At 44.3% G+C, this 72,089-nt stretch overlaps 2 protein-coding genes across 3 annotated transcripts; one reads left to right on the plus strand and one right to left on the minus strand.

Annotated features, from left to right (window-relative positions):
• Nucleotides 1-21,479: 21,479 nt before the first annotated feature.
• PPP1R14B (protein phosphatase 1 regulatory inhibitor subunit 14B) lies at nucleotides 21,480-32,826 on the plus strand. The gene is made up of 5 exons (XM_083163999.1): nucleotides 21,480-21,889; nucleotides 22,113-22,337; nucleotides 31,468-31,551; nucleotides 31,645-31,677; nucleotides 32,524-32,826. Exons 2-5 carry the CDS (start codon nucleotides 22,134-22,136, stop codon nucleotides 32,590-32,592), a joined length of 390 nt encoding a protein of 129 aa, XP_083020125.1. The 5' UTR covers nucleotides 21,480-21,889; nucleotides 22,113-22,133; the 3' UTR covers nucleotides 32,593-32,826.
• A 9,650-nt stretch (nucleotides 32,827-42,476) lies between these two features.
• FKBP2 (FKBP prolyl isomerase 2) lies at nucleotides 42,477-63,038 on the minus strand. 2 transcript variants are annotated; one of them, XM_083164013.1, is made up of 6 exons: nucleotides 62,884-63,038; nucleotides 59,689-59,910; nucleotides 57,812-57,924; nucleotides 45,847-45,893; nucleotides 45,719-45,754; nucleotides 42,477-43,566 (listed from the first exon to the last, which is right to left on the minus strand). In XM_083164013.1, exons 2-6 carry the CDS (start codon nucleotides 59,854-59,856, stop codon nucleotides 43,505-43,507), a joined length of 426 nt encoding a protein of 141 aa, XP_083020139.1. In that variant the 5' UTR covers nucleotides 59,857-59,910; nucleotides 62,884-63,038; the 3' UTR covers nucleotides 42,477-43,504. The 2 variants fall into 2 exon arrangements, with proteins under 2 accessions (XP_083020139.1, XP_083020140.1); XM_083164014.1 differs by lacking the exon at nucleotides 62,884-63,038 and adding an exon at nucleotides 60,349-61,177.
• Between the last annotated feature and the right edge of the window lie 9,051 nt (nucleotides 63,039-72,089).

Genomic DNA, 72,089 nt, shown 5'->3' on the forward strand with positions numbered 1-72,089 from the left:
TTGACCTTTCTGTGTTGATTCGCGTCACACCCCCCCGCAACCCCCCCTCCCGCGATTGGCGGCACCCCCCGTGACCCCCCACCTCCTGCAATTCGCGGCAACCCCCCACCGGAACCCCTGTGAACCCCGCCCTACCGCGATTCGCGGCACCCACCCCCGCGACCCCCCCTCCCGCAATTCGCGGCACCCCTCCGTGATTCGCGGCAGCTCCAGAATTAAATTGCACATGGAAAACACTGACATGGCTATGGTCGACAATGAAAAAGGTTGACATGAGTTTTTGAATTTTTTTTTTTTCATTTTTTGAATATTTTCATATTCATTCTCATGTGTCGACATGGACACCAATGAAGTGCCACACTTATGTCAACATTTACATGTGTTGACCTTTCTGTGTTGATTTTTTCTTGTGGCGATTTGCGTCACCCCCCCCCCCCCCACAACCTCCACTCCCGCGATTCACGGCACACACACACACACCTCCCCCGCGATTCTCGGCACCCCACCCCGTGACCCCCCCTCCCGTGATTCACGGCACACCCCCGCGACCCCCCCTCCCATGATTCGCCGCAACCCCCGCCCCGTAACCCCCCCTCCCGCGATTCGCGGCACCCACCCCCGCGACCCCCCCTCCCGCAATTCGCGGCACCCCCCCCGCGCGCGCGATTCGCGGCAGCTTCAGAATTAAATTGCACATGGAAAACACTGACATGGCTATGGTCGACAATGAAAAAGGTTGACATGAGTTTTTGAAGGTTTTTTTTTTCATTTTTTGAATGTTTTCATATTCATTCTCATGTGTCGACATGGACACCAATGAAGTGCCACACTTATGTCAACATTTACATGTGTTGACCTTTCTGTGTTGATTTTTTCTTGTGGCGATTCGCGTCACACCCCCCCCCCCGGAACCCACACTCCCGCGATTCACGGCACACACACACACACCCCCGCGATTCTCGGCACCCCACCCCGTGACCCCCCCTCCCGTGATTCACGGCACACCCCCCGCGACCCCCCCTACCATGATTCGCCGCAACCCCCGCCCCCGTAACCCCCCTCCCGCGACCCCCCTCCCGCGATTCTCTGCAATCCCTCCCCTCCCGCGATTCGCAGCATCCACCCCCCCACAACCCCCCCTCCTGCAATTCGCGGCACCCCCCGCGACCCCCCCTCCTGCAATTCGCGGCACCCTCCGCGACCCCCCCTCCCGCAATTCGCGGACACCTAAGTTGCAATACAGGGCATCTTTCATACAATTCTAACCATACAGTATTTCTCATATACAAACGTTCACAAATTAAGGGGGCGCAGCCCCTTACGACGGTGTGAAGAGCGCCCGTAGGGCGCGATGAATCACCTAGTTATTTAGATACTTTACTCCAACCCTTGGTATGCAAAAATGCTTCCTATCTTAAGGACACCATAGCCACCTTGGAAATGTTTAAGCAAATTGAGTGGCAATTGGAATACACTCTTGTTACATCTGACGTTACGTCAATGTATGCGATCATCGACCACTCTGTGGGTTTTCAAGCAGGAGCTTATTTTTTGGACAAGGAATCTAACCCTCATGATGAAAAAACGTTTATCCTAGAAGGTATCTCACTCATATTACATAATAGATATTTTTGGTTTGATTATTGTTTTCATTTACAGTTAACTGGTACAGCTATGGGCACCAGGCTGGCACCCATCTATGCTAATTTTTTCATGGCATGGTGGGAGGATCAGACAATTTGGGGTAACTACCATTTTGGTGTCTTACCAACGTTACATTGATGGTATTTTGTTCATTTGGAAGGGGGATTAAGATTCTTTGATTTCCTTCTGCAGTTACTTAAATAATAATGACATCAATGTTAAACTTACCTTTCAGAGTAATGATACTGAAGTACATCTTTTGGACTTATTAATATACATGCAAGACAATCAGCTCAAAACCAGAAATTTTGAGAAACCAACTGATTGTAATTCATTCATTAATTTTACAAGCAACCACTCTAACTGGTTATGCAGCATAGCCAGTAACCAGTTTTATAGGATCAGTAGCAATTGTACTGAAGCCAGCACCTATGACTGCATGCTGATAAATAAAATAAAATAAAAAACACAATTCCTTAACAAAGGGTATGATGGACACATTGTTCAAAAAGCTAAAACTAGGGGTTTAGAACTCATCGAACTGAGGGGCAATACAAGCCTGACTATTAATACACCTGTAAAAAAAGATATTGGAGTTGGTTTTATAACTAATTATAGCAGTCAGTCAAGACAAATTGAGGGTATTTTTAGAAAGCATTGGGGAATTTTGAGACACAACCCTATATTACAGTAATGTTTTAATGACAGACCCACTTTTATTTATCATAAGGCTGATAATCTGAAAAATATGACAGTGAGAAAGGCCATTATTGTTCCTGTTCCACCAAGACCTATTAGATCCAAAGGATTCTTCCATTGTGGCACATGCATCATGATGTGCCGGGCATGTAAAGTTAGACTACTGTGATACATCAATACAAGTCCTCACGTTTTTTTTTATTTCTTCTATACATGCAGCTCAAGGAACATACTCGTGGATGTGGCCACTGACTATATAACTTTAAGTGTTTGGCAAGCTTGCACAGTATGTACGGACTAAGGGGGCCATTTAGTAAGGATCGGAACAGCAAATTCTTTCTGGTATTAGCTTTATTATACTGTGTGAGGGTACAGCGCTGGTGGTTTTTTTCCATATTTTGGGGGCTGTTTGTTAGTTGGGAATTTTTAAATCCTAGGATACTTCTGCAAGCTGCAGTATTAGGGGCGAGTTCATAGTCCTATACACCTGTGATACTTTATATACGGAAGACAGATGGTGTTGTTTACGAACCACGGATACAGATAACAGAATACACATATACGATGTGAACGATTTATCAATATGAATCACGTAACGATAAATTGCCCATAAAATCTCATCGTGTGCACCCAGCTTTATAGACACTGCATATTGCTCGATATATTTTCCAGACTTGCGCTCCTTATGCTTTATGCTTTTTAATACTCTATGGCAGTGATTTTCAACCTTTTTACCTTGCGGCACACTAAATAAGATTTTTAGATTTCCAAGGCACAACATGAGATCCCCACAGGGCAAAACACATTGGCCCCCACAGGAAAAAAAAACAACCTATTGGCCCCATATAAAAAACAATCACACTGGACCCCACAGGTAACAAAAATAAAATACATTGGCCCTTTACATGAAAAGAAGAGACAGTAAATAACAGTTGAACCGGTGGTGGCTGTAAACTGGTTTGGGCATCTCTAGATCTCGGGGCACACTTGAGAACAGCTCAAGGCACACTAGTGTGCCACGGCACAGTGGTTGAAAAACACTGCTCTATGGTGTAAAATGTTTTATTTCAAAATATATAAAATCTGATTTAAAAATGACTAAATACATAAAAAAAAGTCAGATAGGAGACAATGTATTTATGTTGATATGCTGAATCAGCGAAATACATCCAGTTGTAAGCTCTCACGAGCAGGGCCCTCTCTCCTCATGTGCTTTTACAATATATATCTGTCATCCTGAGAATGGCTTCAGTGTCCTGTCCCCTGATGCAACAGTCTTTATTTACCATGTACTTGTCCTATATTGCCTTGTACTGTCATTTGCTATTTTCTTATTTTTCATCATCTATGTTTTGTCAGGTGCTGCAGAACTCTTGTGGCACCATATAAATAAAAATTAATTATTATTTACACTTACGAAACATAAGCACACAAAAAGTTTGTTAACATTTGTCTTTAGTCAAAATAAAAAAACAATCTTGTTGAAAACACATCTAGGTTCTTATTCTGGTCCATTTGCATCGGCCCCCTTCCTTTGTATGGGGCCGAAGTTTTGTGTCTGCACATGCTCAGAGCCTTCACCTGCAGGCTCATCTTAATCCTGATTTATGCCTTATCAGATCTAAATTAAATAAGAATTGCAGCAGGTCATAAAACAGAGCACAAAAGACTGAGAGCCAGATTCTCTAAACTTCAAAAGTGATAACATGGAGAGTGATAAACAGCCAGCCAATCAGCTCCTGTCTGACATTTTTCAAACACAGTCTGTGACATGGCAGGCAGAAGCTGATTGGCTGGCTGTTTGTCACTCTCCATTTTATCACTTTTGAAGGTTAGAGAATCTGTGCCAGAACGTGATCTTATTCTTCCTGCATAACTCCCAACTTCTTGGCTGCTGGAATAGGGACACTCGCGCGCCCGAAAAGGGGGCGAGGGCCTATGCAAATGAGGGTGCAGCTTATGCAAATTAGCCGCGACCCCATTTTCGGCCGTGAATAGACGCTGTGCGCATAGCGTCTATTCAATCAACTTGGGGGGGCTCCCAACTGCCACCCCCCGCAGCGGGACAATGCCGGCCGCGGATGGGACAGCGGGACAGGACCCGAAAATCGGGACTGTCCCGCTGAAATCGTGACACTTGGGAGGTATGTTCCTGTCAAATTCCACCTCACATAACTTCCTATATACAATGCAGGGAGGTCATACAGTGCCAGCAGCACATTTGGGATGAAAGAGGGATAGATGTGTCTGTCATCTGATCTACAATTCTGTCCTTCCTTTGTGGGAAAGAGCTGTGTAATTTCTGCTTACTATTAGGTTAATCAGTATATCTGTGTGCTGCAAAGTTGTTGCCTGATTTTGATTCCACATGCATTTGAATCATTGGAATCAACAAGCTCAACAGATTGATGGATGGAAACATCCCTGCAGAATTGTCTTGAACCTGTTCCAGTACTTCACTTTTTAAAGCTGCTGGACAATCTGGTCACCCAGAAGTAACACTAAATTGTCAGATTTACATTCAGTTAAGTAAACCCAACCAATGTAGAATGACAGAAGTAGCCGTGGTTGACAAAACATTTGCAGAGATATGTAATTGTTCAAAGGCACTAAAAAAATAAAGGCTCTGGATCCAGATACTACCTTTTCAACAACAGGTTTGCAACCTGCACAGTGGGCCTGATTCAGACATGAGTGACAGTTGGCTGAGACTGAACCCAGATAAAACAGAAGTCCTGATGATAAATCACAGGACAAGATGGCAGCATAGCCAACTGACAGGTCTTACGCTGGGGGGCACAGCACTAAAAAACTCTGATCTTGGAGTTGTCCTAGATAGTGGCCTGACACTTAAACATCATGGGTGAGATTTAATAGGATGAGAGAATCAGAAAGTGAGAGATTTGGCAAGAAATCTCCAGGTTTTTTTTAAAGCGGCAATCATTTACACTGCAAAACCGGTTTGATTTTGAAGTGTAAATGATTGCCGCTTTAAAAAAAACCTGGAGATTTCTCACCAAATATCTCACTTTCTGAATCTCTCATTCTATTAAATCTCACCCCAGGTGTCAGCCACAATCAAATCCTCACTCTATCATCTAAGGAATATAGCCAGAATCAAGCACTTAATTCCCTCAGAAGACCTTCCTAAAGTCATACAAGAATTTATATCATCACACCTAGACTACTGCAATGCTCTCTACCTGGGTCTCCGATCAAAAGAATTGCACCGCTTGCAGCTGGTACAAAATGCAGCCGCCAGACTATTAACTGACCAGCCACGCTCCTGCCACATAACTCCCATTCTCTATGACCTTCACTGGCTACCTGTAAAATGGTGAATAATTTTCAAGATTGGCTTACTCACTTTCAAGGCCCTACATGACCAGGGCCCAAGGTACCTGAAGCAGCTGCTGATCCCTTACTGTCCTACTCGATTACTACGATCCGCTGAAGAAGGACTACTAACAGTACCCAGAATCTCCCTGAATTCATCTGGGGGTCGAGCTTTCAACTTTATTGCTCAAACTCTATTGAACTCTCTTCCTCGCACAGTGCAAGAAGTCCCCACTGTAGAATCCTTTAAATATAGACTAAAGACGTACCTTTTTACTCAAGCATTTTACTGATATCTACTGTTAAGCTTGTTTTGTATTTTGAGCTGTAATGACAATGGTAAAGCACTTTACATAGAAACATAGAATTTGACGGCAGATAAGAACCATTTGGCCCATCTAGTCTGCCCCTTTAGTCTGCCACTTTGAGTCCTGTTGGGAGAAAAGTGCTATATAAATATCATTATTATTATTATTATTATTATGATTGCTATGATGCTAATCTTTATCAGGTAAATGCCGCCCCACCTGAGTGACTCCCTGCCCCTGTGCAGGGCTGCAAATACATTTGCAGCCATGCACAAAGGAGGAAAACCATTTGCAATCACTCACCCTTTAATGGTTTTCCCCGTACATCTAGACTTATTTGACGCTGTGATGGCCGTGGGGAGATGGAGGCTGACATCAGCGGCCTTCCCCACAGCCTGAATTTTTAGGCGGCACTCCCAAAAAATGCCAGGGTGACACTTACAAATGCCCCTGGCTGTCAATCTACTTGTGAACAGTCAGCAATAGCCATTGCTATAGACTACACTAATCAGGCGCAATATTGTTATTATTCTATTTAGACTCCACTATTCTTTTACTAAACCAAATAGCATTGGTAACATATAAATTAATATGGCCATTGCTAGCTTAGTTTGCAAGGGGACCCTGCGCATGTGCACAGAGTATCATTCGATATTAGGCGGGCCTGTTAATTTACAGCCCTGTGATAGGATCTGAATTGGGCCTAGTGTCATATCAAAATAGACCTGAAAATAGAAACCAAATATAGAATACTGGGCAAAGTTTTAGGCATGTGTGTAAAATTATTGAAATATCAATAGTTAATTTTTTATCAATTAACAAAATGCAAAGTGAATGAACAGCAATCAAAATCAAAATGTAACAGCCTCTCAGTGCGGCCGCTGTGCGTGATGGCGACGGAACTTTTTTTTAAAGGGGCAATCATTTACTAGGCAAAACCATGCCCTGTAATTGATTGCCCCTTTATTAAAACCTATTACGTGTGACCATTGCTGTGACCACCCTTTGCCTTCAAAACAGCATCAATTCTTCTAGGTACACGTGCACACAATTTTTGACGGAACTCAAAAGGGAGGTTTCCAAACATGAGAAATAACCACAGATCTAAAGCCCCATACACAATAGAGCAGGGGTCTTCAAACTATTTTGCTCTGGGACCCCATAAGACAATAAAAATAATTACAGGACCACATGAAGTCACTGCACATCACATGTGTAGTCAGCATACATTGTGGAGGCATACATTGTGGAGGCACAAAATGATGTGAGCAGTCTAAAATAACAGATAATTCAACAGATTTTTCAGACTCCTTGAATCACTCACTGAAATTAGAAAAATCATCAGCCTGATGTCAGCAACATGGCGCCGCGACCCCATGCTGAGAAGTCCGGGACCCACAGTTTGAGAACCGCTGCACTAGAGGATATAGTGAAAGATATCTCTCAGAAAGATTTTTCTGAGCGATATTGTTCACTATATCGTCTAGTGTCTGCACTCAATATGGTTAACGATGAGCGCTTCTGCACATCATTAACAATGTCTAATCAATGTCTACTGAACATGCAAGTCAATTTGGCTATATACCCAACAACCCGCACGTTCAGCGAGTCCCGGTGACATCAATGAAGGATATCGTTTACCAATATCATATACAGATGAAGATACTGAGGGGTTAGGCACCTCTTGGATCTCTAGGTTCACATTATGGGTCTAGTTCCTGGGACCCAGAATGAATCAATAAATGTATGTATGTATGTATGTGGTAAGTGTGTTAATGGGTGCTCCTATGTTGGAGCTCAAGTGATTTGAGGGGTTTTGAGAACAGAGGTGGGGAAAAGGAAAAATTTGGTATGGTAAAGAAATTACGTTCCTATTAGGTGTTTGCGGTCCTGGATTTTCTTTGCCTTTTTCCTTCCACATGGACCTCTTGGGCTCAGAATGAGGTTCGATTATTGTGGCGATAAATATGCAGAAATAAAATAGGACGATAAGAATGTGTAGTAATGTTGTGTGTGGAAGGGGGATTGATAGAGGAGATCAAGGAGATAGCGTACCCTGACTTACAGGGCAGTGTATACATTCTAGACTATTATGAAACAATTTTTGGAGTTTTAAAATAAATATAAAATATTGAGTATGAAATAATGGGGGTGGCTGACAAAGGGGGTGTGACAAGAATCGATGACGCAGTGGAAACCTGCCTTGCTTTGTAGAAACAGAAAATCCCAGTCTGTATGGGCAACTGTTAAACGAAGTGTGGGGGAAATGACGATCTCTCTCAGGGTATAAGTCCAAATTGTCCAAAAACAAGTCCAAATCCAAGTGAGTATATTAAAAAAAGACTGCTCTAGGCCAACATATTAAGGCAAGAGAGCAGTCTGGGAGGCAGAGGTAAAATAGCTGACAGATGGATGATGCAACTTCCGGATCCGGTTTTACCAGAAGTGCCCCGCAAGTTCAGTAAAGTAGAATCCAGGTTCATATAGGAATTTCTTAAGAGATCCTCAAAATATCCGATAAAAATGCCAGCACTGCTCACTTTGGGTGCAATATTTAACTAAACTTCAATGAAGTAACTTGGCTGTATTTGTATTTAAACATTCGCTGTGAGCGACGCTGGCATTTTTAGCGCATATTTTGAGGATCACTCACAGCAACTTTAGCACTCAAAGGGTTAAGGATATGCCCGGTTTATTCATCATTACAGTTTGATGTTGGTAAGCTCCCAATACATATGCATTTCTTTTTTCAGTTCCAGCAAATCCGTTCCTGTTCAGGCAGCAAGTCCAGTTCAGTTCAGTCTTGTCACCAAGTCCAGTTCAGTCCAGTCTGGTCATTAAGCCTGGTTCAGTCCAATCCAGCCAGCAAGACCAGTTCAGTCTTTCCAGTCTAAAGGTCCGGTCCAGCAAGTACAGTTCAGCTTTTTCCAGTCAGTAAGTCTGGTGCTGTCTAGTCTGTATTCCAAGTTCAGTCCTGTCCAGTACATTATAGCTATAGGTCAGCCCAGTGTTCTTCAACATTTTGAGTCCAGTCTTCTGCATAAGTCATGACATTAAGTTCAACTAGTACTATTATCAGGTGACCTGCATGTCATGGTCAGCAAAATGGAAACCGCCTTGAGGGGATCACTGGTGAAGACCACCGACATGTTAGACTCTGCTCCTCTGTTCTGGGTTTCCGACAAGTGCCCGATATTGGGTTACTCCTCTCCTGTTTATGAGCAAGAAGTACATCAAGCCAGTTACATTTGAGGTCACAGTTCTGAGGTCTGTTCCAACCCAAGATCTTAAACTGGATTCACAAAACTGCACAAGTGTGAGAAGACCTTACTGATGCAGTATAACTACCCTTTGTCTTGTTGCTGTGCTCAGTCATGACCAGTGACATAAAACTGTCTTCCACTACCTCACTTTTGTAGCAGAGTTTGATGTTCCTCGCCCAGTTTCAAGCCCCCTACACGGCTGTTTATTTTTCAGTCACTGACTTTTTGATCCTTTTTGGTATAATTGGTTAATCATACGCCTAATTATAATCCTGGCACATCATGCTCACTTGCATGAATGCCCTGCTAGACCAATGGCTAGGTGATTCTTTTTGCTTTATTTTTGTCATTACAACTTTTTTTTATTTTATTTTGTAACCGGTGAGGGTGGAGGAGTCAGTAAATTGTTGTGGTGGATAGGGGGTGAATTTGGTGCTGCTTTGGCAGTCAGGAGAACCCAACATTAAAGGGCAGTGACATGATGGGAGGTGACTAATATTCTTGTGCATAGGGACAGCCTGACCCCTATCTTCATCTATGCTAACACCTTGAATTATTTTGACTGACAGATATATGCACTCTGGTATAATGTGAGTGGTTATACTCTAGCTGAAGACAATTATTGTTGACAGCGTTCATCTGTAATATGTCAACATAACTGTTCTGGAGAAAGTCAGTGTCACACTTATACTGCTGTGTCAGAAATACTTAGGAATTTTGGGAATTGATTACGGTCTATGTAATATATCTATTTTAAGGGACAACATAATACAATTTGATGTACAGGTTAAGTTTTTAGTTAACTACTTAAAAATAAAAAAATAACTGCCGGCTCTGCTGGCGAACCTGCTCATGTTTTTAAAGTGGCAGTCATTACAAGGCCAAGCTAGTTTTTGTATCTTGCATACTGTTCAATTAAGCTGGGTACACATAGGGCCTAATTCAGACCTGATCGCTGGGCTGCTAATTGTCGGAGCCCAGCAATCAGGTATACGCCGCCCAGCCAGAGTGAAATCCTCCCCCATGCAAGCCTGTAAATTGCTTAGCACAGCTTGCAAAAATATAGCAGGCCTGCAAATAACTGCAAATCCATTCGCTAGATGCTCACCATCAAAGTGTGTGCAGACTGTACATAGCAGAGGACTTAAGGCCCATACAAGATATATCGTTCAAAGATTTTGGCAAAGTAACACCAATGTAATGGAGTGCGGAGCATTTATGATTAGGGTTGGTAGGGTAGGGACTTGTAGAAAATTGGGGTCCGTGGACTGCAAGCTTAAAATGTTTTGATCAAAATATAATCAGGCCCACTTTATTTTATTTGTTACATACACACTGATTTGCAATATATTATTGTCAGCACCGGTAGCCATAGTGTGTCTGTTTTGTATACATCATGCACATAGCTGGTACCATGGACAATGTGGGCAAATCTGAGCGGGATCCGGTCATTTGGTCTACAGCAAGTTGGTTGACAAGCATTAGGTCGACACCATTAAGTCGACATGGGAATAGGTCGACATGGTTCAAGGTCGACATGGGTCAAGGGTGACATGGTTCTAGGTCAACACAAGCTTTAGGTCGACATGGTCTAGGTCGACAATCAATATGGGGTTTTTGACTGTTTTTTGACCCGACATGTGCCGACAGGCAGTATTTCATGCCCTACCATCCATTAAGCCATGAGGTGCACTTTAACCAGTGTCCATGTCGACTGTGTCGACATTCGGGTAAAAAAAAAAAACAGTCAAAAACCATATGTCGACCTTTTGACTGTCGACCTAGACCATGTCGACCTAATGCTTGTGTCAACCTAAAACCATGTCGACCTGGCACCATGTCAACCTAGAACCATGTCGACCTTTTCCCATGTCAACCTAATGGTGTTGACCTAATGATTGTCGACCAACTTGCTGTAGACCAAATGATCCCATTCCCTATGGGGCCGTTTCAGACACGTTAGGTCGGTCTCAAATACCCAGTCCAACCAATTATCATTCAGTTGTGCATGCGCTGTCCGTACACACAAAACCAACAAAAACACAGGCATTGCTCCGGGTGTTGTGAGGGAGGGCCACTGACATCAAGGGCGTCACATCGCCGTAAATATAACCCTGGAGGATATGGCAGCTTAGTAAATGTGCTGTATGTATGCATACCTCCCAACTTTGGCATTGCAGCAGTCGGGATGCCGCTGCTGCGTGCCACAGGCGCGCCAAAATGTTCGGGCGTGGCCTAATTTGGGGCGTGGTCTATGCTCGCGGCTCTTCCATGAGGCCACGCCCCCATTTTGCCGCTATGGGGGCATGATCCAGAGGCTCTGTGAGCCTCTAGCCATGCCCCCAGTCCCTGCGGGAATAGACGCTGTGCGCATGCGCACAGCGTTTATTCCCCGCTGCTTAGCAGCTGACAGGGGGGACTCCCAACAGCCCCCCCACACCACGGGACAATGCCGCCCGCGGGTGGGACAGCGGGACAGGCCCTGACAATCGGGACTGTGAGAAGGAAGGTTATGTGGAGGCAGTGTGATCTGTGATAAGGAGGGAGCTGTGTGGAGGCAGTGTGATCTGTGAGAAGGAAGGTTATGTGGAGGCAGTGTGATCTGTGAGAAGGAAGGTTATCTGGAGGCAGTGTGATCTGTGATAAGGAGGGAGCTGTGTGGAGGCAGTGTGATCTGTGAGAAGGAAGGTTATGTGGAGGCAGTGTGATCTGTGATAAGGAGGGAGCTGTGTGGAGGCAGTGTGATCTGTGAGAAGGAAGGTTATGTGGAGGCAGTGTGATCTGTGATAAGGCGGGAGCTGTGTGGAGGCATTGTGTTCTGTGAGAAAGAGGTAGCTGTGTGGAGGCAGTGTGATCTGTGAGAAGGAAGGTTATGTGGAGGCAGTGTGATCTGTGATAAGGCGGGAGCTGTGTGGAGGCAGTGTGTTCTGTGAGAAAGAGGTAGCTGTGTGGAGGCAGTGTGATCTGTGAGAAGGAAGGTTATGTGGAGGCAGTGTGATCTGTGATAAGGCGGGAGCTGTGTGGAGGCAGTGTGTTCTGTGAGAAAGAGGTAGCTGTGTGGAGGCAGTGTCAAGAGTCGTGTAAAGTCATCTCAGGACTGTTTAGCTTTAAAGCTGTGATTGCTACCATTACTGTACTGCTTGCAGAGAGGATGTGCTGTATATGGTGTGGTGTATGCAGTAAATATATGATACTAGTTAGTGGCTTCCCAGTCATTTACCTTACCGCATGTCACTGCAAGAAATAAGTCACTTTCAGAAGATAGTTCTTCTGCTTACAGCACGCATGATGCAACGTGATCATGTTGTCCGTCTTATGTAATGGCAATTATATGAAATAGGATCTTCCATGGCACCATCATGCAGCACATAGTTGTGGGTAATTAACACACTCCAGCTTTGCAATAATTCCACTTTATCTTTCCACCCCATGGTGTTAATCCAGGCCAGAAGTTTATTATAACTGAATGGTACCAGAAGAATTATAAATTATAAATGAGAAAAATGTAGAGAAAACTCTTTACTGAGAACGAGGATACTCAAAAAACATATTGCACTTTATTATGGTCAAGTAAAATGTTTTAACAATTGTTGGGTGGACAGTGTCTACATCAACAATCAATAGGTCGAACACTAATGGTCGACAGTTAGTACATCGACACATAAAAAGAAATTGACATTGACGAAACATCAACACATATAAAAGGTCAATATATAAATGGTAGACACATGAACATGTCAACACGATTTTGTGTATGCAGGGGGAGCAAATACATTCATATTGTTTTTGTGTGGGGTAATACATGTTTTTTTCATGTAGCCCACAGAAGCTTTGATTTTACAATGCAATTTAGATTTTGCTTTGAACACACCCCACCCAAATCTAACTCTCTCTGCACATGTAAAGCTGTGGACACATGGTGCGATTCTGGCTATTGATTTTGACTATATATAGCCAAAATCAAATAGAAAGTTAGTCTGAATCGCACAGAAAAATAGTGTAATAATGTGCAGGCAAGTCTATCTGTAGATTGTATTTGGCCTAGGGACAAATAGCAAGATAGTCTAAATCTAAAGTGCAGTTAGTCAAAATTCTATAGTCAAAATCATCCATGAGACAGAATCGCACCGTGTGTCCACAGCATTACACCTGCCGCACCTGCAGTGCAAGATGGTATTGGAAATATGTGTGCTTTTTTCCTTTGCTAACAAAACTGAATCAGGCCCAAAGTACAGAAGCTGTCAAGATTTAAATCAGCAATTACTTTAAACTAATTGCCACTTTAAACCTTTGAATGCCAACATCTCTGTGAGACGTGCAAATTATCAGCTAAAGATGCCAAAGTCGCTCACATTTGTTATATAAATTCAAATAAAAAATTGTTGTGTAATGTCAATGCCTAATTTTTCCCAGCATATAATTTCCATAATTAAGATTTTAACCATGCCCATAACATTAATATAGTCTGAGATATTATAATCTTTTATCCCATAAACCAGGAAATATTGCATATCAAGTTACGCACTTGAACCAGTCACAGGATACCGTAAACAAAGGGGTGGGCCAGTGATGAATGGAGCCCACCAAAGGGAGTTTTCTTGTAAAGGGAATTTAATCAACTAAGGCAGTGTGTTTTTAGCAGCAGACGGAAGGAGATATGGGACTGACTTCGCCAGGACATGTTGAGGAATAAGTATCTAATGTTATTTACTGTGTATCAGGCATGGCTCGGAATATTGATAATGGATAGAGCTTATTCATGAGAGTATGGTTCAGGTATGGAGTGTTGAATGTCTGAGAAGGTCAAATGATTGGAAGGTATGTGAAACGTGACTGTAAGAGAGTAGTGATGATTGGAATCTGTTATATATATATATATATATATATATATATATATTGTATACTTATAGGACTGATATGAATAGTGTAAAAGGACCCACGGTTATGGAACATGGATTATGTTAGAAAGTAGGAGCAGTTAACTTCCATTCTTAGTTATCTTCGGATATTAACATGTGCTTAGGCCCAGAGTATGTTTACATATAGTTACTCAAAGAAAGCTTGTGTCTGTGTTTGAGATTGACCTGTGTGAATAATGTTTAGCTAGGATCATTGAGATAAGGCATTGTAATAATATATCATACATAGATATATGTGGTTCAGCAGGATATTGGTGCGGTGTGTTGGCCCTGGACGTGTGGAGGTTTATTGTGTTGGTAGTGTGGCCTTTGTGTAGGTAAACGGTTAACAGTGATATTTAAACTAGCCCATGTGTGTCCTAGTATGGTTGTAGAAGAGTTTTATAGTATATTGTATGGACTCTTTGTAATCAAGTGTGTGTTTGCTCAAAGGGACGCATGTATTTGAAAGCATGTGTTTGGCTATGCGTGAGCATGTATGGGTTCCAGCATTTGTGCTTAATCTAAGTGTGTGAATGCTTTGTGTAATACCCAGTGAGAATATCTAGATAAACTGGCGGATAAAACCAACTTATATGTAACAAGTGTTGTTAGCATGTGCTCGGATGGTGTGTGTGTAATGCCATGTGATGTGATTATGGTATAGCTAGGCCTTGGATTGTATAGTGCCATTTAGGTGCTCTGTTCAGAGAAGTACATTGTAGCTTAATGATATTTTAATTGTGTATGCTGCAGGTTTAGTGTGTTTGCTGAATGTGCAAGTTATATTCCGGATTGTGAGTGTTGTTTGATGCAGGGTCGTGTTCATCATTGTCTACCACAAAATGGCGGAATGCCATGCGGCAGACCAACATGTGCTCTGGCCAAAATGGCCGACAATCAGGTTCGTTCATGCTACTGTATAGCCACGCCTCCCGCACTGTATTCGCATACACATATATAACACTGAGGTTAACTGTAGTTAAGGATGCTGGTGTAATAATCGTTATTAATTATAATACCTGTATTGTTATATTGTATAATCCATGATACAGTTTCATCTGCTTACATTTATAAATAATATTCATTGATTATAATTCTGGACATTCGCTTATTGGTTGCGTGCGACATGAATAAATTAGATAGACTTTGCATATATAAATAAATGGACTTCCTTAGTAAAAACAGATTATATTTCCTATATATATATAAGAGTAAACATTACAGGTCATTATGATGAATATAAATGTTTGCTTGGCAGTTTTAACACCTATTTTGACAAATTCACTTGACACTCAAAGGGTTAATGTTAGTGACGCTCTTGCCAAGAATCACAGCTATTTTGCCTATTGAGAACTGACAAAACACAAATTATATACATTTAGTTAGGTCCATAGGTATTTCGATCCTGACAATTTAAAATATGTTGGCTTTGTGCACTACAACAATGGACTTTTATATTAAACAAAACCAATTAAAGTGCAAACTTTCAGCTTTAATTTAGGGGGTTTAGTAAAAATATTGTTTAAAACGTTTAGGAATTGACACAATTTTTATACAGTCTTTATACCACCAACGCGTTTCGACTTCTAAGTCTTCCTCAGGGTGTGTCCACACACCCTGAGGAAGACTTAGAAGTCGAAACGCGTTGGTGGTTTGGAGGTACCTGGGACCCCTATCTGGAACTTGACATTGGGACTACCATTGAGGCATTTATGCGGAGGTCCACCCGGGTTGCATCATCTGACCCCCATTGAGCTTCTTGAATAGCCTTTTGTATAAGGCCAGATACGGTACCAGGCTTTTTTATTATATGTTCTGTGTTCAAATAATTGTGTGTGAATAAAATTTACTTTTTTACGCTATGAGTTCTGTTCCCCACACATTTGTGTCTTTGAGGAACAATCAGGAGGAATTATAAAGCGTATATCCTTGAATTCTGGGAAGTGACCCCCTTTCTACGCGCTAACCCCTGGCCTGGTGATAGGCCATAATACGGTACGGGCACAGTCTTGCAGAAAATCTTAATCTGTAAATTATATTGGGAAATCAACACTATGAAATTTTATTTATTTTATCTTTGAGGTAACAACTTATGGACTGAATATCCCGAAGAAAAGGACATTGATATAAAAGAAACAAATTATTTTTTGAGAATCCCAATAGGAAGCGCGGTTTTACCCCCATATTAGCTCTTACTAACTGCTTTGTGGCTCATCTACATTTGGATATGTCATTTTACAAGATTCCTCTCAGATGTAGCAGTACACACCCACACTTCTAGGTGCCACGTTCACAATCTCTTCACAATCGCTCCATATATCGAACTAGACACGCCCTTTGGGAGGAGCATCCCCTCAATGGGATACTGTGCAAAATTCTACTACCAACTATAATCTCCCTGAAACTAGTTTTCAAAAGTAGGCAAGTATGCCTTAACACTAGCAGTTAGGAGGCTTTGAGGACAGAGGTGCCCACACACTCGGGCTGCGAATTCACAGCCAATCGATTATCGTGTGCATGCATGAACCCTCCTCCTGAAGGCATTCCCCAGAAAGTGTCGGCATTCCCAGGCCGTTGGAAAAGAAGGCCACTGATGTCACCAGCGGCCTCCTTCTCCCCATGGCCTTTGCAGCGCTGAGTGAATAAGTTTCCCCCTGTGCTCACGGCTATGTATGAGTTTACAGCTGTGCGCAGGGGCAGGGAAGTGCGGGGGGAAGTGGCTGTGTTTGGTGGGCCAGCAGCTACCTGCTCGCTGTGCTCTGAACACTCACAGCCCAGCGAGCAAGTCTGAATCAGGCCCTGAGTTTGGGAAAAGCTGGATCAATGTATAATATATTAAGTCAAAAGAAGCAGTATGAGATAGACGAGGAGAGGGCGAGGCTGTGTTATCTGGGCACAGTACCCACAAGAAGGTTGTTTTGTGAAAATAAAATATGACATCATGGCAGTAATAGTGAGAACATTATAAATACAAACAAGAGACTGCTGTAGAGGGAAGGGACAGTGCTGTAGAGGGAAGGGACAGGCTGAGTGACTGAACATGTGGTGCAGCTGAAAAATAACAGCTCCTCCCTGTGAGGAGACAGTGGGGGTTATTCTGGTTCATTCGCTCGGATGTGAATTTGCATCCTTGTGAGTGAACCAGACCCTGGCCCAACATTCGCAAGGCGCGTATGTCCGCACTGGCTGCGAATGGATGTTTTACCTAAATGAGCCTGCCACTGGGACCCTTTTACATCTTTCGAAAGATGTGTAAGGTGCACGCATATGTAAGTAACCTGAGCAATCTTACATATGCGTGTACGCTAGGAAGGGGGGGGGGGGGGGAGTGGGTGGGCAGCTGACATCCGGTGATGGGCCACGTGAGAATGAAAAACACAGCCTTACGAACAGACCTGAATAAGGTTCCATGTGTTCTGTCTCATGTAATCTTGTAAAGTTGTACATTTACATACAATCTACATATCCATAGGCAGTTCCAAATAGTTTTTGCAGACAGGTACTCACAGTATCACACATGGGGGGGTTATTCTAGTTCACAACAAAGGCACAATCACTCTCTAATGGCCAAAACCATGTGCACTGCGGGGGGGGGGGGGGGGCAGATGTAACTTGTGCAGAGTTAGATTTGGGTGGGGTTTGTACCTCAAACTGATAACTATATTGCAGTGTAAATATAAAGCAGGCAGTATTTACCCTGCACAGGAACATTAAAACACCCAAATCTAACTCTCTCTGCACATGTTACATCAGCCCCACCTGCGGTGCATATGGTTTTGTCCATTAGAAAGTGTTTGTGCCTTTGCGAGGGAACTAGAATAACCCCCATGGAGAGGAACAATTCGGCACTCACTGGATTTTTGTACAGCATAGCACCAAGAAAAAACTCCCAGGGTGGTGATGTTCCCTATGCACTCACTAGTAATGCTATAATACAGCTTAATTTGAAAAAGCCGCTGAGTGCCACCTTGTTCCTCTCCATGGACCTAATTCAGACCTGATCGCAAGACAAACTTGTTCTCAAAATGGACAAAACCATGTTGCACTGCAGGGTAATGACTGTCGGGAAACTGTCCGGCACCCATCCAACAAAGCCTCTCCAGCTTAGCTAACCTGCATTGCTGTGTATAGGGAACTTTCTCAGCAAAAAACTGTTTGCTTATTGCTGCTTCATAAATTGAGTTAAGTTGCAATCTACATGGAGAACTTTGGGGATGATGGTAAAAGTGTAAATAAATGGGGTAAAATCCAGAGAAATCGGCATTTCCCGTTTGTTAAATAGGGAGAAGTGATGATAGAGGCTTCTGGGGATGATGGTAAATGTGTGACAATGCAGAAATCTGCATTACCTGTTTCATAAATAAGAAGTGGTGATTTTCCTGGCAGCCTCCAGGAGGGTTCACAAACGATTGGGCCACAATTATCAAACAATATTTGCAGCTAAATCCCGGTTAGCCGTAAATTTTAAGTATCATCCAGATGTACCAAAGAGGTACTGCAGCAGGAATATCTAATCCCTGCTGCGATCCCCCCCCCCCCCCCTGCATCGCCGCTGGCCGTCTCCCCCAAACTTCTGAAGCGAATGCTTTTTACTTGCGTGGTCCTGCCTGCTTGGGGCAGGTAGATGATGTCACATGATGTCAGTGCCCGTCCTGAATTCGACGGAAAGCGGCCATATCAAAAGTAAGTCTAGGCTTACCTTTCATACCGCACAGAGGAAAAATCATGTAATGGTGAGTAACGCCATTGAGCTTGCATCATATCACGGGGACTCGGGTGGCGGGGTTGGGCATTTTATCTGCTCGCTATGCAGCGAATATACGCAGCCTAGTGAGCAGGTCTGAATTACTCCCATTGCAAAGGAAGTATTCAGGCGCTTTAAGGAGTAGCTTTTTCAATGATCAGCTGCTTGGGTGAGGTGTATAGTCGCGCACCTTAATGAAATACAATACAACAAAAGGAAGAAAAAAGCAGGGCTTGGATTATCTAATCATGGATGTAAGGACAAGCGGGACTGTCTAAATATACATAAACATGTGAATACAACTAAATCTCTTCATGATGGAAATAGTGGGTATCTCACCGCTGGAGGATTGGACACCTTGAAAAAGCTGCTTGTTAAACAGCGAAACGCGTCGGTGAGGGGGTTACGGCACAGACGGAGGCATTTACCCATCTAGAAACATTTGGCTACACACTCCATTCCTAGGCTGATTTCCCAGTGGACAAAACACTGCATCCTAGTGAGGAAAAACTAGATTGTCCTGATATTAAATCACTCCAGCGGCTGACTTCCATCGGCTTCCTGCTGCTCAATTCTGGAGGGGACACCAAGACTCCAGCGGCTAAATTCCAGTTGCCACTTGCTGCCTGCTATTGGAGAAGACACCAGGACCTTCAGAATGAAGAGCCCATAGTGGTAATATCCACATAATCCAAGGACTCTCATATCAACTACCAGAACCCAATCCTCCAGCGGTGAGATACCCACTATTTCCGGCATAAAGACATTTCAGTTGTATGCCAAATCCGAACATTATTATGCCCCACTGTGCCGTTTAACTCAGATTATATATAATATTGCAGTGATTTAATTTTCATGTTATATTTTAAGTGATATTAATATTTTTACAATAATAAAATGTTTATGTGTATTTAGACAGTCCCGCTTGTCCTTACATCCATGGTTAGATAACCCAAGCCCTGCTTTTTTTCTCACTTTTGTTGTACTGAATTACTCCCTTACTTACAGGAAGTTCTTCAGAGATTCAGGAGCAGATTTATGAAGGCCGCTGAAGTGATAAAGTGTCTGTTTTCTATCACCAGCCAATCAGCTCCTACCTGAAGTTACAGGCTTGTTTTGAAAAACTACAGTTATGAGCTGATTGGTCGATGATAAAAAAAAAACACTTTATCACTTCACCAAGCTTAATAAATCTGCCCTCTGAGTCCTACTTAATGAAAGCTGGCTCCTCTGAGTCTGACTGTAGTCTGGCTCTACCACTCAGAAGCCCCAGGACATAGGTGCACCCTCACTGCTAGCTGTGTGCACCCCTGTGGATATCTGGGATCCTTTAGGGATAGCCTACTGGCGGCTGTTGCTGGGTGAGACAGAATCGGCAGAGCAATGGGATGGGGTTCAAAGTGCTTGTCGAATCCTCAGATCTAGGAAGGCCAATCCTGGGCCATTTTTCAATCCCTGGATGGTGATCCCAGGACTGTGGCACCATCCCAGGAACTGCTTAGGACTGCAGTGGATGGACACGGCAAAGTGGGCAGGAGGTAGAGCGGGCGGTTAGAGGCAGCGGTGAAGGCAGGCAGATGTGGGGGTGGAGCACACGGGAAAGAGGGCCGACAGGGACAGCGGATGCGGTGGCAGCCAGCATGACCTCTAGCATCATGCTGCACAGCCACACAGCATGTTTTCCAGTCAGCGCCTGAGCTGAGTGCTGCTTGTGCTCCACACTACCCAGCAGGAGGGGATGAAATGTATATGCGCATTCAAAACCTGAAATCCCAGGATTGGAGCCTCCGATTCCAGTATTGAAGTAAAAAATACCTAAAATCGAGGCAAGGGGGGAAATTTACTAAAAGAAATTTGTAAAAAATAGGTGTATTTGTATCCAGAAATACACTTATTTTTGACATTTACTATCCCGAAAATACAGCAATTCGTATTCGTATTGATGTGCTATCAATACGAATTGCCGTATTTTCGGGATAGTAAATGTCAAAAATAAGTGTATTTCTGGATACAAATACACCTATTTTTTACAAATTTCCTTTAGTAAATTTCCCCCAAGGTGTCAGAACAGTCAATTCAACTGAATTTTCAGACTCCTTGGATCACTGGCTGAGAGATCAGAGCAGTCATGACTGGAGTAGTGACCGCATGCTCAGATGGTGGAGACCCAAAGCTTGAGAACTGCTGGTCTAAAGCATTAGAACTTGTCAAAACAGTTATCAATTAATCATAAAAACAATTGTTGCTTCTTCTGTACTATAAAGAGATTCTACTACTACTGCCAATCATGAAACACAGGTGGAAAATGCAGTCAGAAGTCAAAACACAGTTTTGACAGCTAATCAATAATTGAATCAATACAGATCCGGACCCCTGCATCAGGCTAACAAAGGAGGCACCGGGCAGGGAGGGAGAAAGGAGGCACCGGGCACGGAGAAAGGGGCACCGGGTAGGGAGAGAGGAGGAAGATGGGAGGTTGGTGTCCAGGAACTGGGCAATGAGGTATAGGCAGCGAACGGAAGAGACAGACGAGCAGAGACACGCCGGCAGGGGCCGGGGAGAGAGATCCTTTGTTAGAGGGAAGTGAGTGCACTGACAGCGGGCAGGGGGCAAGAGACGGAGAACAGGCAGCAGGTCGCAGGAGGAGACAGCTGCAGTGAGGCGGCATGACCCCAGGAATACACGGGACAGCTGCACCACAGGACACCCGGAGACTGAGAGACAGCCCAGAAGGGGGAGCGTCTCTTTAAGAGGCAGGGAAAGGGAGGAACTAGGAGAGACGGACAGAAACAAAGGATATAGAGACAGGCAGGAAGAGAAAGAGACGGCAGCTGCCCGGAGAGAATATTCCACGTGGGGGAAAGAGAGAGACAGGGCGGCTGCAGAGAAAGCTATGGAAGAGACAGATGCCTGATCATTAGAGCGTGTCACTGCGAGAGAGCCCGGGCGAGAGAGAGAGAGTGCCACTGAGCTGACACCCGAACAGGACTTCTAGTAAGGAGAAGTATAGCTATTGCAGGGCAGTCTCACTGACCCCGGCACCCACGTGTCTGTCCCCTAATTACTGCCAACGGTCTCTTTTTATCAGCGACTGTCACTTAATCCTTCACAAAAGACGGTGCTTTAAAAAAAAATATGTAAAAAAGATTGCCTGCCTGTCTCTTTGTTCCTCCAGCTGTCACTTGACCTCTCTCTCTCTGTCTCTCTCTTGCCCTAGCTGTCTCTCTGTAACTGCCCCATGGCAGCACTCAGTAGCCCCGGCTCCAGCCCCCACCCCACCTCCCCGCGTGTCTACTTCCAGTCCCCGGGGGAGACAGCCGAGGAGCCGGAGAGACGACACCCGGGCAAAGTGACAGTCAAGTATGACCGCAAGGAGCTGAGGAAGAGGCTGCGGCTGGAGGAGTGGATCCTGGATCAGCTGGTGGGGTTATATGACTGCCAGGTGAGGGCAATACCGTGTCTGTGTCCCCCTCCCCTGCCGGGCACAATGCACACACCATTAGTGGCATCATTATCAGGATAATCCTGACTGTGTGGGGAATGGGATTACAGCTGACAGTCTTCTCTGCCAGCAGAGTGGCTGAGCTGGGTGGGCACCGGGCAGAATTAATACAATTACTATCCCTGTGGCCTGATGCCTAATTTATTCACTGTAAGGATAGGGAAGGCGCTGAGTGCCCCGAGAGCAGATCATCCTGCAGGGTGGCAGTGCAGGGCGTGTGAGCTGGCAGCATCTGCTGGTGCCACACTGAGTCCCAGGGACAGCTGGGGGCACCTGTCATGGACATATCACATAGGAGAATAGGAAGGGGTGGGGCAGGGGTGGCTGCAAAAAGTTACTGTTTATATGAAAATAGAAACAGTTCAATGGCTAAAGCAATTAAATATATTATAATTATAACCCTATCATAAGGAATAGCATTTGAAAATGTTTTCTAGTCCTTTTTATGTCTGTTCTATTGCGTTCATTTAATGTATGCTATGTTAATTTTAACAAATATTAATATAACTACGTAGTAATTTCATTCTGGAAAAAAATATTAGTGAAAATGCTCTCATTAGGCGACAATAGAAGCATGGTTTTACATTTAGAACTTAAGTAGTTTACAGTGTGGTTGTTCCATGGTCTGGTGGCTAACTTAAGGTATATTATTTACCATAGATGTGCACAGAGCTGTCACATTATAAAGCTCCTATGAGACTTTCTTGTTCTAGTTGTGTAGAAATGTTTCCACCACTAGTGTTCACGTGCATCCGTCTTATTATGTCTGTGTAATGGCTGCTCTCCCTGCTTATATTAATATACTGTTTCTGGTTACAGTATTACTTTAGGCAATTCAGAAAAGAAAGTTGCCCCTACATACTGCTGGACATTTATTTATACTACTCACTTTTAAAACTAGTAAGTAAACATCCAAGCAAATAGGAATTGTAACCAAGCAGGAGACAAGCTCAGACAGGAAATGACACACCACAGAACTCATGAGTGGCCTGTTCCTCTGCAATTAATGTGTCCTAAATCTTTGCTCTACCCTCTAAACACTGCCACGGATAACCACAGGTTCCAGTTTCCAGCTCCATAACTTACATTCCTTTTTACTTGCCTATGTTGTTCCTGTATGATAAGTTGTCCATCTTTTGCCATTCATTTTGTTACAACATCCTTCCCCAAAACACTAGCACTCCAGGCATTGGTTATGAGCTATGGCATACCTCCCGACATGACCCTCTCCAGGAGGGGGGATACGGTCATATTGTCTACAGCAGGGGTAGCCAACTCCAGTCCTCGAGAGCTACCAACAGTTCATGTTTTCCAGGTCTCCTCACAGAATCACAAGTGAAGTAATTAGCTCCACCTGTGGATCTTTTAAAATGTGTCAGTCAGTAACGAGTGTACCTGCGAGGTGAGCTGGAAAATGTGAACTGTTGGTAGGTCTCGAGGACTGGAGTTGGCTACCCCTGGTCTACAGCGTCTAGGTCCACAGGTCGACATGGGCAAGGGCGACGGTCAAAAGGTCGACATGGGTTTGTTCACTGTTTATTGAGCCGACATATGCCAACAGGCGCTATTTCATGCCCTACAGTCCACTAGGGTGTGGTGGGAGAATAAAATAGTGTGCAGAGGATAGCGAGGCACCGTGCCTGAAGCATTACAAGTGCAGTAAACGATGCGAGGGGATTTGGTGCACTTTAAAATGTGTCCATGTTGACATTCGGGTAAAAAAAACAGTGAAAAACCCCATTTTGATCTTTTGACTGTCAACTTGATGACCCATGTTGACCTAGACCCATGTTGACCTTGCTGAATGTCGACCTAGTTGCTGTAGACAATATGATCCACACCCCAGGAGGACAGTATGCTTTGTTCCTGGACTTCCCTTTTTAATTTATGATTGCCTTCACCTGTGTGGATACACCTTTGTTATCCATTAACCATGGCAATCATATATTCAGTGGGACATCTAGAAACAGAGCATCGTGTCCCTCCTGTTGAGTCCTGTTGGGAGGTATGCTGTGGTTAGTTGGTGGAGCTAAGTTTAAGCACAATAGGTCACTGTGTGTGTGTGTATAGTGCACACATGGGGTGGTATTAAATTACTATATTGCACCCAATCTCCCATCTAAAATGATGGGAGATCGTAGCCTATATTCTATTGACCTATTTTTCTAAAAAAAATTTGCCCATATCATGCTCATTATGGTCAGGTTTACGAGTCCAATCTTGACTGGTCATGCGACAGATTGGATGCACATGATTGCATAATGCGCGGTCCCGCGGGCCGAGAAGATGGGCGTCAGATCAGACGTGCTACACGTCTGCTCCGTTGGCTCTCGTTACAGTCGGAAGCAGATCCTATGTGCTTTTTAAGTGCATACAATCGCTCGTTCGACTGCTCCATGACCTGCATACGATCAAGTTGTATGCAGGTCACCCTGATGTATGGCTAGCTTAACGCCATCACTATGAAATTCCTCATATGTGATGTATCTGCATTGAAAGCCTGCTGCTGACCTTTCTGTACCAGTCAGAGCCAGGTGAATATATATATATATATATATATATTCTCACATTTACGTATATGACTAGGTAATGTTTGTTTGCCACCATGTAGTGCATTTGGGTGTTTATTTATAACTTCACGGAACAGCACTTTTTTTTTAAATGTGTGACTGCTCAAACAACCGTTACACGCCATGTGATTTAACACTCTCGGAATATTCATGTCATCCACTTCACATTGAGCCTCTGCGTTGTGTACAGCAAAACGCCTTCTAATACTTAAATTGGGAATAAACTTCTAAAAATATTAAACTTCTAAAAATATTTTTATCTATTGCAGAGGTTTAAACTTACTGTATTGTATAGCTGCTGTTAATCAGCACATAAATCCCATGTATCTTAATGCACATTGCCATATTTATTCATGGTATCAGCAGTACCTTTTTTGTTTTAATGGGGTTTCTGCACATAGGTGCATTGTCCTGTGCTGCTCTCATTTGGGGCCAGATGTATCAAGCTTTAAAAAATGATAACGTGGGGAGTGATAAACAACCAGCCAATCAACTCTTAAAGGTCCGTTTTCAAACCCAGCCTGTAACGTGGCTGTAAGGAGCTGATTGGCTGGCTGTTTATCACTCTCCATTTTATCACTTTTTGAACTAGAACATTGGTGAGGAGGAAAATTTTCAGGCTGGGGCTATATTGTTGTTTGTATGTAGTGTGCTGTTGTTCTCCCATAGGAATCTGGTATACTGTAGCACCATCAATATGCTTACCTGCATGATATCATGGCTGTGGAGCATAGACCTTAACTCAGACATGATTGTACTGGTGCTCATTTTTGGAGCCCTGCAATTCTTGGAGCCCAGATAGCCACCACCCCACCAGATTGAACTGAAAACTATGAAAGGCTTAAAAATACCGCACTCTTGCGATTAGCTACAAATCCATTAACCATGAAATGATTTGCCAGTGTGTACAGCCCAGGACTTACTCGGCGGCTGCAATAGGAACAGGCTGATCTTGGCCGGAGCTGACCTCACACACCTGCGTTTTCCCTGATGCTCTGAGAAAACGTCTGGTTACCAACCACAAACGCCGGATTTCTGTCAATCACCTTGCGTATGGCCAGCGATCAAAAAAGTAGCAACATTTTTCACAGGGCCTTGCCTACGTAGGTTATGGTATTTTAGATCTACAATGTTTAGGTCTACAGTCATGTGGTCAGTCAAAAGGTCGACATGAGTTTTTCACATTTTTTCAGTGTCGACATAGGTATACATAGACACCGTCTAAGTGTATCGCGTCCCTTGGCACACTGTTATATACTCCCTCCATGCCGTAGTTGATGGTATGAAATACTGTCTGTCTGTCTGCTCAAAATGTTGTAATAAAAATGCATGTCGACCTTTTCCCTGTCGACCAACAGTGGTCAACCTTATGACTGTCGACCTAGAGTCAATCTGTCATGAAGTCCTGATACCGCACATGCGTACTACTGACCGTACGCATGCGCAAGTCTATCAATAATCGCCTGGGCCGCTCATTTGCGATTTGTGTGATCCGGTCTGAATGAGGCCCATGGTGTACATGAGGTCCTCTTTACTTATGAGAACGTCAGAGCATCGATTGTATACACAGACAAGTACGTCAGAGCATCGATTGTATACACAGACAAGTAAGGGATGGAGTGTGAGCAGTTAGAGCCACTTGCAGCCAAACAGATGACTACTGTATGTGATGGCAGAGATTCTTGCAGTCCTGTGTGTTCATATGTAAGCAAGATTAAAAAGCCCAACATGTAACAAGTTCAAACATCTAAGTATTCGCAGTACAGAGCAGTGATGTACATTACCTGTCAGACTGGTGGCCGCTGCGTGTCATACATTCAGTGTCATCTTCAGTTCCTGCTCAACTGTGAGTCATCCGATCTGAGCAGCAGGGACCGTCACCTTGCAGCTAATCAGGCCATTGTAATGTTCACGGCAGTTCAGATTATTTCATGATGCGACATTGCAGAACAGCCGTGACCTGTCTACTTATGTAATGTAGTATAGGTGGTGTCACCGCCATCCTTGCATACTTCATAGTGAGAACAGAGATGCAGCATCTTTGCGGCCTGGTTCTTTGTGACAGGGAAGCACTCACTTCATACCATCTCTACAGGAGCCATCGCTCTCTTGTGGATCTTTTGTTGCTGAAAGTGCAGCATGTAAGCTCTTCTGTGTGACACAACACTAAAGTTGGACTCACACTTGTCCGATTTGGCCTCTTTGCACCCGAGTCTGACGGATTGGGCTGAGAAATTGGATGGAAAGTGGGAAATTGGATAGGTTTGACCTCTGATCTGGTCCTGTGTGCATCGGATCGGAGTTGCAGATCAGACCTGTTTGCACATCTGACTCTGAGATATATTCCTCAAAAGGATACGATACGATTCATTCCTGGGCAGCTCAAGGGGGATCGGCTGTGACTTCTCCTCCTTTGGAGAAGTTGCCGTAATGAATGGACTGGTATCCTGACGTGCGCAGGGGTCCTGAGGCAGTGTCCTGACGTGCGCAGGTGCGCTGGACAAATGAGAAGACTTACTAACCGCTAAACAAGGGAGGAAGGGTGGCCCCCAACAGACATCAGACTCCTTATACACCAACAAGGCTGTGGTGTCAGATGTACCTTTGTGTAAAACTATTGCTATAAATCACTGACCACACACTACGGTGTCAGTCATATGTACACGCCAAGGAATTATTATTTTTTTCCCAGCAAAACTTCTCATACAACAAAGACATAAGCTCCATCATTATTATTGTATCAGTAAACAACAAGGGTTCACGAATACCCCTGGTCAGACCCTGGTCTTTGAACACGGCAGTTTCCAGAGTCGGCCCCAGCTTCATACCCCATACACAGCACTTGGACCTGGGTCTGCACCCTTTACACTGAACCTGGGTCAGCCCTGCTTTTCCTTGTGGGTGTTATTATTGGATGTCCCCTGTGCTCCCCCCCAGTGTCACTGAGGCACACACAACACTGGCACACGGACTGCCAGGCAGTGCTCAGAGCCTGTGTGCTGACTATAGCGGTGTGTCCGCTCTCTGTGACTGCCAGAAAGCTCTTCCGGCATCAGCAGAGCTTCCTACTACATGGATGTTGCAACTTCTGTTGGGACCATTTATACCGGCCTCTACCCAGGTCCTGGCCATGTTCCACCCTGGTCAGGACCTGGGTAGGAGCCCCATGTAAATTTTAAAAGGGATATCACACCGTGGAGCCATCCATGTTTTAGGCTGCAGTAATATAAGTACATCACCAATACTAGGACTCATGATTATTAATCCGTGACGTGCGAAGTTCCTAATGACTGGAACTCTTGCTGAGTGGAAGCTACCCACTTTAAGCAGATAAGTTACATCTAGTCTCCTCACATATCACCTGTTGCATATACATGTGTTTTAAAAGCCGATATTTTGTTTTGCATTTACCTGTTCCTGAGTCTGTATGTGGTTGTCATCTAATCTGCAGATTATGCATTCAAATTAGTGTTATCTGTTATACTGGCAGGAACATGCTCATTGTGCATCTCAGAAACTTGGACATTGGCCCATATTCATTGCGGCCCACGAGGGGGTTAAACGGCGGGGATTGTCGAAAACAAGCGACCCTTGCCGTTTAACCCCCTCGCCAGCCACTCACCCTATTCTATGTTCTGGGGGAATCCTCCCCCAAACAGCGAAGCTTGCGGCTAATGCAGGGAGCCCACTGCATTTAGCCGTGAGCCTATCTGTTTTAGCGTCTGCACATGCAGTTTCCACGTCACTGCAAAAACCTAGTGGTGGGGAAACATCGAGTGCAGGGGTTCTGTTGAATACTGGCCCTGCGAGCTGTGACAGCGAGCAGTCAGCACTGCTCACTGTCACAGCTCGCAAATTTCATTCAATATACCCCATTATCTTTGCTGAGGTCTGAAAGAATTTTGCTTGGTCACCATTGGGGACCGTACCACTTATGCCATAAATAGATGGCGTAAGCAGCACGATGTCAACAGCTAAGATAACTGCTGTTTTGTTAACTACAATATGGAGGACATTCAACAAAAGGGGTTATGTCTTATTGATATATGGAGCCTATTGACTTTGCAAGATCACAGAGGATTAGTTTCACATCATTACCTTTTCCCTAGTAGCTACACAAAACCTCAATCAGGCTGTCATGGCTTAGTTCACTCCTCTTTGGGCCTGATTCTGGTTCATTCGCTCCCCCGTGCCTGATTCTAGTTCACTCACTCCCCCGCGTGTTCACACGAGAGGGGGGGGCAATGTTACTTTGCCATCCCATATGCAGCCACCAGTGCGGATGGGGGGCTTGGGGCGGCGGTGAGGGGACTCACGCATAAGAATGGCCAGCGTTTCATGGGTGTTCCCATGGAAATTAGTGACATGGATGTCGGAAGCGGGCAGCTGACCTCACCGGATGTCAGCTGGACACCCTGTTCCCATACAGGGAATACGCCATAGATTGTCTTGGTTTTGCATGTACGTTCCAAATCATTCGATGGTCGCGGGGAATTCGGCAAGCGAGAGGGGGGGCGGGTGGCTGTACAGGCGGTGTTAAATTCACACACAGTGCTGCGAAATTCGCAGCACTGCATGTGGACTAGAATAAGGTCTTTTGTTACTTAAGTCTTAATACCCCTAATTAGGCTCCGAGTGCTGGATTCCACTTTTAGATGCAGAGGGCTTTTGGCGCTCCTGTCCTAATATTATTTATATAGCGCACTTTTCCCAAATGGTTAGTACATCCCGTTGCTGTAATCATATAGTGCAAAGCATAGTAGTAGCTAGGGGTGTGGATCATATTGTCGACCCATCCACTATGGTGTGGTGGGAGAATTAAATAGTGAGGCGAGAGCAGCGGTACACGTAGACTGTATCCATGTCCATTGTGTCAACATTCGGGATGAAAAACTCATGTCAACCTATTGACTGTCGAGCTTCCAATTGTCTATCTAATGCCTGTGTTGACCTGCCAACCCTGTCGACCTAAGGCATGCTGGCCTTCAGTGGTCAACCCAATGACCCGTCCCTGGCCAGTACTATGCCATGTTCTTGCTGTAGTTTGTGCAACCTGCATATTCTATGAAAAAAGGGACCACTAATCTTGGAGAAGATTCCAATCTATAGATGGACCATGGTTAATAGAATACACTGCATGGTACAATGATCTCTAAGAATGAATAATCTCACATCATTTGTAAGATAAACTTGTTACTGTGGCATCAAGACCGCGGGGGAGCGGGTACTAATGGCCCCTCTCATCCTCCTCTTTTGTGATCTAGCTGGCAGCTGCAGGATCTCTCTATCCCAGCACATGCTGAGGTGGGTGTAGGGGGGGGGGGGGGGGGTACAATCTCAATGATCGTGCTCCCCAAGCACGATCATTTCCTAAGCCTGTCCTTACTTTAACCATGTGAGGTTTTTTTGTTTTTAACTCAAAGGAAAAGTGTTCTAGGCATTTGTTTCTGGTTTCTTGTGCTTGGATCCTATTGGAGTAAATAGGGGGTTGGGGAACATTACAGATACATGTGTATTTAAATTCCATAATAAGAGCCTCTAGGTGACAATAGTACTTGCATTCATCTACTGTAGGGCCCGATTCTGGTTGGCTCGATAACCAAGCGCCAGAGAGGCAGCGCCACCGAATACTCGTCCCTCCAAACCATGCGAGGGGATGTGTAATGAAGACCCATCCCCTCGCATGCTGCTGCAGGAGGAATCATTTGATGGTCTCAACTGACTCTTATTTGCGGCCGTTCACAATTTGTGCAAACCCTGACCATCAGGGCAGGGGCCAAATTTGGATCACTCTGTGATCCAGAATCGACCCCCTGGTCCAGCAGTGGCTAAACCGGTCCCCAAGATCTACCAACAGTTCATGTAATTATGTAGGAATGACTACAGCTGTGCACCAGCCAGGTGATCTGGGTCATGTGACAGTTAGTAATGACTGCAGCTGTGCACCAGCCAGGTGATATGGAAAACGTTGGTAGATCAAGAGGACCAGTTTGGCCACCCGGTATAGTGCTAGAATTGTGCCGCACCCTGATCAGTACTGGACCCCTGGTCTTTTCTACGGATGTCCAGTCATGTGCGGCCACCTGACATTACCAAACTGTACTCCATAGCTCTCAGGAGTAAAAACCAATGCACCTGTCCCAGTGGGATAGTAAGGAACGGGTGGAGGGCCCCAGGGTGCTATAGATGGCAATGGATTGTTCTAAATTGGGAGGCCTTCCTTTGGGGAACACTTTTTTTTGCATAGTATGGTCTTTTTCTGTCCTGACAATCCTCATTACCCAATGAAAGTCCTTCCTACATTTAATCATTTTTATATCCCTGTTTTACAAGTAACCTAGATGCAGCTGATATGCACATCTCAGCAGGGGTGTATGGTGTGCCCTGATAAGACTATTGTAGTCCTGCAGAAAAGGCTGCATTGTCTCTTGAAGTGGAGAAACCTTGAATGTCTGTGACTATAGCTGATTTTCATTTATCCATTATATCTGTCTGTGCAGGAAGAAGAGATCCCCGAGCTGGAAATCGATGTGGATGAGTTATTAGACATGGAGACTGATCAGCAGAGAGGAGAGAGAATGAAAGTGAGTATGGAAGTAGTATTTATGATAGTTCCTAGTTATCATTCGAGTGCTCAGTCTGACATCCTTGTAACGCCCATCCCTTCTATTTTACAGGAACTTCTTAATGACTGTTACAAACCAACAGAGGTGAGTGTCCTTCCTTTTTTTAGTATTCATATTGATTTGATAAGTTGCCGATGTTATGTAGCCCATACACTTATGAGATATTGCATACAATCATTCAATTTCGGCCACATCTGTTCAATAAATCAAACTATTGTATGCACATTTTGTGTACCATGCGATGCGTGGTGCCTGCCTGTCAAATATTGCATCAATAGATAGTATGTTCTGCACATAATGTCTATAGAATTGCAGGAGCGATCGTATGTGGTTTTTAACCACATGCGATCACTCAGATGAAATCGGTGAGGGAGCGCTGGCGGGATCTGAGTAGCGTAGCGCTGTGAAGGAGTGCTAACAGGCGGCAGAGGTCAGTGGCAGAATTTTGAAATAAAAAAAAAAAAAAGTTTAAAACACTGGGCGGCCCTCTGGCTAAGAGAGCTCTCTCAACCAATCAGCGGCCACCTGAATGTAAGGCCTGACAGGTCCCCCCAATGTTTTAAACCATTTTATTTATTTTTTCAAACTCTGCTGCCGCCACTGACCCCTGCCACCCGACAGCGCTCTTACACAGCGATACGTTACTCTGCCGCCCATCCTCGGCCAGCACCGATGTGGCATCACAGATGGCTCTTGACATTGGGTGCTGAAAGATGGCACCATAAGATTCGATGTGACAATGCATTGCGATGTCCCATCGCATAAGTGTTTGGGCAGCATAACAGATGACTGTATATTAGAGAATGATGGCAGAATACTGACTAATAAAATATTCGTCTTCATTTATTTATACAAAATTAGAAGAGATTTAAACAGAATGTATAGTGAGTAACAAAAACCAACTCTTAATTGTAATTCTTACCTGAACAGGCCTTTATAGCTGGTTTACTTGAGAAGATTCAGGGAATGCAGAAGCTGAGTACCCCCCAGAAAAAGTGATTGACTTGAAAGAGGGAGATAGAAGACAGCGCCTCCACATCATCCTGGTAGAAGTGCAGTATTGCAGGATGTCCGGGTCACTGGCACCCCCTGTGCAGATGGAATTTCAGTGGGTGCTAGCAGTCCGTGAGATGTAATGCAGGGGAACCTTTTTTTTGGTTTTGTTTTTTTATATGATGTTTTTGTAGAAATCTTTTATTAATTAAATAAAAATGTAATTAAGTGTTATGTGAATATGGATCTGTTCTTCCTGCTTTCAGTCAATATTACACAGTAACTATTTTATACCTAAACTGTTTTCCCTGTGGCTGATATTCCTCCCCAGCAAGAATCTGGTTTGTCTAGCGCACTGAATCTTCTGCTCCCTTGGGGTCACTGCCTGGTGATGATACCGCAGAGAGCATGCAATGCTATGGATTGTAAACATGACAAGTTTGTCACATGACACAATTACTTATGTGTAGCTGTGTGTGCTGGAGCCCTAGTGATTAGAAAGATGGAGTGCTATTCACCAATATAACAATTCTGAACCTGCAAATGGGTTACGTCACGTGAATGGAAAGATGTAGCTTCACACTCTGCCAGCAGATGGCAGTGTTCATATTCACGTGCACAAACACAGAAGGTAGCGGACTAGCTTTTGCCGTGAGCGGCTTAGGACTTTATTCTGGTTCACTCGTAAAGGCAAATTCCTTTTCAAATGGACAAAACCATGTGCACTGCAGGTGGGGCTGATGTAACTTGTGCAGAGAGAATTAGATTTGGGTGGGGATTTACTTGAAAGTGAGATCTATGTTGCAGTGTAAAAATAAAGCCGTCAGTATGTTCCCTGCACAGAATCAAAATAACTCTCTTAAATCTAACTCTCTCTGCACGTTCCAGCTGCCTCCCCTGCAGTGCACATGGTTTTTTCCATTTGAGAAGGAATTTTCCTTTTGCGAGTAAACCAGAATAAGGGCCTTAGTGGGTGTGTATATGTGTGTGTGTGTGTGTGTGTGTGTGTGTATATATATATATATATATATATATATATATATATATATATATATATATATATATATATCTACTAAGGCCCTTATCCTGGTTCACTCGCAAAGACAAATTCCTTCTCAAATAGACAAACCCATGTGCACTGCAGGTGGGGCAGATGTAACATATTTGTGATCGCACTGCAGGGAGATACTTCTACATAATGGGTGGCCCCAGGATGTGAGAGAAAGCAGTTGCAATTTTGCTTCATGCTTCAATTTTGATTCATAAGCAAATGCTCTTTGGATTAACCCACTTGAAGCTCTCAAGTCACAAGTGACCGCTAGTGGTTCATCCATTGCTAAGCTGGACACTATCATTATCATTGAGGCGAAATCTAGTGCTGTGTACACACGGGGGCGATAGGGGCTGAAATCGCTGGGAATATGGTCGATGAGCGATAAATCGCCGGGTGCGCATTCCCGTTTTCAGCCCCTGAATGGTCGCTGGTCGGAGGAACATGCTCCTCCAACCAGCGACATCCCCTGCCTCTTCACCCAGCAGTGTTTAAATTTTCATCTGCGACCATCTCTGGTCGCAGATGAAAACGGGACACGGGGCAATATGATTGCTGAGCAATATATTGCCAGCGATCATATTGCCCCGTGTGTACGCACCTTAACACTCACTGGGATGGCTAACTTGGTTTTTACATGGGCACATGCCATTATTTCCCTGCTCATCTCAGATTGCACACACCATTGAAACTTAAATACAGAATGAGATCATCCACTGCTATAAATCCTTGTAAAATGTCCTGTGTATGTATTTCAAAGTTTCCAAGAACAGCCATAGCAATGTCATTATTTGTTGTACTACACTGCTTAGTGATGATATCTCTGCTAGGTAAGGTGACCATACACTTGTACGATTTGGCCCTTTTTTCTATGTGATTTCAACATGTCGGGCCGCTAAATCGCATGAAAAGGGTAAATATGTAATTTACTTAAGCGTCCAATCCGGGGTCCCGTGTACATCAGATCCGCAGGTTGTCATTGTTGCACCAAGGATACATCGTTTTCCAGGGCAGTTAATGGGATTGCCTGTAATACATCATATGCAAAATGACCACATGCGATCTAGCCACAGGGAGTTACCAAGGTATAGCACCTGAGGCTGCATGTGATACCTCAGCTTAATATATATTTTATTGGTCCACAGTCAGGGAACCATAAAAAAAGAAAACTATCCAGGACATGACAACTTGGCATGATCCAGAGTTCCCCATACTTGTGCATCTACTGAAGCACACACGGCCTTACACATAACCGTAGTGTATTTACTTACTTGTGTTTAGCCCCTAAGAATAGTAGAAAGCGATCTGGATCATGGAGTTTTAACAACCAATATGAACTACCATAATATGGCTAATTTAGAAATTAGCATGTAATCCTTTCATTATCCATGACCTAAATAACATGATGTGTCAGCTGGTGACCATTAGGTCATTCACATGACTATTCTCCAGCATTACAGAGCTGGGGCAATAGTATGTTTACTAATCATGTGACTTTCCTTCCTATATCTGGAGATTTTGTATAGTTCTGTATGTAGTAAGATAAAAGAAAAAATCAGCACAATTTAAATGTACTGTATGACATGCAGCCTATACACAGATTACAGAAGTGTCTGAATTCAGCAGGGAATGGATTAGTGATCCAGATAAATTGGCTTGTGTACATGGGAATAGACAAACCATGGTTCTGTGGGCCATGTTCACTCAAGCCTCTGCTCATTGGCTGACCACGAGGACAGGTTTTGCAGTAATACATGATGATAGGCGGGAGGTGGCCAATCACAAGGAATACCTGGGAATCTATACCCTGGTAATATGGCTTTGGCATTCCTGATCCTATTATTACCATACTGGTGGCAGGAAGGTGTGACAATGTGACAATGTGGAGGATCATATCACAAGACGCAGTGGAAGGTAATTTCTAATAAGTATAATACAGCAGACAGACGTTCTACCCATCAGGAAATACCTTTCTGTACACTATTTATATAAATATTTAGGTGCTTATTTTTGTGTTACCTGAGGGAAAAACACATGGGACCAAGGTATAGACATTACTGCTTGTGCTGATTCTGGATTAAGGTTGGCGTGGAACTGGTATAATACTCCTCTTGCTGCCTTATGTCCAGATAAATGCTGCCATCACTTATCAATATCCAGCAATGCTTCCTTGCTGAAAAGTAGCCCCTCACGCTTACTGGAGCTGGAGGCTCAATAATAAGCCCTGTACACACACATCTATTTTCTTTTGATTCAATGTTAGATTGATTTTCTAATAGATCTGGCATTAGATCTTTCCATTTGATTTGGCATTAGATCTGTACTTTTGCATTAGATATCGAATTCGATATACATTTATAGTACATTGTACACATTCGATTTACTAGATCAAATTCGATATTTCCTTGGCTGCACAGTAGATTTTTCTGTTCAATTTTGTGAAAACGGGAGCGCGCATCGAATCAAATGTAGATCGAAAGTGACACATAAACCATTTGATTTTGTTTAGGATTCGGTTCTGCTTCTATAAGCAAAATCAAATCGAAAATCTGGAAAAATTGATGCATGTGTACAGGGCTTTAATTACCATTTATTAAGCCGGAGGGCTCATAGTCTGTGAGTGCTTTACAACAGCTAGGAAATGTTTAACCTCAGAAATAGTGACAAACAAGCTGTCTGCATCCAGTACATCTCAGCTTGCGCTGTTATGTACTGTGTGAATACTTTCAGATTTAACCCCTCATCTGTCAACCGTATGACCCAGACCCATCGTATCACAGAGGCTAGTTGAAGAAGGCTCCATCTGTTCTTTAGTGCTCGTTAAGTTTTTAAAGACAGGTTCACATTCTTTTATTTTAAATATTACACAGGATCTGGCCTTTTTAGTAACAGGAATCCTACATTTATAGTAGTTTATCCATATGTTTGTATGGTTCTTTACTCACTACTAAAAATCTAATTAATTTTGATTGTAATACGTAGTTAGGATTATGGTCCGATAAGAACGTACTCTAAAGAATCATTAGAATGTTGGAAACAATTGACAAATACATTGCACTTTCAACATGTTTCTGTGAAAATTGTTCACTAACTGGTAAAATGTAGCAAGTTATCCAATTACCCACAATCATTGATCACAGGTAATTGTATCGCCTGTAACAATTCGATTAGCCTTGGTAAGCCAGTGCTTACGGCGGCTTACTAAAGTTTGTTTTACCTGCTTCTGGTATGCTAAGCAAAATCCCCCAAAACACACAGGTTTCACCGAACCAGTGTATTTTTGGGATAAAATGTTTTGTATAGCATGATTTAAAAAAAAAAAAAAAAAATCACACCACAAGAAATATACTGTAGTTCAGTGGTTCCCAAACTTTTTTGAATCACGGCGCCCTAGAGCATCAAACTATTTTCAAGGCACCCCTAGGCCAAATGCTTCTTATCGAGAAATTTAGAAAAAAAAAAAAATTAAATTAAGTGTATTGTGTGTATATGTCAGAGTTATCTGGTGAGGGACAGAATTTGCTACGGTTTGTCCACATATATTATGATTGGCAGCCACAAGCACTGGTTTTGCCTTGTACATTGACCATAAATAATAAGAATTGATCCTGTTCCACCAACCCAAGGCACCCCTGCAAGTGTCCTGAGGCACCCCAGGGTGCCTAGGCACACAGTTTGGGAACCACTGCTGTACTTATACCCCTTTCACACCAGAAATGCAGGGACAACCAAGGGAATTCAGTTCCTGGGACAAGCAGGGACATTCCCGGGTTTGGACCCATTCACACCAGAAAAGTCCCTGCATTTTCTGGTGTGTGAAGGGGGCGGGAAGGAGGCCGGCAGTAGGTGGGATGGCGTCGGGCAGTCAGCCGGAGGTGGGGAGAATACTCACCCCGGTTGCTGGTCCTCCGCCCAGGCCAGGGATCCACACAGGCGGCGGCGCAAATGACGGGACAGGAGGCGGATGAAAATGACGCAGCTCTCCGGCGCCCTCACTGCCGCCGGAGAGCTGCGCCATCATAATCCACCGGCTGTCCCGTCATTTGCATCAAATCCCCGCTGGACAGGACACAGAGAACCCGGGTAAATATACCCTAACCCATTCACACCAGCCAAGTCCCCGGGTTGAATCCTGGAACAACCCTGCTACCTAGCAGGGTTGGATTGCCGGAAAATTAGCATGGTAATTTGTCCCGGGTACCTTTCACACCAGAGGTAGTACCGGGTTGTTCCCGGACTCAACCCAGGAATTTAGGCTGGTGTGAAAGGGGTATTAGTAAAAGGAGGGGGAGGGGAGGGTGCCCTCCATTCTATACAACAAACAAACAAACATCAATTAGCAGTGATTACAACAAATACACCTGCTGGTAGTAGATTCCTTCCCATCTGTGTCAGTATTCATATTATCGCTACTTGATGACTTACGAGGATAATACATTGGTAGGACTGAAGAATGGTGCTAATCCTACAGAATTACTGAGTACAACCACAAAAGCAGCTCAGTAATTGGCACATCCACTAGATTAGGATATTTTATAAGCTACCATATCTACAAAGGTTGCTTCTCTTCTGCCGTAATCCATCAGCGAATACCTCATTATTTCCATTCAGCACGTGCAGTATAGTATAATCATACTGCACCATAATTTAATAGCGATGTAATTTAAAGTTAAACTGCATTCAACGTGGTGTGAAAATAGCAGTGCAGCTTAACACAGAAAAGGCACTTGTCTGTAAATAGCCTATTGGTACTGGGGCTGGAGTTTAACATTAAATACATTTTCTCAAGTAATTACCCTTAGACATAATATATTTACCAAATTGCACTTCAAATCTAAAGGTCAAACTGAACAATTATTTGAAGTGGCAATAGGAATACTAGTTTAGCGTTTTCTTTTGCCATTTTAAATCCAAAGCAGCCAATGCATGGGACTTTCTAAAACCACACCTTACTAAATATACCCCCCAAACCAGAGTTTCTTGTCCTAAGTCATTACAGACCAGTATGTAAGGCTATCCATGCTCAAGTCCAGATGACTAATCATACTGACTGAGGTACTAAAAAATAAAAAAAAATCATATGTGCTCAAGCATGGATATCCTTAAGACCCGAACTGTCATAATTTTGGAAAATGCCATAAAAAGAAAACAAATGCACCCTTAAGATGGCAGTAATTAAACTGATGTTCCCTCTAAGCTTCTTTTGCATGGTGCCGCACCCTGCCCGTTTTTTAAAACCTCAAAATGCATCCTGCCCTTTTTGTGCATGGCACTGTACACACTTACGCTGCCCCCCACTGTGCTGACAAACCACTGAGAACTTTCGGTGTGTGTGCCATCACGTGTAGTCGGCGTTACAGTGTGTGGTATAATGTGTAAAGGTGCGTACACACGGGGCAACATGATCGCTGGCAATATATTGCTCAGTGTCCCGTTTTCATCAGCGACCAGAGATGGTCACTGATGAAAAGAACACAATGCTGGGAGAAGAGGCAGGGGACTGAAGCATTAGAGGCATTAGGTGGCTTAAAACAGGAGAGCACACCCGGCAATTTATCGCCGGTGCACACTCCAATCGCTGGCAATATGGTCGTTCAGCGACCATATTGCCTGCAATAAGTGTACCGTGTGTACACAGCTTTAGAGGCATTACAGTGAGTACCATCATGTGTAATTGTCACATATTATGGCACACACTGTAATGCCTCTTACACATTATGTTCAGCGACCATATTGCCTGCAATAAGTGTACCGTGTGTACACAGCTTTAGAGGCATTACAGTGAGTACCATCATGTGTAATTGTCACATATTATGGCACACACTGTAATGCCTCTTACACATTATGCCACACACCATAATGTCGACAGAATATGTAAAGGGCATAGCAGAGTATGACAGTTTAATTGGCAAAATCCTAGTGCAGTGTGCAATTTTTTATGTTTTTCTTTTTAGAGCCAGCTTAAGTGGAACTATGAGGACGGCAGAGTGTATTTATAACCCAGAAGTTGCATTGATCGAGTTTAAGAATGACAAGAGGAATAAATGACCTAGTTTTAGAAGATCTCTGTCCACAATCTGCTGTTGTAGTATCATCTAACAACCTGTAGGAGACACTAGTTTCTCAGCAATAGATGCAGGGGTAAGCAACACGTACAATCCAGTTTCTGTCAAACTACACATCCGAGCATGTGTTTATGTATCCCGTATCTGAAAAGCTGTGGCAGGGCATGCTGGGATTTCTAGTTCCACAACAGCTGGAGCTCTGAATATGGTCTACCTGAGATAATATTGTGAAAAATAAAGACCCTTTTCTACATTGATCATGGTAACAGGGACACCTAACATGGCATCAGTATACACAGAGGAAGGTCACATGTACAGTCCTATTCTGTGCCAAACTGCTCTGAATGACATTTACTTTTATACTAGGTGATTCATCGCGCCCTACGGGCGCTCTTCACACCGTCGTAAGGGGCTGCGCCCCCTTAATTTGTGAACGTTTGTATATGAGAAATACTGTATGGTTAGAATTGTATGAAAGATGCCCTGTATTGCAACTTAGGTGTCCGCAAATTGCGGGAGGGGGGGTCGCGGAGGGTGCCGCGAATTGCAGGAGGGGGGGTCGCGGGGGGTGCCGCGAATTGCAGGAGGGGGGGTTGTGGGGGGGTGGATGCTGCGAATCGCGGGAGGGGAGGGATTGCAGAGAATCGCGGGAGGGGGGTCGCGGGAGGGGGGTTACGGGGGCGGGGGTTGCGGCGAATCATGGTAGGGGGGGTCGCGGGGGGTGTGCCGTGAATCACGGGAGGGGGGGTCACGGGGTGGGGTGCCGAGAATCGCGGGGGTGTGTGTGTGTGTGCCGTGAATCGCGGGAGTGTGGGTTCCGGGGGGGGGGGTGTGACGCGAATCGCCACAAGAAAAAATCAACACAGAAAGGTCAACACATGTAAATGTTGACATAAGTGTGGCACTTCATTGGTGTCCATGTCGACACATGAGAATGAATATGAAAACATTCAAAAAATGAAAAAAAAAACCTTCAAAAACTCATGTCAACCTTTTTCATTGTCGACCATAGCCATGTCAGTGTTTTCCATGTGCAATTTAATTCTGAAGCTGCCGCGAATCGCGCGCGCGGGGGGGGTGCCGCGAATTGCGGGAGGGGGGGTCGCGGGGGTGGGTGCCGCGAATCGCGGGAGGGGGGGTTACGGGGCGGGGGTTGCGGCGAATCATGGGAGGGGGGGTCGCGGGGGTGTGCCGTGAATCACGGGAGGGGGGGTCACGGGGTGGGGTGCCGAGAATCGCGGGGGAGGTGTGTGTGTGTGTGCCGTGAATCGCGGGAGTGGAGGTTGTGGGGGGGGGGGGGGGTGACGCAAATCGCCACAAGAAAAAATCAACACAGAAAGGTCAACACATGTAAATGTTGACATAAGTGTGGCACTTCATTGGTGTCCATGTCGACACATGAGAATGAATATGAAAATATTCAAAAAATGAAAAAAAAAAAATTCAAAAACTCATGTCAACCTTTTTCATTGTCGACCATAGCCATGTCAGTGTTTTCCATGTGCAATTTAATTCTGGAGCTGCCGCGAATCACGGAGGGGTGCCGCGAATTGCGGGAGGGGGGGTCGCGGGGGTGGGTGCCGCGAATCGCGGTAGGGCGGGGTTCACAGGGGTTCCGGTGGGGGGTTGCCGCGAATTGCAGGAGGTGGGGGGTCACGGGGGGTGCCGCCAATCGCGGGAGGGGGGGTTGCGGGGGGGTGTGACGCGAATCAACACAGAAAGGTCAACACATGTAAATGTTGACATAAGTGTGCCACTTCATTGGTGTCCATGTCGACACATGACAATGAATATGAAAAAAAAAAAAAATTAAAAATAAATCTTCAAAAACTCATGTCAACCTTTTTCATTGTCGACCATAGCCATGTCAGTGTTTTGCATGTGCCATTTAATCCTGGGGCTGCTGCGAATTGCGAGGGGGGGTGCCGTGAATCGCGGGAGGGGGGTGGCAGGGGGGGTGCCGCCAATCGTGCAAGGGGGGGTCGCGGGGGGGTCTTTTTGCCGCGAATCGCGGGAGGGAGGTCGCGGGGGGGGGTGTTTTTTCCGCAAATCGGGGGGTGTCACGGGGGAGGGTTTGCCGCGATTCGTGGGAGGGGGGGGTCGCGGGGTGGTGGTTATGCCGCGAATAGCGGGAGGGGTCGTGGGGGGGGTGTTTTTGCTGTGAATCGCGGTAGGGGGGGTCAGTGGGGAGCGGGTGTTTTTGCCGCGAATCGCGGGAGGGGGGGGCGCGGGGGGGAGGTTTTGCCGCAAATCGCGGGAGGGGGGCGCTCACCTGGTGGCTGTGGAGTAGCAGTGCTGGGCAACATGGGAAGGCAGTGGGTGTCTGGCACTGTCTGTGGGCTCACTGGGCTGGTTCTCTGTCACATACCTCCCAACATGACCCTCTCTAGGAGGGACACAATGCTCTGTTTCTAGACTTCCCCTTAATGTATGATTGCCATCACCTGTTTTAAACAGGTTAATTTCTCAGAAAGGTGTTCAGCACAGATGAAGGCAATCACACATTAAGAGGAAAGTCCAGGAACAGAGCGTTATAGACACAGACACCCACTTTGAGTGACAGATGTAGCCAAATATATAGGAGATTTTGGAGGATTAGAATCACTCCAGCTACACTTAAATCCCATTAGGTGTAATACCAAGTGCAGGTCAGTTTTTAGGTTGGTGCGTCTTTACACCAAAAGGTCATGTGACTAATTCACTCACCTGTCATCAATCCAAAACATGAAACACTTTCCTTACATGTAGCAGTTACACATCAGCAATTGGCAGCGTAATGCAAATATAGTGTCTTTAATACCAGTTGGTATAGTACTGGGCACAGTATCTAATGCTGGGTACACACCAGAAAGATTTGGCTTCAATTCCCCGAATTTCGATACAATCTGGACCGATTGTATGTAAATTGGGCATGTTTTAGATCAGATTCTGATCCGACGCACGTCCTCGCTGGTCGTTTTGCAGATCCTACCTGCTGCAGTCAGTATTTTAAAATGACCCCTTCCACTGGGTACAGATCGTATCCATCAATCGGATTCATCGTATGGTCGTCTCACGATCGTTCTGGTGTGTACCCTACATTACTCATGCATGATGCTATCTTCTGTGTATAGCCACATGCTATGTTGGGTCTTCGCCTGTAAAGGAACAGGGAAAATGTTGGGTGGGCAGCAGCAAAAAAAAAAAAAAAATCACATCCAGCAAGCAGCTGCAGCCAACCAATTACCGGGGCACTGTCCAATAATTACAAATCAGTGATGACCATACACTACTATGCAATAATCTGTAGATCAGCCAGCTAGTTCATGATGTATGCCAGTTTCAGGAATGATGTGGCTACAGTATACATGTAGCTATGTACTGTATAGTGGCATTGCCCTTTCTTACTACATTTGCTCAGAAGCACATCCAGGTGCTATAGTTCAGAGCACATTTTTCAACTAAATGAAGGGTCATAAATTGGAGTTTCCATACAATGGTTCCCATTCACAGATCAGTATCCTCGCATGTATATTACAGTAAAATCGTACAGTTGACTCCTCTACATCATCACCAAATAATCTGTTTTCAGGACCAGCTGTTCTGTAAGTGGTTCTGATTACACTAGACATTTCCACATGGTTACCGCATAGAATGTAATGCCAGGCTAATTAATCACTCATCTGCCAAAGGAGCCTTACCCAGAACATTATGTAAATGAATGAAGCCACAATTTTTGTGTCTGTGTTTATTCATCACAGTGCGAGACGCCGCCATCCCCCGCAATCTAGACCCTATCTGTGTTAATAAGACCCTACCCAATCTACAAATCCGATCTTCTTTCAATATTTATCAACTCCACCTCGAAGACCAGAGTAGCTCCTCCTGAAACAGAATGAGAAAGTACTCCTATTAGCAGATGTAGCAATGTTCTTGTAAAATACCGCAACTATAAGATCAGATGAAAGAACGGTGATTTCAGGCTGGAGATAGAGACTAACATTAAAATAAAATCTGTGCCTGGTGGAAATTGCAGATAATTCAGAGGGGAGGGGGAGGGGGCATATCATGTAAAGCAATGTCAGATTACTCTCATTATACTTGTAAAGCTGGTAGAAAGTCTCATAATGCAAGAAAATGAAGTTTATTAACACACTGCACGGGTGGAGAAAAGAATAGGCGGCGAGCCCGCAACGGGCTTTGTTGCGCTCACCATGCTGTCTGGGTCTGGCCTGTCGGGATAATGACTGTTGGACACCCCACTGCACTGCTTGAGACTGGTGTATACCAGGGGTCCCCAAGCTCAGTCCTCAGAACCCCACACAGTGCACATTTTCCTAGCTTCCCAGCAGGTGCACAGGTGAATTAATTACTCAGACACATTTTATAAGATCCACAGGTGGAGCCAGTTATTTCACTTGTGATACAGGGGTAGCTATATTAAGCTCGGTGAAGTGATAAAGTCTGGTTTTTATTACTGGCCAATCAGCTCCTACCTGTCATTTTTCAAACCAAGCCTGTAACTTTACAGTTAGGAGCTGATTTATCTGGCCGGTGATAAAACCCAGACACCTTATCACTACACCAAGCTTAATAAATCTGCCCCTCTGTGAGGAGACCTGCAAAACATGCTCTGTGTGGTCCTGAGGAAAGACTTTGAAAACCTATGGTGTATACAATGTAACGTAAACTTTTAGTTCATATTGAAAAAACATCCTTAATAAAAATAAAAAACAAAACTTTTATATAAATATTATTGTAAATAGTTATATTTATTTGCAATTCAAACAGTCTGGTTTAAGTTAATGTTCATTTCTATTTATTTTTTTTCTACATTGAATGTTAAACGATGTTAATGTTCTTATTTTAAAGTGGCTCACCATTGGATCTGCTACTAGCGCTCGGGCTTTTGAGCCTGACTAGACGTTGAACCTATAAGGCTTAATCTCCTAATTAGTCATATACAGCTGTAGCACAGCTCAGCCGTGATTGCACACCCTATAAATGAATGGTACGATCACAAAACATCAGCGAAATAAGTGCATGTGCGATTTGAGTGTTTCCTCACACACAGAGTATCTTCTGTAGAGTAGAGTTGTTCTGTGCATTTGCAAGAGATGTAATACCCTCCACCAATATGCAGCTTTGGTTAATTTTTGCACCTACGACTACTTGGGTAAATAATGTAGAGTGGAGGCCAACAAGCATAGGCCCAGTACAGTAAATGATCATTTAAATGCTACTTTACCAAACCAGAACACAAGCATATTCACCTGTCGGAAAGCCTTTATATTATAGGGGCTTGTATAGACAGCTACAAAACACATTCATGTGAATGGTCAGAGTACGTACTCATCACTACCACAATATACAAATGTATTAGAATGGCTGCTCCCTGGTAAGCACAACTGGGTCTGCGTAGGATTTGTAAGCAAAGTAAAGGTCCATACACACTGGGTGACTATGCCCAGCGTGTATGGACAGCGATGATGTCAATCATCGCTGTGGGGAAAGCCGCTCAGTGCATACACACCGAGCGGCTTTCCCCCTGCCCGGCGCCGACGGAGGGGGAGACGGCGTTGCATAGCGCAGAGCTATGCAACGCCGCTCATCTGCTGGTATAACCAGCAGATGAGCGGCTTTCCCGGCGATAATGATGCGGGAGCTCATCGCTGGGGCATACACACTGGGCGGCTTTGAGCTAAAAGCCGCTCAAACAGGCTGTTTTGAGTGGCTTTCAGCTCAAAGTCGCCCAGTGTGTATGGGCCTTAACTGTCTGGAACAAACCATGACGCCATGCAAAGAGAGCAAACATCTATATTTTTCTGTGCAGGGGGTCAGATAGCCATACACTGCTGTGATACATGGATGCAACAGAGGACCCAGGCTTTCAAAGGGGCAGAATGCTGGAAAATTAAAAAGCAGGACCAAGTTTTAGTAACCATCTCATAAATAAAGTTGTTGAGATTAACAAGATCATTAGGAAATACCCTGATAATAAATACAAACCCATATCTCTATGTAGAGTTGTCCTTACCTGGAATCTTTGGCTGTGCTCCCCTATCCCCATATCCTGAGAGGAAGAAAAACAAAATAAGTACAAAACTAAATAAATGATTAGCAAACCAATACTTCATCGTTCTGTTTCAACAAGAAGATACTTACCCAATTCTGAAGGAATAACCAGCTTCCTTTTTTCCCCCTCGCACATTCTGTAAGAGAAGACGACACAATGGGAGAAACATTTACAAACCGGAATAAATTGCAGAGAGGATTTTCTTTCCACAGAAGTACATACAAGGTTAAGAATAAGCAGTTATGAGAACATGTATAATACAATGTAATTCTGGAAGATAAAAGGGGTTTCCTGTATAGGAGCCCCACACAAATGTATACTCTGTATTCCCAAGTCTGGAGTGGGGCAGGGCACCTAGCTGTTATTAGGGCAATATTATGTGTATGCATCCAAAACAGGGGGCATGACCACTCAAATGGGAGGTGTCCTCTAGACGTGTTCCCTTTTCATCATTGTATGTAGGGGGCATAACCTGTACTCCTGGAGATGCCGAGCAGCCCAAAAAGCCCTCAATGTAGCAGAAACAGAGGACACCTATGTCAATGACATTGACTGTAAACCACTGACACCCCACTGTACCAAGCCTTGGAATGGCAGGCGTGAGCTACCTTACCCTATACGTCTTCTGTCATGTAGATACAGAATGGGGATTTTAAAATGAAGTGACAACCATGATTATAAGACTAGAACAGTGGTTCCCAAACTGTGTGCCTAGGCTCCCAGGGGTGCCTCAGGACACTTGCAGGGGTACCTTGGGTTGGTGGACCAAGATCAATTCATATTATTTATGGTCAATGTACCAGGCAAAACCAGTGCTTGTGGCTGCCAATCATAACATATGTGGACAAACAGAAGCAAATCCCGTCCCTCACCAGATAACTGACATATACACACACAATGTACTTCATTTAATATTTTTTTTAGTGAATTTCTTTATAAGAAGCATTTGGCCTAGGGGTGCCTTGAAAATATTTTGATGCTCTCGGGTGCCGTGATTCGAAAAAGTTTGGGAACCCTTGGACTAGAACATAGGAACACATTTCGCTCTTACTGGGGGACAATGCTACAAATCAGCTCTTCCAAGAAGCACCTTGTGGACAATATGATTGTGGAAAAGCCACACACTCAGTATCAGCCTGCAAATGTATATTCTAAAACACTGGAGGAAAAGGGCTTGCTATAGAGAAACAGCTAAGTCAGGGATATACCATACTCAGAGCTTCCCCCTCCTTAAAATAAGGGACTTCAAGCCATTCCCCCAGCCTTCTGTGCTCTGCACACAAAAGGCTACTATGAAAGCCTCATTCAGCGCAGGTGACAGAGAACTCTAGTGCCAGCTAGTCCAGACCGCGCAGACAGAGCACAGAGCCAGCTCACAGCCATAAATTAGCCTACTTATTACAGAAGGCAGAAAATTGTAAGCCAGATAAATGGAGGAGCTCAGACGGGTGCTAATTATAAAGCATTTGGGATTTGCTCCTCCCCATAGAGAGAAGCACGGGCGCTTCAGACAGGCAAATGAATGCTGATTACTTCTGGTCTGTCACAATAAATAATACATATTAATCCACTACTAAATTTGTCTTTTAGCTTCTCCTTGACATTGAAAATATCATCACGGGAGACTGGGAACAAATTCCAGACAAATTATACAAAACCTCAAGCAAAGGATTTTTCATTTAATTTGCATTGAATTAAAACGGTTGAACAAATGTCTGACAATGACAACGCGCTATACAATATATAGCGGAGACCCACAGGATCACACTTGTAAGATGTATACCATCCACCTGCGTTTTACCCACTGGATAAATATTCTCTCTGTTACAAAGTACACAAATTTCTTTTTTGGGGGGACAGACACGCGGAAACGTTGACAAAGTTACAAAGGTAATTGAGGTAGCGCTTAATTCATATAAGGGGATTGAATGCTGCGGAGTCGAAGGGTGCAATACAAACACCTAGCATAGACCATAAAAGTGAATAAAAGGATGAACTCTGCATGGATGGGGAGGATATGCGCAGAGTTCAACCTAATATTCACTTCATGGAAAGTGGACAAAACCTTTAATAAAAAAAATAAAATAAAAAATAGCCGCTCAAACAACTGTGCTCCACAGATAAATGATTCATTTTGACAACACTTTACCTTGCAATACCTCAAATCACAATATACTATGGGGGAAATTAAATTTTTGGATTGTAGGGGTTTGCGCACTCGCCGGGGTGTCCGCTCCATGAGGGGCGGGCAGAAGACCGCCTAGTGTTTCATGGGTGTGCCCACAAAAATGATGGAAACTGTGGGTGTACTCCTGTGGACGCAGGCGTGTTGATGCTTGGGGAGGGTGGCTTATGTCACATACACAGGTATTCAATGCCGCAGCGAGCGGCCGGCGAGGGGGTTAAACAGCCAGGATTGCTGAAAACCAGCGATCCTCGCTGTTTAACCCCCGCGCCGGCCGCTCGCTCTATTCAACGTACTGGGGAAATCCTCACCGTCACAGGACGGCGAGAATTCCCCAAAACAGCGAGACCCGCGGCTGCTGCAGAAAACGCGCAGTTTTTAGCCGCGGGTCTCGCTGATTCTGGAGCCGCATCCGCCAATTCCCCCTCGCTCAAAAAACAGAGCGAGGGGGAATTGGCGCATCGGAGGCTGTGTTGAATGCTGTCAGGGTGAGTGGTGACAGCGAGCAGGAAGCCCTGCTCGCTGTCACCACTCGCAAACAGCATTGAATACCTGCCATAATGTCTGCTCACAGCCCAAATTCGGTCATCTGCGGCCAGAATAAAAATCTAGAATGACAATTTAATATTGAACAGGGAGGGGGGGGGGGAATTTTCATTCGATGGTGAGCAATCAAATGATTTCTCACCCGGTCGGCCGCATGCGAGCGGATGTGTATGTGAGTGCATCTGCTTATACGGTAGTGAGCGGCTTTGGGCGACGTTTACCTGCAGCCTAGTGCCCAGGTCTGAATCAGTCCTAATGCGTCATTCTTCATGAATATCCCCATTTTGTGCCTTCTCTTCTTTCAAGAAACTCTTATATGAAGTATCTCAATGCATTTCTAAGTGGCAGTTTACAGGTTAGATAATATTTATGTCAACCCAAAGGGATCCCCACCCAGAGATTTATTTACAGTTACTTACATAGCGCAACAGATTCCGAAGCGCTTTACAAATCCTGACAACAATAAAAGAACTGGGTAAAACAGACAGACAGAGGTTGAAGGGCCGGCTGCAAGCTTACAATCTATAGAGATCGCCAAATAGATCACGTCTAGGGCTGAGGCTGTCCAAATTTTGTAATGATTACTTAACTAGGTATTCGCTACATGTAAACATGCATCTCTGGTTCAGGGAAGATAGGTTCAAGCTATGGAGAGAAACTTCTACCCCTTTCACACCGCACTTGTTAAACGGTATATTGCCATTTTTTTCCCCATTTCAAAACGTTTAAGGCTGCAGTGGGAAAAGCGCCAGAGTTAAAGATAACCGGTATCTCAAAACGTTTAAAAAGCAGAGTCCTACACGTTTCAGAGCCGGTTTTTATGCAGTGAGAATGGCTCTGAAACGGTATTTAGTAAAAACAACAGATTACAGACCTGTGATAGACTGTGCCCTGCATTCTGCCTTGAAACGTGTTCAGGGGATTAAACGGGTTGACTGATGTGAATGGTACTTAAACGGTAATCTACTGCAATGTGAAGGCTCAGACCCGTTTTAAATACAGTTTAAAAATACCGGTGTTTGAAACGGTTTGGCAGTGTGAAAGCAGTATTGGAGGCCCTTATACACGTTTTGTTGTTCAGATTTGCCTGGAAACAACAAATCATGCAGTTGTGTACCTGGCATTACAGTAGGGAGCTCCTGATTCCACACACAGCAGTGCAATATGTAACACACAAGAAAATGCATGGATATTTTTTTGTTTTTAAGTTTTTGTCTATGACACAAGAGCACCCATGCTATGCACAGACACACAATCAGCTGCAATATCTGGCAGCTAGTCCAATATTGCATTGTATGTGCACTGCAGGTGGGCAAAGTGTACCATAATGTGCAGAGAGTTTTGCTGGCAATACATTAGAATGATCAGCACCCGATCAGAGTCCTCTCACACTTCCCTTGAACTCCCATGCAGCTTCCGGATTCACAATTTATTGCATTTTGACACAGTGTGCTAACTATGTACTTCCAAAGTAACAGGTCTCCACAAATCATATGTGCGGCAGGTAAGCTCATAGGATCCATATTACAACCACACATCGGATAGTAATTCTACCGAAACCCCTCACACTCTGCACAAAAAAAATCCAATACAATGCATAGTAAGAGCCATCAAAATTGTGCATTCTTTACCTCAAATCATTCTAATGTATGGCCAGCTTTAAATTTGGGCAAGTTTTTTTGTTTCTGTGCAGGGTAAATACTGGCTGCTTTGTTTTTACACTGCAATTTAGATTTCAGTTTGAACACGCCCAAATCTAATGCTCTCTCTGCACGTTACATCTTCCCCACCTGCAGTGCACAAAGATTGTTTTTAATTAGCTTGGAGCCCTAAATTCAAGACTGCAAGCTTAGCTTGGCAATATGAGGGTAAGTCATACTATACATATATGCTGAGTGTATACATATAGTCTGTGGGACTGTGTTTGGGGCACGGGGCTCTTTGGGCTGCTGTTGCTGGGCTGCTCCATGGCATCATATCGTACACTTTCCATCACCCCTTTAGTTTGTTTAGTATATATGTAACACCCTTCACATTTATTACTACCTCTTACTTAGGTAAGTCTTATCACATATAATTTCCCTTATCCCTTTAATTTCCCACCAATGTGATGCCATGGGGTGTTTCTGCTGGGCTGGCCTGGGGGTGTCCCGTGCCCTGGACCTGTCTCAGAGTAGTGTTAGGGACTTGTCTTATTGAGGTAACCTGGACGCGGTGGACAAGCCGATAATAATGGCCATCATTATGCTAATAACCTCAGAAATGCAATATAGCAAAGATATTAAAAGGTATAGCATTTATATTTAGTGTGCACCTGCAAACTCCTCCTCCTGCTTGCTGCACTACTGGTCTCAGCAGGTAGCACCTCATATGTCCAGGGTGTGCAGTTTAGGGCCCCTTCCTCTTTGTTCTAATTAAAGAAAGATTTTGCTTTTGAGATCCTTACTGAATAACCCACATGGCCCCAAGTCAACATTAGTGCCTGGCAAACATATAGAAAATATATGAGGGGGGTGTAATAAGTTTACAGAGTAGAATAGACAATATGATTGATTGTAAACTGTAGTTTAAGTCTAAAGGGCAGGACAGTGGTGTTATATGGCCCAAGAACATTCAAGGAGCACAGTCATCTGCAACTGAGTGTTCTAAAGGCAAGTACAGGATGTGTGGGATCCGCTCTGAGGGCCCAATTCAGACCCACTCACTGGGCTGCCCATATTAGGAGCCCAGCGAGCAGGTAAAGGCAGCTCCGCCAAGCCCTCCCCTCCACCCATAAATGCATGCGCAGCCATACGCACAGGGTAAAAAAAAATAAAAAATCACCACCAAATGATTTTCCCCCTGCTCACAGCGCCAGGTTAGTCTAGACTTAGACCCGGGTTGCTGTCCCGGCATTCACATTAAACCCGGGCGGCCATCAATTCTTATACACCTGGCAGAATTGCTGGGTTGCTCAACCCAGGTTATAAAGGTTCAGTGCTTTCACACCGCCCCTCGATACGGGTTATTATGTGAAAGGGGTATTATTTTGCATTAAAACGCAGCACAATGATATTGAATGTATGTATGTATGTATGTATGAAAAATATTCTCTTCTTTTCTCCCCGATTGTAGATAATGTATATAAATTATCTGTTCCACACCTTGAGCCTCACCAAGACAGTGTGTACTGCTTTAAGCTTTACTTCCCATCTCCACAAGCAGGGTTTGCATCTGTTACTATACTGAGGGTTTTATCAGTTTACTAACACAAAACTATGCGGGTTATCTGGGCAGGAATGCAGCACTCGAGCCAGGAAAGGCTACTGGGAGATCTCTGTTTAATATTTCTGTCACGATTGTTATTTTATACAGTTTTCAGCCAAAACTAATGGAAAAAATAAAATAAAAAATTATATCTATCTATACACACACACACACACACACACTACTGTACAAGTTTTAGGCAGGTGTGGAAAAATGCTGCAATGTAACTTTGCTTTCAAAAGTAAAATAGTTATTTTATTTTTTTAATCAATTATCAAAATGAAGGAACAAGAAAGGAATCCAGAACAAATTAATATTTGGTTTGACCAGCCTTTGACTTCAAAACAGCATCAAGTCTAGGTACTGTATACTTGCAGTCGGGAAGTTTGTTGGATTATAGTCAGGGGACTGATAAAACAATCATACTAAACAGGTTATAAGATCATTATTTTCATATGAAATGAACTGAAACAGAAACCGCTGAAACTTAAAACCCTGTGAGGAACACCCAAACTCTGCTACAAGGGTGAGATTGTGTAAGACCGTTTCATGTCACAGGTCATACACCATAGAAACGTTGAGCAACAAGACACAAGGTAGTTATCCTGCATTAGCAAGGTCTCCCCTGGCAAAGATTTCAAAGCAGACTGGGGTTTCAAGATGTGTTGTTCAAGTGCTTTTGAAGGAGCACAACGAAATGGGCAATGATGAGGACCAAATAAGCAGTGGTTGGCTAATGAGAAGTATTACATCAGATGAAAGACACATCGGACTTACTTCCCTTGGAAAATCAGAAGCTGTCCAGCAGTGCTATCAGCTCAGAATTGGCAGAAACTGTTCGGACTCACCCATCTACTGTTTGGGTAAGTCTGGCCAGAAGTGGTCTTCATAGAAGAATGCCACCCAAAAAGCCATACCTTTGACGTGGAAACAATGCAAAGCGACTCAACTATACACAAAAATATAGGAACTGGGGTGCAGAAAAATGGCAGCAGGTGCTCTGGACTGATCAGGCACATTTTTAAATATCTGGCTGTAACAGACGGCAATTTTTTCAGCAAAGGCCCATAGAGGGGTACAATAATAAAGCATGGTCGTGGATCCTTGCAAGTTTGGGGCTGTATTTCAGCAAATGGAGGTGTGGATTTGGCCAGGATTAATGGTGTCCTTAATGTTGAGAAATACAGGCTGGTGCTTAACCATCATGCAATACCAACAGAGGTGTTTGATTGGCTCCAAATTTATTCTGCAACAGGACAACAACCCCAAATATACAGCCAATGTCTGTAATAACTATTTTCAGTGTAAAGAAGAACAAGGAGCCTAGGAAGGGATGATATGGTTCCCACAGAGCCCTGATCTCAAGATCGTAACACCTGTCTGGGATTACACGAAGAGACAAAGGATTTAAGCACGCCTACATCCTACAGAAGACCTGTGATTAGTTCTCCAAGATGTTTGGAACCTCCTACCTGCCAAGTTGCTTTAAAAAACTGTGTGCAAGTGTACTTAGAAGAATGAATGCTGTTTTGAAGGCAAACTGATTACACCAACTATTGATTTGATTCTATTCACTTTGCATTTTGTTCATTGATAAAAAATAAAAACGTTTAACACTTCTATTTTTGATAGTATGCTTACTTTGCAAAAGTTGTAGGTAGTTGTAGGCAGGTGTTAACATGCAGCACAGTACTGTATAATACATATGCCATAAAAACAATGAATATTATTGTTTTGAACCTACATTGCAGGTGAGCCAGCCTACTTGTGTCATATTAAGCAATATGCTGCACCAGGCTAGAAGAGCTCTATGGTTATCTAGGAGCAATATTCATATATGATGCATTGCACAAGGATAAGAATCGGAGTCTTATACAACTGGGCTTTGTAATCACCTAAAGCCTCACCTCAACTTTTTCTCATTTCTACTGGTGTATGTCAAGCAAGTAACATCCCAGTACGGTGAGGGTTATCTAGCATAGTGCTGGGCAGTCTTTTGTTTGTCTTTAATTATGGCACAATAATAATAATAATAATAATAATAATAATAATAGATCTCATCAAGTTTTAACCCTGTCAGGTCCAACGTCTAGTCAGGCTCAACAGCCCTAGCGCTAGTAGCAGATCCAATGGTGAGCTACTTTGAAATAAGAACATTAACATCGTTCAACATTCAATGTAGACCGTTTATGAATAATAAAAAAGAATTACAATTAATTTAAACATTTAAAGCAGACTATTTGAAAACAATTTGGACGGCAAAGAGTATAGAAAAAAAGAAAAGAAGAAAAGATTGTCGACGCACACCTTGAAGAAGCACTCAGTGGCACAAGCAGCTTCATTTGAGGTTTCACAAACGATAGGAAAAATTTTATTAGTAAAAGGCACCAGTGGGTGGCAGCACATACTACGCAATAGTGATAGCGCTGCATTCAATTGTAGCCTAGGCACGCACCTGCAGGGGGAAATGTAATAGGGTAGGAGAATCAGAAAGTAAGAAATTTGGTAACAAATGTAAATGATTGCCGCTTTAAAAAAACCTGTAGATTTTACCAAATCTCTCACTTTTTTGATTCTCTCACCATATTACATTTCCCTCCAAAATCAACCACAAGCTTTTTTGGTACTTATGTATTATCTGGGCTCCCATGTTAAATGCACCCCATTTTTTCATACCCCTACTATCCAACTACGCATGGAGTTGATTTTATATAGTGTGGCGAGCGCAGCGAGCCACCGTGCCCGAAGCGTGGTGAGCGCAGCGAGCCCCGCGAGGGGACTCGGTCTCATAAGAAAAACGGGAGCCCAGATATTACATAAGTACCGCTTTTTTTTCAAATTTTTTTTTTTAAACTAATAATCCAATGTGAAGTCCATAGAGCATGAAACCACAGTTTAGTTGCAGTGCATTGGGACTGATTCAGAATTGTTCTCTTATAATTGCAATTTTTTTAGACTACGGAACTGCAAATGTTAAAAAGTCTTCTCCCTGCACTACAGCGTACAAAGACAACATAAAGACAGCTTTAGAATGTCCCAATGGGCAGGGACACTCCTGAGCTGCACAGAGAACCCATTGCCAGAAGGCAATGTCTGAAGATGCAAAGGATTTAAATGCATAGAGAACCACGTGGCAGCTTCCATTGAGTTGTCCAAGATGCTCCCACTGACAAGGGAATGAGTAGTCCCTATGTAAGTGGCAGGAAGCGCTGCTACAGAGTGGGAGCGGTGGATAGTCAAGAGGAGCCACATGGACAAAGTTGGTCTAGAACAGTGGTAGCCAACCCTAGCCCTCGAGAGCTACCAACAGTTCACATTTTCCAGACAACCTACCTGCTGCACAGCTGCACTCATTAATCACTGACACATTTTAAAAGATACACAGATGGAGCTAATTAGCTCACTTGTGATTCTGTGAGGAGACCTGCAAAACGTGCACTGTTGGTAGCTATCGAGGACTAGGGTTGGCTACCCCAGGTCTAGAAGCTGGCCAGCTTCAATTTTACAGGACATGGTCTCATTTGTGAACATCTCTGGTCCTGACATTGCATACCTTTTATTACATAAAGAGACAGTTGTCCATCTAAACCAGCTAATGGTTCAATTGGAACAGACTGGAAAGCTCAAAGAACCAAGGACAAGCGCCAAGAAGCCACTGGAGGATCAAATGGCAGCTTCACATAGAGGACACCCTGAAAACATCTGTACATCCGGTAACAGTGCAATCTCCTGTTAATAGAGGACAAACAGGGCAAAAAGTATGGAACGGAGGCCCAATTTTAGGCCCACTTGGAAAAAGGGTCTCGAGAGCTGGAATAACCAGTGGTTAACAATGCTTCCCTGTCCGCCAAATGAGATGTGAAATTCCTGCTGAGGAAGGCTTTCAAGGTTTAAGGCCCATACACTTAACAATTTTCCGCTGGGAAAAAAAATAAAAATAAATAAATCGGTCAAAACAGCCATTTTGACCAATTTTTAGCTGAAAATCATTTAGTGTGTATGGGCCAGCGATCCCCAACTAGCGACGATGTGCGCTCCTGCATCATCACCAGCGAGGTGGGCCATCTACTGCTTTTACCAGCACATCTAGCGACAATGGCTCATATTTGAGCCATCATCGCTGAATGTGTACAGCAGCCGGGCTGAAAGATCAAAGGCTTTCAGACCAGCTGACCACCTTCTCCCTTCCCTGCCATCCCCCTCTCTGCATGCTGTGTCATACTCATTGCTGCTCACTGCGATATCCGCACCGTCCCGCTGTCACCGCTCGGCCCGGCTCAACTCCACTCACAGAGTAGCCCTCCCTTTAATTACCATCCAAAGTTGGCAGATAGTATAAGGCAGGGGTTCCCAAACGTTTTGAATCATGGCACCCTAAAGTATCAGAATATTTTTCACGGCACCCCTAGGCCAAAAGTTGGTTACTAAATCAGGGAAAAATATTAAAATAAGTTGTGATGTTTTACTTAGGTCCAGTTATGTTGTGAGAAACATGAGTCACTTCTGTTTACCTACATATTCTTAATTGGAAGCCACAAGCACTGATTCTGCCTATTTCATTGGCCATACATAATTTGAATTGGTTCTGGACCACCAACCTGAGGCACCCCAGGGAGCCTTGGCGCACAGTTTGGGAACCACTGGTATAAGGGCTAGTTAAACTCCAACACAACAGACCATAGGAGATGTGCTCTGCACTGTGACGGTGTCAAGCATTTTGACAGTCACATTACAGAGCACATCTCTTATGGTCTATTGTGTTGGAGTTTAACAATCCCTTATGCTATCTGCCAACTTTGGATGGTAATTGCAGCTTTGTCATTGATTTAAAGCTCTTTCTACATGATATGGCCCTTCAAATTTGGATCCACCAGTAGGAACTTTGATCTAGGCCATTATTAAACACTTTAAGTTACCATTGTTCCATATAAGTATAAAGAAGCCAGCCCATACCAACATTACTATTGGTGGTTAATATTAAAGACGATCAATTGTACACATCGCCCCCTGAAGGAAAATCTTTCTCTGCCTGTGTAATGAGAACATTAGCTTCAGAAATTGTTGAAAATTAAACATTGAAGCTCCTCTTATTGCCTGTAAAACAACCTCTACGTTAATGTACACGGCACACTCAGAACTGAACAACCCCTGATGAAGTCTTATATTGACGAAACGTGCTGGATTCTTTGCTACTGTGAAGTGAGTATTCTATCTATTCTTACAAGTGTTGAGCATATCGTAACAGAGGATATGAAAATATACACTCTCAAGCATTTGGGGACTTTTTATTGTTCATGACCCTATAAGGTTAAATTGAATAAGGATTCACACCATTGGGTGCCCTCTTACCATTGTTGAGCTACCAACAGTTAACGTTTTCCAGATCTCCACACAGAATCACAAGTGAAGTATTTAGCTCCACCTGTAGATCTTTTAAAGTGTGTCAGTCAGTTATAAGTGCACCTATGTATTTGTGAGGTGAGTGGGAAACCGTGAACTGTTGGTAGCTCTCGAGGAATGGAGTTGGCTACCCCTGGTCTAGCCAGTCAGTCCCCTATTTACCTTTAGCACTGTCCGGGCTGGGTGGGTCGGTGTTATGGCTGCGCAGGGAGGAAAGATACCCCTGCTTTCAACATTCTGGCTGCTTCCCGCCCCTGCAATCAGCCTTGCTTTTCCCGACAGGTGCTGAAAGGGGGTAGGCCTGCCAGCAACTTCTCCCCTTCCCAGGGTTCCCGTGGGCAGCCTGCCGCCCCTCCCCCTCATCAGGCTAGGTCACCATTCTGGCTTCTTCGCCTCCGTTAGCACTATTGGCTGTAATGTTCTTCTGTAACAATGTATAGCTCACAAGGCTGCCCTTACCTGGATGTAACCAGATGCATTTAACTGTAATTTTAAGGTGTGTTATTCATATATGTTCGTTTTGAGACATGCAAAGGTTAGGGTCACTTGACAATGGGTTGCAACCTTATATGTTTTTATCAAAACCAGAACAAAATTCCCAAGCTTTTATTTACTAGATACACACAGGTCTGCAGAACCTGTAATGGCAAGTTCTATATTTCCCTAAACTGACTTACCCTAACAGACCCTGGTCCCAGCCTTTAATGACTTGTCCAGCGCCTAGTGTAAAAGTGAATGGTTGATTTCTGGGTATGCTGCTATCAAACTCTGTGCCATCCTCCAGTTTCCCCTGTGAAAAACAAGAGACAATGATATTGATGAATTAAAACCAGTCTGTTTCACCTAAACTAGAGACCTACCAAGCCTAGTAAATCTAGCCTCTTGCTTATCTAATGGGCCCTACACACATGCCGATGTGTGCAGGGCTACCTAGCTATGCTAGGTCGGGCTGTTCTGCGCCGCTATCGCCTAGCACACAGAGCTGACAGCCCACACACAGAGCGAGCTGTCAGCTCTGTGTGCTAAGCGAGCGGACAGCGCCAGTGTTCTCCGGTGGGAGAACACTGCCGATGCTGATGGACACTGTCCATCAATCTCGGCCACCGATAAAGACGCGCGGGGACACGCACGGATGCCGATACAGCCCCCACACATACACCGATGTGAGGGCATTTGCTAAGCGACTTTGCAAAACTAAGCAAAATCGCTTAGAAAATGCCTAAATATCGGCATGTGTGTAGGCCGTATTAGACCAAACACACAAAGTTCAAGTTATAGGGCAAGAGTCTCTTCAGAATGCTCATTTACCTTCGTAAGGCCAATGGCAGTGAAAATAACTGGATGAGGACTCCAAGCATGTCCAAACTATGGCCCTCCAGCTGTTGTGAAACTGAAAGTCTTATCATGCATTGCCACAGTTTTGCTTTAAGGGAATGCTAAAACTATTTCAAGGCATGCTGGGATGTGTAGTTTCACAACAGCTGGAGAGTCACAGTTTGGACATGTCTGCTCTAGCCTCACCTCAACCCTTTAATTCCCAAAGCCATTGTAACAAACACACCCCTAATGAAACCTTTTGTAGATGACTGCACGCGTGTGTGCATGTGTTTGCACCAGGAGTAAAGTTTGAAGCAAAAAAAGAAACAAGGGCAGGTTCTCATTTTGGATACATTCCTTGGAGCAGACAAAATGATGATTTTATTAACACACCAATGGCAGGGCTTATTCAGTTGCAAGATGGGATAATACTACTAACTCTACATCATGGCCTGATTACGCCCTATCCGCAAGTTCATAATGGTCAAGCGGCTGTGCTAGCTGCAAGTCTTCCTACAGATGTGGTCTGTGTAGAAGAGGCCAGGATCAAATCACATCTCAATAACAATAGAAAAAGGTATTTAAGACAACACTAATAATATAAAAAAAAGGATCAACTGTAGCTGTTACATTGTAATTTTGAAGGGCAAATATTTACAATGTGCCACAACAGCTGTGTGGCGTATTATGAACTGTGGGAACTAATGTGTGGCATCGTAATAATATTTAAATCTTTCCTGTTCAAACTCCCGCCGCATACTCCTCAGACCTCCCAATGTTCCCTTCAATACCTTTCAAAACCACCATACAAGCCCATTTTGTGCAATTCCAGTCCTCCCATCATGCCCCTTCTATTCGTCCTTGGCACATGCCATGATACCGAAATAACATGCCCCTCAAGTGCCCCATACATTAGACATATTTGTGTGCAGCCCTCCAGCAGAGTTGCAGAAAAACGCTGGTTACTTGACACATAGCCAATTAAAATGCCATCTAAACCCCATACACAATGCCACCTCCTCCCCTCCAAGCCCAATTTCTGCCAGGAATAATACTATGCGGGTGTACAAAGCATAGGCTACCCCAAAACAAAGATAGCTTTCCCTTTAGTTCTACAACTGCAGGCACCAAGAGGTGGACCGCTCACCCCGGTGGCGTGCACCAAAGCGGTCACATGTTGAAGAAGAAAGCTTATTTCTATACAGAGACAGCTAGGCACTCTCCTGGATATACTCACTGTGTAATGCATGGTAAGGGTGTCTCCTTTCCGAGATTTTATAGGGCAGTTCTCCACTCTCTTCTTCACTCCGATTTGTAATTTCTTACTTCCCTCTTTAGCGTAAGCCGAGGGAAGCAAGGAAACAACAAGGAGACACCACAAAGGTGTGAGCAGCAAAGTGTTCATGGCGATGGCAAGATGGGCACCCAAACAGTTAACAGTCACAAGCAATTATATGTTCTGCAAACAGAAAGAAGACAAATGGAAAGTATAAATAAAAAAAGGGTCTTCAGTCTAAAAAGGAACATAAGATATAAGAACAGGACAGACAGGCACACGAATATGATCAATACTATAGTTTAAGGTATGTAGATAAGAGGGCTCAATGCAAAGGATTAACTTTACAATGGACAAACACGAACCCTAAACAAGTAATGATGAGACTACATAGACGGCCACATCGTGCCTGATAAAGTAATACAAAGATGACACAAGGATCCCCTCAAGTCATACAATGGGTGGAATCTATTATTGCCCTCCAGTAGAAGACAGCAAACACTACCATGAAGAATAGGTTAGTGGGAACTTCTTTCACTAAATAGATGAAAGGATGGACCACGCAGGGGAATTCTTATTATAGATCATGGTCGGCAATGTTATATTGTTAATAACACTTACCTTGATTGCTGGCTCTGTTCAGAGAGATTAACAGGTAGAATTATTTTTGTTTTGCCACAAAAGGCAGCAGCACCATTATATTTTATCAAAATTACTCCCACCCTGTCCCATTTAATGAACAGCTCTTCACTGTGCCCTGACATACCCTTTGCTACAGGTGGGGGTGGGGGGGGACCCTCTATAGGAATAGTTTCTCAAACACATTATATAAAATTATTAGCATGCAGTATACAGCACCTCCATGTAGCACCTGGATTTAGCACCGTAAGGAGAAATAGGAAAGCAGCACCAGTAATCAGCTAAGTGCAGTGAATCAGAGTGCACCCAAAAGTGTTTTATTGCCCCCAAAAGGTGACAAATTACCAAATACAGTAGTTACCCAAAACACCCTCCCCCTTCCCCATTAACAACAGATGCACACAACACACACACATAACAGTTTAGTGTCGCCCCCATTTACAGAGGTATATCACCATATTTTCCTACTCAAGGCTCCCCTTTATCTGACACCCCAGGTTTTGCACTACGAGGAGTCCACTTTGTGTTGTCAGTCATGAAATATGGACCTCGGTGTCTCCTAGGCTCTCTGGGAACCCATACATCTTCCTCTAATGGCCATGCAGGACTCTGCTTTCCTGACTCTTGTTCCCGCATTATCCATACCTCACCCCCTGAAACTCTTGACCCTCCTTCACCTCTCCTAGCCTCATCTCTCCTTGCCCATTCTCTTAACACCCACACATCTTGCTGCTTCTGTCCCTCTCCTCTTGCCTCCCCTCGACAACCCCAAACATGTGATCCCTTGCCCCTCCTGTGGCTAGACCCTGCTCGACAAGAGCCTTCCCAACCTTGCCACCAATTTACCCACTCTTGTAGTTCAGGGGTGTCTCCCATTCTTCCTCCCTTCTTCGTGAGGGGTTCAGGGATATCCCCTATGTCTGCGCCACCATCTTCTCCATTACCTTCAACAGTCCCTTCCCCTACACGAAGAGTGCTGCTCAAGGAATAACCACAGTCTGTGGACCTTACTTCACCAACTGTATCCTTCTCAACATGTGGAGCGCCTTCAGTCTCTCCTAAATAGAGATGAAGGCACCAACACCAAGTGCCCCCTTCCTCTCCCTTCCCATGGCCCTCTAGACTGGACTGACGCAATAGTGCTGGCTTTTTATGTGCCAGGGAAGAGCAAGTATGTGCTGCTAGATTAGTGTGCTGGGTGTTTATAGGGCTGACATTTTTCACCTCCATCTCCCCATCCCAATCTCTTTCGCATTTAGTATTAAAAGTCTCTCTGCCAAGATTAGAACTCAAGCCCTGATCCATCTCATTAAATTCACCAGACCCACTGGACCCATTGCCCGGACTCCTAAATTCCTCCCTATAATTCATATAGCATTCTGAACAGCCCTTATGATTTTTCCCACTTTCAGGAACCTCAAGATCATTTTTCTCGTTAGTAAAAAACAGCACCTCTTTTGACCCTCTGGTATCTGAGCCTTCCTGTATGCCTGTGGCCCCATTAGCCTCTCCCCTCTCCTCTACCACCCTCAGTTCCTCTTTAGAATTTACTTTATTTGTTACTTCACTTCTACAACTACTCAGACTACACTGAGAGTTTCCTTTACTACTCCGGTCTTCTCCGGTATCCTGTGATACATCATCCTCCTCTTCTAAACTGTTTCCTCTGTACAGATCTTGGAAGCCATCCTCCATTACCTGGTGCCCACCTCCCTGGCTAGTGTCTACACAGCTACCACTAACCCGACCCCTCTTCTTCTCTTTAGATGTTTTGCTCTTCCTCTGCCTTTTCTGTAATATTTGCAGATCACAGTGCCCCTCCACCCTATGTTGACCCATCTTATCTCTCCCATTGGCTTTCTGCTGCTTCTCCTCATCACCCCCGACACTCTCATGCTGCTGGTTACTAATAATCTCCTGTAGGCCAAACTCTTCCTCATGGCAACGATTGCTTCCCTGAGGGATGCTTTTCCCATTACAGTGGCTGCCATTACTTCTATTGTCACTGACCAGGTCCTGAGACAGATGCTCTCTATCACATCCTCTGTGTCCACTTGTCACCTCCCGGGGGCAATTCTCACAATAGCCCTTTCCCCAACATTTATCTTCCTCTGTGTAGCACCTGGCCAAACCCTGAGCAGCCCCGTCCTCTAGATGAGCACCGGCGGGGTGAGGCTCTGTGCAGCCCTGAGCCCCGATCTCCTGAGAACCCCGCTCCCATCGCTTCCGTTCATCATTCATCACCACCTCCTCCTGCAGGGCTCCGTGCCCGTCATCAGCCCCTTCCCTGCGGCTTGCTTCCCCCTCCTGAGTCTCCCTCTCCTCTCCGCTGTCCTGAATAGCCTCCTGGGAGCCCCTCTCCACGCTGCGCCCCATGATTAGCTCCTGCGGGCCCCTAATAACATCCCAAGTCACCCTAGCTGTATCCCGGTGTCTTCTTCTCTCCCTCCCCCGTGCCCCAGCACCCCGCTCTTCCCCCGGCCTCCGCATCCCCCTTCCCGGGACTCCTGCCCTCACCTCTCCCCTGATCTGTCTGCACGCCTCAGCTTCACACCGACACAACCCCTCTTCCGCATCCGTGTACGTCACCACTCAGCCTGTCCAATAGGAGTACAGGGACCTGTCACCGGTGACAGAAAACCGTCCAATCCCTGGCTACCTCTCTTAGCGATAAGGGGCCAGGTAGGGACAGTGATAGGGACGGTCCATCGGGCGCAGGGCGGGGGTGTCGTGCGACTGTGTCCTCAATCGGGTGAGAGAGACAAGTGCTGGGTAGACAAACATAACATTATTAGGTGACATATGATAAATCCACGGATAGATGGCGCAGAGGACTGGCGAGGAGACGCTGCGGCGGCCGCATACTGGGGGAGCAGAGTCTCACACGCCCCCTTGCAGTTTTGGCACAGTGGTACAGTCCAGTGTCTAGACCGCTAAAGCCAGCAAAATAATAGCAGAGCCGTCAGAAAGCAGCGGCGGCGGCGATCATGCTGCATGGAGATAGACTATAAATACACTACTTGTACACAGAGTACAAATCAATACTTCTGTGATTGGCGGATGGTCAGGCCCACGCACCAATAATAGCTGCATATGCAAATCTGAGCCTGAGATTATGCAGAACAACTTCAGTTCACCCCTTATGTATTACCCTACATTGGCCAATGTTCTGGGTGACGTGTTCATCAGATAGATGATGAAGACTTGGGGCCTGATTCAGAGTTGATCGCTGATGTGCGCATTTGCAGTTCGAGCAATTAGATTGCCTGCGACGGGTTACGGATCGCATCGCATGTGCCCAAACAGCTAACGTTTGTATCGTCATCACAATCTCCTCGCAATTTGGCAGACAGGAAGTTGTCGTTTGGGGGTGGAACCGGATGTGTAAGAAATAATCCAGCCATGCCCAGACGTTTTAAGGGTGGGTGGTTGACATCAGCGCTGGCCTCGATATCCCATTACTTTAGCATTGTGGAAGGGTCAGACTTACACTTGCACAGACTGGAAAAATGATTCGATTGTTTTATGAATAGCGTATGGATGTGTGACAGGATAGCAATCGACGATATTTCATCAATTTGGTTGCACATTTACACAGGGCGGGTTTTCTTTCTGTAGGCAGTGGCTATCTACTCACAGTTATCTGCCCTTTTGTAGCTGAACGATCAGGTCTGAATCAGGTGCTTGGCGACAGACTCAGGTTTGCACCTTTTCGCTATGTGCTTGCTGTAGTCAGGTGTACAGCACTACAGGTGAAGGGTGGTAATGGTGCATTACACATCGAATAGCAAGGGCTGTGTAGATGGAACCAGGTGTGCGCTGATAGTGATGGTTGCTAATACCACTTTCAGATTGCAATGCCTGGTTGACCAGTTCCGGCACTTGCACATTAAACCCGGGTACACAGGGTGACCCGGGTGTAACCCTACTTATATCCCGGGTCAAATTGCTGGGATATAAGGTTTGGTGCTTTCACACTGCACCTCAACCCAGCCATAACCTGGGTTTGAGGTGAGACGTGAAAGGGTTATTAGTAGGGATGCCAATCCCAGGGCATTTTTACCATCTCGGGAGCAGGGGCTGAATAATGCTCATTCGCAATCCGAATTCATTCACAAGGCTTGCAAACCGATGTTTTACATCCATTTGCATGCCAGTGGGAACCTCCCCCATCTTTCGATGGTCACTGAACATCGAATGATGGCAAAATCACACGCGAAGAAATGTTGGGAATTGGGCAGGCGGCTGACATCCGGCTATGTGAGCTGTCTGCCCCCTGCACATGCGTCACGACCATATCAGCATATGTACGCCCAGTGTTTTAATGGGAGCGCCCATGAAACACAGCGCGTACACATATGCTAATCCCCAGCCCAGCACCCCATGCCCTTCTCCACCCACCGTTTGCAAGGCTGGGAGCGTGCACTCGGCGGCCATATTTCTCGCCAAGTTCGCACACACCCAGCATATACACATGCGCAGAAATACTGCCAATACAGTATCTCCTATTAAAAGGTTATTTGAGAAAAGATGGCGGTGCACTGTGGAAGGTTACTGCCAACTGGGGTTTTCCACTTTGCAGCGGTTCTGGTTCCCCACTCTGTCCAGGAACATTTCATACAGTCAGAATTGTATGCCAATTGGACCATCAGTATTCAGTCTCCGACTATCGGAAACACTCTGACAGTCAGAAAACAGTTTTCCACGTGTATTTTTTAAACACGTGTTCCATGTGTTTTCCACATGTATTTTTTTTTTTTCAAAATGTTTTTATTGAGCCTCAATAAAACAAAGTAATAATACAGTAGATCCAACAATGGACGATGATATACAAATAATAACAATGAGGTTCAAATACCATTTTCAACATTTTCCTTAACAAATTCACTAAATAAGTAAGGGAGGGAGCTACCTCCCAATACAGTCGAGAAAATATAGAGATATAGAATTCTATCAACGAATGCCGATAAATGGGTATGAGAGAATTTCTCTAGACATTGAGCTCGACCTGAGTATTTAATCAATACAATAATCTAAATAGGTAGAATAAAATAAAATAACAACAAAACAAAAGAAGAAAAAGAACAGCTTGGTCCTACACTAACATGGTAGGTGACCAAGTGATGAATCCTAAATCAAAGTACCTGCCCAACAGTTGACCCGGACCGCCGACCCTTCCACGGAGAGATCCAGTCAGTATGCGGATGATGAGAATAGAGAAGACAAAGAGTATGGAATAGGAGGAGGAGGAGTGGGGGAACGGAGTGGAAAATGAAGCATGTATAGGATAATGTTTAAAAACTGGATTATAGCGTGATAGGTGAAGCATTCTGTAATAGTTGAAGGGAGTACCATGATGTATTTTGAAAACAGCCTTGGATAGCCTGTTTGGTTCAAGAGGGTAGGGTCTGGATGAATTTGTTCCAGCAGGCAAATAATTTAGGGGTTAGAAGTTCTTTGTGGAGCGAGGTCTCCAGCCAGTCCATGGTGAACAGGAAGAGGAGGCGTGAAGTCGCCATGTCTAGTGAAGGAGGTGAGGGCTATATCCACTGCTGTAAGATGGCTTTTTTGCCTACCGCTGAGAGGAGTACAATCAATTTTTTATCGTTTTTAGGGATATTAGATTGGTCGGCAATATGTCCAAATATGGCCCAGGAGTCAGTGCAGCTAAATGACAGTTTAAGTGTGTTTGTAGCGTAGTTATGTAATATTTACCAGAAAGACTGAACCTGAGGGCATTGCCAGAGACAATGATATATATCAGCCTCTGGTGAATGGCATTTAAAACAATCTGACTTCTCTGCTGTGCCCATCAGATAGCAGCGTTTAGGTGAAAGGTATGCTCTGTGGAAGATTTTATATAACATTTCTTGGTATGAACTGGGCGGGATGAGTTTGAGATTAATTAGAAAAGTGTCTAAAATGGCTTCGGAGTCGAGAGAGAAGGCCTGCGAAGCCCACTTATCAAGTGCTGGGAGGTCTGTATCAGGATCTATTTCCGGGCGTATACGACCGTATATAGTGGAGATTCTACGTGTATTTTTTAACAAAAACATGTGCAGATTCAGTGGCGTAGCTACGTTTTGGGCGCCCCCCCCGCCGCCGCCCCGCCAAGCACCCCTACCCCCCCCGCCCATGCAAACACCCCCTCAATCCCCCACAGCCTTACCTATCGCGCTAGTCCCGGCGGCTCCGTTCTTCTGCTGAGGACCACCACAAAATGGCCGCCCCCATACAGCAGACAGTTTCAGAGAACTGTGTGCTATATGGGGGCGGCCATTTTGTGGTGGTCCTTAGCAGAAGAACGGAGCCACCAGGACCAGCGAGATAGGTAAGTCTGCGGGGGATTGGGGGGGGGGGGGGGGGTAACTATAGCACCGCAGCCCCCTGGCGCCCCCACATGCACAGCGCCCCCCCGCGGTGGCGGTGGCTGCGGTGCTATAGTTACGCCGCTGTGCAGATTCAACAACCTAGCAGCCATTTTCAACAATGCAGATTCCACTTTTGTGATGCCTTCAAAATAAAGATAGTGGGGCAGATGCATTAAGCCTTAACAAGAGATAAATGCAAGGGTGATAAAGAGAGATAAACATCCAGCCAATCGCCTGCTAACTGCCATGTTACAGGCTGTGTTTGAAAAAAGTCAGTAAGGAGCTGATTGGTTGGATGTTTATCTCTCTTGTTCACATTTGCATTTATCTCGTGCTAAGGCTTAATACATCTGCCCCAATGTTCTTTATCAATCTTTTCTGCTCATGCAGCATAACTGCCTCCCCCACTATTAATACCTTCATCCAGTGAGCACTGTAGCTGCTGTACCCCTGAAAAATCTACAGATAGATATCTATCTATTTATCTAGCTAGCTAGCTATCTATCTTTGAATGAGTTGTGTTTGTTTACATCCTGTAGTGCAGGCCCAAGTAGTAATTGTTTTGCTTGCTGTGCAGCAGAATAGCAGACAGATCAATGTGAGGTGAACTGAGGACACATTGAGAAGTCAGATGAGGACATGAAAAGGGAGACAGCAAATGAGCTAGGGAAACAGAACTAGAGATGTGCAGACAGGAGCAGTCTGGAGAGTGGAAGGAACAGTGAGGACTGGAAGTGCACAAAATACGTCAGTATTGGAAGAAAGAAGGGAATGTATAGACATCACAATAATAGAAGGATAGATAAAAGTCTTATAATACTATGAAAACTGTTTCACAAAATGTCTTTGGATAAGTTATATCTAAAAGGTGAATTACTTTATGTAAACATATTTAAGTACTTGTTTCCTAGCACGGCGCCCACGATTTTACATTGTATGCCGTCTCATCGTATCGCATGCGGGTATATGGCATGTGATGCGATGAGATGTGATTAAAAATTGTATAAGCCCCTATACGATTTTAAATTGTATAAGCACCCTAATGGGTGATTATAATGTGAAATACACCCACACGCCACCCCCAATATCAACGCTAACCAGAAGCGTGGCGAGCGGCGGCGGTACGCGTCCTCCGACCTTTTCCTACCCCTACTATCCACGTTGAGTTGATTTTATATAGCGTGGCGAGCGCACGCGTTTCACTTCACATGTATTCTGCGTCCCCTTGCGGGGCTCGCCACGCTTCGGGCTCGCCACACTATATAAAATCAACTCCACGCCGACGTGGATAGTGGGGGTAGGAAAAGGTCGGAGGACGTGTACCGCCGCCCCTCGCAGGCTCGCTGCGCTCACCACGCTTCGGGTTAGCGTTGATATTGGGGGTGCTTATGGGGGTGCATTACATTGTATGGCATTGTATGCCATATACAATGCTATACAATTTTAACATTGTATGACATCGGGGGCCATCGCATCGCATACCATTGTATGCCTTATGGTATGCGATGCGATGGGCGCCGTGCTAGGAAACAAGTACCCATATTTATTAACAGTTATGTATATAGGGCACACACATTATTCAGTGCTTTACAGATATTTACTCGTATCAGTCCCTACTCTAGTGGAGCTTAAGCTGGGTACACGCTTTCCAATTTGCATGAACAATATGGTTAACAATATCTATGTGCATGTGGATCATTTACGATAATCCCGATCATCTAAACATGCAGTCCATACAATTTTTTATTTTATTTATTTTTTTATCTCTTTCACTATAGACACAGAGTGGGCTTTATAATAATAGCACATGTTTGCACAGGGGGAAATATGAAGAATGCCTCCGGCAGTATTTGCAAATAATGGGCAGGATGTATTAATATACATCGCCGCCCTTCGCCGGGTGTCCGCCGCGATGCTGCCACATATGTACTAACATATGCGGCTGGCATTGCGGTGCCGTAACGGAGACCCCCGACTCTTCGTCTCCTCCCTGCCGGCTCCTGATGCCTACACGCCGAGGCGGCGGGGTTGCGGCGACTCGGCGAGCGGCGAAAAGAAGCCCATAGGCTTCTATAGGGTATCGCCACCCAGAGGGTGGCGATACCCTGCCTTGCGAAAACGGGGCGGACGGGTAATAGTACATAGGAAAATGCGGTAAAACCCCCGTTTTACTGCATTTTCCCTTTAGTACATCCCGCCCAATGTTCTTTATCAAGCACTTTTATACACCTTTTTTTCCCCTTTTTTGTTTCTATGTCTAAAACGACATAAGGAACTTCACGGAAAGCCACATACTGTCGTAGCTTTTTCAGCAACTTAACACACTGATCACTTTATTTATGTGACTCAATGTTCACAGTAGCTATACACATTGGATTATTATTAGTTTATTTCACAATAGGGCCCTTATTCTGGTTGGTGCGGATATTCCCGCATTCTTACGGAGCGGTCCGCACGCCACGGTGTTTTGCCGCATGCGGCCATCGTCCGTAGAAACGCCCACGGGTCCTCCGCATTCGGACGGACTCACTCTTTAAGAACAGGGCGTGTTTACGGACGACATACAAACCATGCGTGTGCGGGAGAAACACTCCGATTCTGCACGGTATTACAGAGTATTACAGAGTATGCTCGGAAATACCGCATCCGAACGGGAGCCAAGCGGTGCTACCGCCCGTAAGCGGAGTATTTACGCCAAACAACCCACTATGAAGTATCTTCTGCAATACATCACATGACCCACTTATTATACATGTCTAATACACATGTGTATTGATAGTATTAATATTCAGTCATGTCCATTGTTAGCAGTTTTTAAGTGTGGGACAAGTACAGCATATGTAGGGGATTACTAAGGTTTCCTTGAAGCAGCAATGGTTTCAATTAAAGCACTGACAAGCGGCCTATTAGTGAGTAATGAGTAAAGGAGTAGATTCTATTGGGTTCAGGTGTTAATGGTTGTAGTCATTAGGCGTACGTTCGCCTACCGCATGAACGAGTGGTGTCCGCAAAGCAATAGTACACTTGTGGACACCGCACATTTCTGCCCTTTTTGATCGCGTGCATTCGGAGTGGTTTCCGAATGTACGCCCCCCAACATAAGTGTACTCCCCCGTGTCCGCCCATGTTTCCGCCCCGTTTTGCCCACTTTGAAACTACGCCCATGTGTCATTCCGCATGACGCCCATAATACGCCCCTATTTCCCGACTGATAGCGGTGAACAGTTTTGGACGGGATTTGCCCGAACTGGTACCGAGTCAAGGCGTGGCACATGCGCGTAGCGTTCTCCACGCATGCGCAGACGCCGTAAAGACGCGATCCGTAAGTACGCGGTAAAGTCCGCGTCAATCAGAATAAGGGCCTAGGTTATCACAGCAAATACACACACACTACTAAACACAAGTAATCTAAAACACAGTAAGTGATTCTATACGCAGATTACTTTACAGCAAAAATGTTAACGGGAATTAGTAGCAACAACATATAAAGACTTTCAAGAAATACCGATTAAAGAATGAAGAAAGGGGGAAAGGAAGAAAAAGAGAAGAATCTGATGGGAATAAAATATTTGATGAGTCTTTCTTACTAATTATAACTAAGCTATTGATATTATAGGAAAAATTGTCTCCCTCTTTAATATTAGATATTGAATTATGTTTTTGTGTATGTTTGTTTCTTTTTTCTTTTTTTTTTGTTTGTGAAAAGAAATGTGGGTTGAAAGGAAATGAGGATAGACAATTGAGAACATTTCTCCTACCCTCCCATTAGAGACTTTGGGTGAGATTTAATAGGATGAGCGATTCAGAAAGTGAGAGATTTGGTGAGAAATCTCCAGGTTTTTTAAAGCAGCAATCATTTACACTTCAAAATCAAACTGGTTCTGCAGTGTAACTGATTGCCGCTTTAAAAAAACCTGGAGATTTCTTACCAAATCTCTCACTTTCTGAATCTCTCATCCTATTAGATCCCACCCATTAGGTCAAAGAAGAGCAGATCCCTTCGTATGATTCGAAGGATGGGAAGGTGGAAGAAATGTAAAAAGAGAGGATCGAATAGTAAAACAATGTAAATGAGCTGAGATCCGTTATAAGATAACCTTTAACACAATGTTGTAATTATAACCCAAAAAATTGTATAATATGTTTATATGTGAAGAAATACAAAATAAATTGTTAAAAAAACAAAACAAACATGCAGTACAATCTGACAATATCATCAGTGACTGTATATTCAGTGGGGGTCCCAGTGATTACCCACAGGTCGTCTGTTTTCGTGGCACCACCAATATCGTTAACAGTGTGTACGAACCTTTACAGTCTGCATTCCATACTACATGTACATATGCACACTATGGGGCATATTCTATCAAACTTGTTAACCTGCCTAGTTAAGATTTTTTTTGCTATTAGTTTAGCCATGGTAATTTTGAATAGATTTAAAAAGAGAAGGGGAGGGGCAGAGGGAAATCGAAAAAGTACATCTAAATTCAAATCAAATTCACAATAACACAAAACTATTTGAACAACAAAAATGCAGATAATAAATCTATACATAAAAATGAAAACATTCGCAAATAAAGGCATGAAAATATATGGTCTTTCAAATATTAGAACAGTCCCAATAGTCAATCAGAGGAATTTTCATTTAAGCTGAATTGAAGAGGGTCAATACTGGACAAATTTGGGAAATATTGAGCCTCTTGCCAAGGGGACCAACAAACAGAGGGAGGTGGCTGAATACAAATATGGTATGAATTCGGTTTCCATGAGGAAGCGATAGTTGTTTTTTTGGATAACTTTCAACAATGTTGGGGGGTTAGTTGGGTTAGTTTGTTTCCATTGTTGAACCATGTTTGCATTAGCTGCAATCAGAATATGGCCTAAGACATATTTATTAGTAGAGGGGATATCATCATGCATAACATGGAGTAATACTAGTGCAGGATCAGGAGAAATGTTCTAACTTAATACTTTATTAATAAGATCAAAAACTTTTTTCCAATAATTTAGTATCAATGGGCAGGACCAAAATATATGGTATATGTGGCCAATATCACCACATTGGCAGGTATTCAATGCTGTTTGCGAGTAGTGACAGCGAGCAGGTCTTCCTGCTCGCTGTCACCACTCACCCTGACAGCATTCAACGCAGGCTCCGCATCCGCCAATTCCCCCTCGCTCCGTTTTTTGAGCGAGGGGGAATTGGCGGATGCGGCTCCAGAAGCAGCGAGACCCGCGGTTCAAAAACTGTGAGTTTTCTGCAGCAGCCGCGGGTCTCGCTGTTTTGGGGAATTCTCACCGTCCTGTGACGGCGAGGATTTCCCCAGTAGGTTGAATAGATCGAGCGGCCGG

This window comes from Crinia signifera, chromosome 11 (genome assembly GCF_055691185.1).
Source record: "Crinia signifera chromosome 11, ASM5569118v1, whole genome shotgun sequence".
Taxonomy (NCBI): Eukaryota; Metazoa; Chordata; class Amphibia; order Anura; family Myobatrachidae; genus Crinia; species Crinia signifera.

Coding starts and splice junctions, on each gene's coding strand:
- FKBP2 (XM_083164013.1), bottom strand. CDS start 59,856: ATGAACACTTTGCTGCTCACACCTTTGTGGTGTCTCCTTGTTGTTTCC. Junction 45,894..57,811: donor TGGGACCAGGGTCTGTTAGG/GTAAGTCAGTTT, acceptor CTTCTCTTACAG/AATGTGCGAGGGGGAAAAAA. Junction 43,567..45,718: donor AGCACAGCCAAAGATTCCAG/GTAAGGACAACT, acceptor ATTCTGTTTCAG/GAGGAGCTACTCTGGTCTTC.
- PPP1R14B (XM_083163999.1), top strand. CDS start 22,134: ATGGCAGCACTCAGTAGCCCCGGCTCCAGCCCCCACCCCACCTCCCCG. Junction 22,338..31,467: donor TGGGGTTATATGACTGCCAG/GTGAGGGCAATA, acceptor CTGTCTGTGCAG/GAAGAAGAGATCCCCGAGCT. Junction 31,552..31,644: donor AGAGAGGAGAGAGAATGAAA/GTGAGTATGGAA, acceptor TCTATTTTACAG/GAACTTCTTAATGACTGTTA.